This window comes from Prosopis cineraria, unplaced genomic scaffold, assembly GCF_029017545.1.
Source record: "Prosopis cineraria cultivar Desert tree isolate PC_DT_omini unplaced genomic scaffold, ASM2901754v1 PC6, whole genome shotgun sequence".
Taxonomy (NCBI): domain Eukaryota; kingdom Viridiplantae; phylum Streptophyta; class Magnoliopsida; order Fabales; family Fabaceae; genus Prosopis; species Prosopis cineraria.
In genome coordinates, this window is record NW_026555337.1 from 28,425,778 (window position 1) to 28,497,866 (window position 72,089).

General features: G+C 32.8%; 2 protein-coding genes and 1 pseudogene across 14 annotated transcripts; 2 read left to right on the forward strand and 1 right to left on the reverse strand.

The window, feature by feature from the left end:
* Nucleotides 1-33,172: 33,172 nt before the first annotated feature.
* Nucleotides 33,173-45,038, forward strand: LOC129313595 (pentatricopeptide repeat-containing protein At1g31430). Of its 13 annotated transcripts, none has more exons than XR_008594007.1 (5): nucleotides 33,173-33,346; nucleotides 34,640-34,714; nucleotides 36,204-38,942; nucleotides 41,283-41,339; nucleotides 44,904-45,038. XR_008594007.1 is itself a non-coding variant. In XM_054956844.1 (5 exons), exons 3-5 carry the CDS (start codon nucleotides 34,674-34,676, stop codon nucleotides 38,415-38,417), a joined length of 2,025 nt encoding a protein of 674 aa, XP_054812819.1. In that variant the 5' UTR covers nucleotides 33,173-33,346; nucleotides 34,001-34,212; nucleotides 34,640-34,673; the 3' UTR covers nucleotides 38,418-39,064. The 13 variants fall into 13 exon arrangements, 9 of the variants coding, with proteins under 9 accessions (XP_054812819.1, XP_054812821.1, XP_054812823.1 ...); XM_054956844.1 differs by lacking the exons at nucleotides 41,283-41,339; nucleotides 44,904-45,038 and adding an exon at nucleotides 34,001-34,212 and having other exon boundaries at nucleotides 36,271-36,345; nucleotides 36,509-39,064; XR_008594009.1 differs by lacking the exons at nucleotides 36,204-38,942; nucleotides 44,904-45,038 and adding an exon at nucleotides 41,739-42,042.
* On the forward strand, nucleotides 43,045-51,267 carry LOC129313596 (cysteine-rich receptor-like protein kinase 10; annotated as a pseudogene).
* A 333-nt stretch (nucleotides 51,268-51,600) lies between these two features.
* On the reverse strand, nucleotides 51,601-59,434 carry LOC129313597 (uncharacterized). Its single transcript, XM_054956851.1, has 3 exons — nucleotides 59,250-59,434; nucleotides 55,153-55,327; nucleotides 51,601-51,676 (listed from the first exon to the last, which is right to left on the reverse strand). The coding sequence occupies exons 2-3, from the start codon at nucleotides 55,321-55,323 to the stop codon at nucleotides 51,605-51,607; spliced, it is 243 nt and encodes an 80-aa protein (XP_054812826.1). The 5' UTR covers nucleotides 55,324-55,327; nucleotides 59,250-59,434; the 3' UTR covers nucleotides 51,601-51,604.
* Nucleotides 59,435-72,089: the final 12,655 nt, after the last annotated feature.

The window sequence follows — 72,089 nt, forward strand, 5'->3', positions numbered from 1 at the left end:
TTTACTATTCCTTGTCAAGTTGGTAACTCTAAGTTTTCTCATGCTTTGATTGATTTGGGTGCTACAATAAATGTCATGCCTCTTTCCATTTAAATGTCTTTAAACATTGATTGCATGAATAAAACTAACATGATTGTGCAACTAGTAGATGGATCTCTTAGGAAACCACATGATATTGTTGAGGATTTATTGGTTGGTGTGAAAGACTTAGTTTTTCCTGTGGATTTTTGTGTCTTATATATGACTAAGGAAGGAAATGATGATGGTCCTTAAGAATAGCCAAGACCATCATGAATAAGGAAGAAGGTAGTATGGCTTTAAAATGTTAGATATAAAGATAGTTCAAAGCAAATCAAAGAGGTATTTCAAGGGCAAAATGGCATCACTTATGAGGGCTCATGATGGTGCTAACCATGAAATTTAGGTAAATCATTAATTAAGGAAGGTTTAAATCTAAAAACCAAATCATTAGGAATAAAATATAAACCATATGGGTTATCATTCTAATTAGGATATGTCAATTGCTTTATATTTCTCTCTTCATTTAGATTATGGAAACTAAGATGCTCTTGATTGACATGCCCATTATCATGCAAGTGATCATTATTACCATTTCTATTTTCGTTATGAACCCTTGACCAACCCTAGCTTCCATTGTAGAATTTACCACCAAATGAGAATCAACTTGTGGTTAGTGTAATGTTCGCCTTAACATTACCAAGACACAGTACACGAGACACAACACTGTTATGATAACCAGGATTAATTAAATTTCTTATATAAGGTTTACCATAATATAAGAGTTTAAAATAGTTTAAAAGATTGGAATCCCAAGAATTACCCTTTTTAAAATGATGTTTGAATTTAAACAATAGTTTAAAACATGTAAAATGAAGTAACAGAAGCATTGAGACATATACAAATACATGTATTGAATAAAAGATGACAATTTGGACACTTTCCAAATTGTTCAATCCACCACAGAGCATGTATCATCTGCCATAGTAGATGGCACATAGGGATAGATTCCCCCACTATGGTGCACATGCCCTGTGCCGTGACACACCTCTGTTGTCAAGACAACACTTCGGGATCAACTTCAGGAGTATATCATTTCACCATCCAATGTCCAATTTGAGCTATTCAAGTATCTACACGTAGCTTTTTAAGCTACCTAGCTATTAGCATCAGTTTCACAACCAAACATTTAACCCTTTAAAAGTTGGACACTTGGATACAAAATTGTCCTTTTTGAATTCAAAACAACCACCAGGGTGTCCAAACTCACCAACCAAGTGCCGATAGCTTACAATCGCTCGAAGAAACTCAAATGAACCATAAACAACCTGATTAAACAATCATATTACAACAATTGCATTCCAAATATATTTTGACCATTAAAACCCTAATTTCTCATACATCAAGGGGTGGCCACGTAAGGCATCCAACAATATTGTATTCACCCATAATCATACAAACAACTACATTGTCACTTATACTAGTATTTTGACACCTAATAAAAAATTTCATTTCTAATGCATCATCCCTGGCTAAGATACCTATAATTACACAATCTCATGCAAGTGAACTCAAAAATTAATATATGATCCTAAGTTGGCATAAATTTATATATCATTCATTACAAAATACCAAAGACGAGGAAGAGCTATACAAACTTAAGCTCTTTAATTCTCAGTAGCCTATTCCTTTCCTTTGCCCCTATTGGAGCCTTCACCTGTAAAATATAACTATGGGGGGTGAGTCAAAGACTCAGTAACTAAGTAATCTAATCTAACTGCTCATATAGAAGAATAGTATATGGGTATGTGAAGTGGCAAGTAAAACATGTGATTCAGTTATCATCCATACATATATACATGGTTATACAATCATAACAAATACATGATCCATACATCACATTATATCCTCCTTATTTCCTCCGACTGAATCTATGGGCTAATAAATCAATAGAGCTAAGTCCATATGATTAGACCGACTCAAGCTCACTAATTATGGAGGAAGCCCTAATGAAAGATGCCTTCAACCATTATGGACCACAGATTCCCCCTTTTCTCAAATACCTGAGGTGTCATATGCCTAAGTTATCTCAAATAGTACTAGGATTTCCAAACAAAATTAGGATTGTACACTAGGGCCTTCATGGTGCTAGTATACTATACGGATTTCAAGCAATATCCCCTGACAACTCTAGGGTGAACTTCCATCCTCTCATAATGATTTCCATACATAGCCACACACACTATTCCCAGATAATCACCACCATAACAAATGATTCAATTTCACAAGAACATACACACACACATACACACATGTCTAGGATTTAACATAATTTCTTTCCAAAATACCGTTTATACAAACAAAATGTATTCCACTTCACATAAGTTTTTCAAAATTCCAATCATTTTAATTTACATACTAATAATATACTAGTTGAAAACAATAATAGAGTAGATTTCATAATTCCACACAACTACCCAAATACACAAATAGGAAGTTTAAATAATCAGTTACCTTAACCTTTTTGTCACAAAAAGAGTTATCATGGCAATTAACCCACTCCTCAATAGTCCACTTGCATAACAATACCCAATTAATATTTAATTTATAAGATTTACACTAATCATCAATTCTAACTTTAATTAAACCCCTTTTTCACCTAATTATGTGTAACTACTATACCCAAACTCCTATTTCAACATTATTAACATTTCCAATACATCTATTAATTTCATTTAGCACCCAAACACTTAGATGAGCACAAATTTCTACCCATACATTGCTTCTAAATTTCACTTAGGGTTCGTTTAAACCCTAACCAAAAATCTCAAATCACTAAAAAAACCCTCAAACCTAAGTTTAGAAGCTTGATTTAACTCCCTAAGACTTTAACTAAACTAATGGGTTTGGTTAATATCTAAGAGAGAAAGAAAATTAACACCAATACTATCCGAAAATTCACATAGAGATGGAGGAGAGTGGATAGGAAGCTTACCAAAGTATGTGGCTATCCCAAATTGTTTCCAAATTACTAGTAAAATGAAGCCTTAACAAACTTCCACTCTTGCTTTGTTGCCCCTTCACATTTCCTCTTCTTTTCCTTCTGTTTTCTATCTATGCACATATCTGAGATATGCAGATTTTGGCACATCCACTTGAAATGATTTTTAGGCCTCACTTGATACTCAGCCCACACAAACTTTAATCTAGTTGGTGGTGAACCCATTAAAGAAGGTTCCCATGAACCCACAATTAATCCGAATATATGCACCCCAATAATGCTAAACAAAAGTCTAAAGATCCACTTGAACCCTTAAGCACTATCAAACAAGGACCCAAAGTGCAGGAAGATGCCATAAGATTGATCAAGCCTTGATAAGTCTATTAGTTCTAAGAAGAACCCTAGAGAGAACCTTTCTCAACTCTAAAAAACCCAAAACAATGAAAACTCATCAATATTTAATTTCTCAAAATCTAATTGCAACATGAGTGGGTTCAAAGTATTTTAGGTTATACAATTCAAATTTAACTTAATTATCTAGGAATTAGAAATATGGAAAATTGAAAATACTTAATTCTAGCCTAGAAAATTACAAAGACATAATTTCAATGAACTTAAGAAACTCAAAAGTCAATTCTACCAATTTCAATCTAATTTTACACAATTAAAAATGACTAAATATAATTAGCACTTTAAGCCCAAATCAACATCATTAAAGCCCAAAATGAGTCTTTCCATGTATGCTACTTAGTCCAAGCCTTTTACTTGGAAGTCAATAAGTCAAAAATATGCATAGCGGCTCTATCTTTAGCCAAAATCACATAGTGATGATTCCAACATTTTTATTTAGGCTTGATGGTCTAATTGTCACTTGCTTTTGTTAAAGTGTCTTGAACAAATCCATATAAAGTTTCTTTAAATCTTCTAGATCTTGCTCTTGTTATTAGACCACTTGGAATACAAAGAGGGTCTCTTGAGGCGTCAAAAACAACTAGCTCTTTGAAATGTTGGAAATATTGTGCTATTTGACTTCATTTCTAAAAACAGCTTGCTAGATCACATCATTAGCCCTCTTACAAGGTTTCCTAATTATCCAAATATCCTCATTAGTCAATCAAAAACATTATTAATTAAATTAATCATTAAATTTACCAATTTACCCCTTTTTACTTAAAATTTAAATTTTAATTTCAATGATGTTATAGTTGGTCTCTCTAGAGTTTCCAAAATATTTTCTCTATTTTAGGGTCAAATTCCACAAAAGAAGTTAGATTGCCTTGGGTTATACACCAAACAAAGAAAAACAAGAAGCAACAACAAGATATTAAAAACTAAAATTCACAAAAACAATGAAAAATCACACAAAAATGATGAAAAATGCAGAAAATTATAGAAAAAATAAAATGCAACAAAAATTAAATTAGATACCTAAAACAACCACAAAAACAACTATGGCCTAACTATCCAACAATAACGCCAATTTTTGACAAGGCAAGTCACTTACCTTGCAAAATCAATACTAAAAATGAACTCTAATGTAGATAAAGTGTAACATAAGTCATTTTCCTAAGAGCTTGACCGAGTATTTAGTGAGGTTATTTAGGTGCTTACAAGTTACTAAATGTGATGAGAGATTTGTTTATCTAAACTATCAAAACTACAAGGAAAATTAAAGCTATAAAAGTGGTTGTGTTTCCCGTATGAATGAAGACGGAACCCTAGAGTTTAGATTGGTAGAAGAATCCTCATCCTATATTGACTATGGCATTTCTTATGTGTTTCTCCCTCTTAGCCAAATAGATCTATCTATGACAACTATCCTAGATTGGTTTTAAAATTGACCAAGTGATTAGTTACTCTTCCTCAGGTGAGCTATGGCTATATTGAGTTAGATTAATTCACAAGACTATAAAAGACCTTCTCTATTTAAGTTTAAGGTTAACCCACAAGACTATGAAAGAAAATCAAGATAATATCAATTATCAAAATACAAGACTTTGCATTCACAACATTGATATGAAAGCATATATTATAATTTCCACCTTGACATTATTAAAACAACACTCTAACATGCTGTTGTAATAATCATGATTAATTAAAATCTCAAATAAAAGGCATCACAACCTAAAGGTTTAAAAATAAATAGTTGAAATATAGGGATCCCAAGAAAACCTTTTTCCATAAGCATTTGATCTCAAACCATAATTTAAAGCAAAGTAACAAAAGCATGGAAACACCAATTAGTACTTAAAAGCATAATAGGAGCAATCTGGAAAATTCTAGAAATTTGCCCATTTGCCACAGTGCAGGCCTTCTCTCACCATGGCAGATGGCACAGAGAGAGCCATGTTCTTATTAGACAAATGCACTATGATGAGACTGCCATGTGCCGCGGTGAGCACCTGCTATCATGATAGTAAATTGCTATCATGACAGCACCCCAAACCAACTTCTAGAGTGTGCTTTGTTTTGTCATCCAATGTCTAATTCGAGATGTTCAAGTGTTCACATGAGGCTCTTTAAGCCTTCTAGCTATTGGCACTGATCTCACACCAAAATTCTCAGCCATTAAAAAGTTAGACACCCAAATCTAAAATGATCCATTTTTACCTCAAAATATACTTAAGGGTGTCCAAATCATACAACCTTATGCCAATAGCCTGGAATTACTTGAACTAACTCAAATGAATCATAGATAACATAATAAGCCATTTATAACACAACAATAACCATCTATATACAAAATGACCACTAAACCCTCAATTCACAACAATTATAAGGGGTGGATAAAATTCAACATAAAAGTCCCTTTAACCATTCCATCACATAAATAACACAATTAGTATATCACTTCTACTATTATATTGGACATTCACAATCATTTAACCACAATCACTACAATTTAGGCTGAGATACACATCCATTTCACATACTTTCATACAAGTGATAGCAAAACAATAAAATGCTCTTAAGTTAGCATAATATCATGACATATTCATTACAAAATCAAAATATAAAGGGGAAGAGCTATATAAATGAAGCTCTTCACTCTTCGATCGTCCCTTCCTTTCCCTTGCCCCTAACGGAGCCCTTACATGTAAAACATAACCATAAGGTGAGATAGACATCTCAATAACAAAATAATTCACTACTATCAATTAATATGCACAACTATAATGGAGTAAAGCTAATATCACAAAAACATGAATTTAGCATAATCCATAAAATCTTTTCAATCATCATGATTCATTTCACTATAGTATGATCATTTTACTATCCGAGCCTTCATATCACCTTGATTGAAACTATAGGCTCTTGAACCAATTGTACATTCATATCATCCAATTTAGGCGATTCAAGTGTCTACACGAAACTTTTTGAGCCCTTTAGCTAATGGCATTAGTTTCTCACTCAAACAATCATCCATTGAAAAGATGGACACCTGAACCCAAAATGATTCGTTTTCACAACAAAACACACACAAGGTGTCCAACTCACAATACCAAATGCCATTAGCCTTACAGACACTTTAACCACCTCAAATGGACCACAGACAACACAACAATTCATTCACATCATACAAATAAGCAGTCATGGTCAAAATGACCACCCAACCTCCATTTGACAATAACACAAAGGGGTGGATTATATTTAGCGCACACATATCTTGGTCATATAATTCACTTTGAATTTATCACTTATAGTTGTAACTTAGCCCAACACACACACATAATCCATACATTATCCTTGGACCAAGATATGCATACTTATAACAAAAACCCATACAAGTGATATCTAAAATAATGTCATGTACCTAAGTTAGCATTATATATTGATAATATTCAATACATTACCTAAGATGAGAAAAGAGAAGAGCTATACAATTATGCTCTTTAGTCTTCAAACACTTCTTCTTTCCCCTTACCCCTACCGAAGCCCTCACTTGTAAGATATAACCACAGGGTGAGATAAACATCTCAGTAATCAATATAGCTCATCAAATGCTTATTACCACAAATAACCATGATAAAGTATCAAAACTATAGTAATGTCAAGTATACTATATTTATGAGACAAGTGCATCTTTTCACAATAATTTCACACTAGCATGATCATCTAACCACTAAACCTCCAATGCTCCCTGATATGAAACTATAGGCTCTCCTAGATCAACCACTTGTTGACTCGAGTACACTTTTAGTAGTAGAAATACCAACCAAGGGTAATCTAACTCACCTATGGACTATGATTTTTTCCTCTTCACACACTTGTGATAAAGGCGTCATTGACTCTTAACCGAACCCTAATGGGTACTAGGGAGTTTCTAGACTGCCTAGGTGTCCCATGGTAATAGTCTCATATAATGCTGCACTGGATGTCCTATGGGGCCAGCCCAACCATATGAATTTTTCAATCACATATCTCCACACACGCGTATCCCCACATATATCGAGTAAACTCCCAACCCCTATGATCATGCTCTTTCACAATTTTCACTACTTTTCATCATATTTCCACATCAAAAACTTATATATATAATATATACATATCAATTAAAATCAATAACCTTTTACAAATTAATTTTCATGCTAAAATCATTTACAATATCAAATTATGCACAAGACTCTTCAAAACCATAACTTTAGCACTTGTATTTACTTTTACATAGTTATAATAGTTAATAAACACAATAAACTATATGGTTACCTCAACCCTTTATCTCATAAAAGGGTTACCGTGACTTAACGTTAGCTCCACATGTTCTATACGCATGATAAAGCTCGAGTAATGTTCAATCTACACAATCAAGTAACAATCATCAATTATCACTCTAGTTAATCCTGAATTTACTTGGTTCTAGTGCCTATACTTATTTTCCTTTTCTCACAATATCAACCATTCTCAAACACTTTAACCATCCTATTAAACATCCTAACATACTAAATTCGTTAACCAATGTCTTACATTGTCTTAAAATTCTCAAATTATACTTAAGATTTGTCCAAACCTTTACCAAAAATTTTTAATCATCATAAAACTCATAAACTTAAGGTTAGAGGCTTGATTTAACTCCCCAAGACCTATAATAAACTAATGGATTCAATCTAAACATAAGGGAACCAAAATCAAAGCCCCCATTGCCCCAAATGTCTAGATTTTTTGCTTAATGAGGGAGAAGAGAAAATGTGCAACTTACCTAATGATGATTCAAGGTCCAAATGCCTCCAAAGTAGCTTAGGAATTGTGCCATAGCGAACATAAGCTCTTCTCCATCACTCTCTTATTATCCATCTTTCTTTCTTCTATTTCCTATCTATTATTTGCATATGATAAGTGCAGATTTTGCACGTGCGCCGGGGTGCATTGACATGCCCACCGCGGCGCATGGCACAAAAAATTCAATAAAATTTTAAACTCCCTTTCGTGCTATGGCCTGCTTGAACATCAACCTAGACCTCTTCTAAGGCTGTCCAAGAATTCAAAAACTATATTAGTCTCCTATAAACCTTGCTAAATTAACAATTTATCTAAATTAACCAAATTACCCCTTTGAAAACACTGATAATTACTAATGGGGAAACTTAGGATGTTACAATATGCCCTTAATAATAGTTTGCAATGTCACAACTCCCTAATATCCTCCTTATGCCTCCGACATGAAAGCATGGGCAAATACATAATGGGCTTGTCCATGTGATGAGACTACCCTAGCCATTTACAGATAAGAAGCTACCTAGTGAAGGTTACTTAACTAACTTATGGGTCAAGTTTTCCCTCAAATCTCACACTATGGGGTGTCATTCTCCCTAAACTAGCTTTCTTGTCGAACAAGTGAAAAACTAAGTTAGGTTCAAGTCCCTTAATATACATTGGGACAATCTCTCGTCAAACAAATGGGATAATAATTATAAATATGTTCAAGTAAAACCATCGAGCTCCAAATGGTGGCCATACCATATGGATTTTAACTTATTACTTCTATTCCTAGGTGAACTCCCACTTCACATGATCATGCAATACACAAGTACAAACAATTTATAGCATGTATGTTACTCAACATAATTACATGCCAAATAAAATCATTATACTCCACACAAAATCACTTCACAATATTTCATAACTCCATAACCCAACTTATTATGGAACTCCAGTTCACATCATATCATTAGACTCCATATATTCATATATTACCATATCGTCATAGAAATTCTTAATTTAACATTTTTCATATTATCACAACATGTACATAAACATAATATTCCACAATTCCAATATCATATATACTATGATTAGTTATTTTTTTACAAGCCACACTTATATTATAAATAATTCCACAAATTTCAATTATAATGTATAAATCAAGTAACTAATTAATATGCAAAAGTATGAGAGAGATTTCCCCTAGTTATCTCAAATGTTTGAGGTATAAATGTTTAACTAATACATATTTTTAAAGCTATTCTAATCTTAAATGGTGCCAAATTATGATTAATCTATATTTAATCACATCAACAATCATCAATATCCTCATTGGGATAATTTTCAATATCTAACTCAACACTTTAACACTCTTAAAATTATAATCTCTTTACTTTTAACCATACTCATTAGGTTTAGTAACTCTTATTAACTCACATTTACTTCATTGAACTCTCAAACAACCATTAATCATATTTTGAACTCCCATCCATCTCATTTATGATGGATTTTTGGACATTAATGGTTTCCAACCAACAAAATTGCATTTATGGCTCTTCTTAGGGTTTAAATAATATAAACAACTCCTGTTAACTCTGTTTAAGTCAATGAGTTTAGATTCATAGCCTTATAAGTCTGAAATCAACTTTTCTAGCAAACTAACTTTCAAACTCAAGAAAAATGAAAGAGAAAGGAAGAAGGAAGCTTAAGAGACTTACCCTTAGTGTTCTCAAGCTTCAAAATGCTTCCAGTCCTTTACAATGGCAAAACCTAGTAGAGCTCTTCATGTTCCCCTTCATTCATTCCTTGTTTTTCTTCTATTTTTCACGTCTAATGCTGCTCTTATTATTACAGAATCATAACCATAAGCCACAACGCACACCACATATGTTGTGGCATATGATACAGAGAAGCCTTCTTCATGTTTTTGTGACCTATGCAAAATGATGGTTTTCCTAGGCGCATGAACTCCTCTCTTATCCTTTCTCTATCTAATTAATTTTCTCTTAACCCTAATTGGTTTTAAAGTCACATTGATAACTACTGGGAATTTAACACTCTTAGGTTCTTTAGATTAATTAGGACCCTAAATTAACCTTTAGAATTGATTATTCTTAAAAATAACCAATTGATTATGAAGTTAATTACCAATTCCAGCCCTTTCCTTAACCAAATGAGACCTCAAATTGATTAAGAAAATGATTAGCTAACCCCAAGTGTGCTAATGCACAATTATGACTCACAATCTCACAAAAAGTAATTAGAAATTAAATGCAATAAGGGATTGAATAAATTTAAATTTGGATAGCATCAAAATCACTATTATAGCACGTTGATTGGCAAATAAATAACACAATAACCTCTTATAATACTTAACCAAGTATCACAAAGTTTAATTCCAACAACCATTGTCACTACAATGTCATAAGCATCAAAATTCAAGGAATTAAACAAGAAGTGAGAGAGAAGAGAAACTCTCAAAATCTAAGAGCTCAAAGAGAGTTCATCTATGCATCCTAGAATGAAAAGGAAAGCCTAGCAAATCATCATTGGCATCCCCATGGATTCTCCTTGTTGACCAACTCTAGAAAATACCATAGATGAAGACTTTAAGATTTAGCCAAGATGAAAATGGAGTAGGTGATGGATTTTTTTAGTAGGTTATGGTGTGGACTGTTAGAGAAGTATTTTGGTGTATTTGGATGGTCAAATGGAGGGGTCTAAGATGGAAAAGTGGTGGAATGAAGGCTAGGGTTCATAGGTATTCTTAAGATAAAAGACGAAGATGAGTAGAAGTGGAAGATGAGTGAAAAATGTGAATAAAGGGGCTGTTAATGTGGAGCATAAAATTCTAATTATTTTGGGGTGTTTGATACTCATTTTGATCAATATAATGGCTATGAATCATGCCCACCAAGTTCCCTAAAGTGAAGTGAGCCTTGTGTGCATCTAAAGGTCTTTTTATATGGTGTTTTATGTATGACTATGAATTTTAGGAATGAAGTATATAAATGATAGTAAATGAAAATGAAAGGCATCTAATAATATAAAAATGAAAGGAGAATTTTGACAATAAAATGATGGGGATGATGGAAAAATGCATATAAAAATTAAAAAAATAGGGGGAATTGAAATTGGAAGATAGAATTGTCATGATTATCCTTCTACTTTCTTGAGATTTCATCAACTGTGACCTTTTGATCATTAGAATAGCTCATCTAAGTGCTCCAATTTCGTGCAAGGGCTACAATCATCATCCGAGAGCTTCCCATAGCCTAAAAACACACAATGCACTCTTTAAATAGCAAGTTATACACAAATAATTTTATGTGTCCTATGAATTTATGCAATTTAGTTGAAAACTATAAAAATGTGGTAAAATAAATTAAAGTAATTAAATAGAATATTAGGAGATGAATTTAGTTATGAGAATTTTTCTAGGAGTTTCTGATTATAAAAACTAAACCTATTATACTTCTAAAGTTTATAGAAAGTACAATTAAAGTATAAAAAGTGCATACTTTAAATGATGTTTTAGTGGCTAACTTACCATCTAAGTTAAATTAACTAAAATTAAACTCATGAAATTAATGAAAAACTAAAAATTAGAAAATGATTTTTTTTTCAAAAATTATTTTCAAAAATTACCATTTTGCCCTTAAACTTTTAGAAATTTTCACTTTTACTCCAAAAGTTTTAGAAATTACAAAATTGACCTAGATGATTTAAAATGCTTCTAATATTCACAAAATGCCTCAAAAAGTGTCAATATCAAATAATATGAAAATGATGTAGGCAAATAATAGTAATTACTTGTACAGTGTGGCATCTCATATATGCACTACAACATGTGATATAAAGCTACTTCTCTTTATTTTTCTCCTATTTTGAGGTCTGAGTGTCTCAAATCAGCTTTGAACTTACTCGTAGGGCTAAAACTAAAACCTAGAACATTCATTAGCTCTATGTAACCACACACTACACTAATTTACTTAATTAACACATTTAGTTTAACTAATTCAAGGGTTACTTTTCCAGGATTTTACAATATGCATATATGAGAGAGAGATTGTGTGTGAAAATATATATATATGTATACATAGGTGAGATAGAGAGAGAGAGAGAGAGAGAGAGAGAGAGTGTGTGTGTGTGTGTGTGTGTTAAGTATTACAATTCTATCTAGACCATTATGTTACGTCGAATGCATGTGGATGCATTTGTGCCATGAGAAAATGTCTAATGATTGAGAACAATTATTGGCCAATTTTATTTATTATTGAAAGTTATGCATGTAAAAGATCCCAGGAGAGGGTGAATTAGGCTAATTAAAATATATAGTAAATTTGCCAAAAAAAAGAGAGAAATTTAGGAATGATATCACTAAACACAAGAGATGGAAGAGAAGAGCTTTACACAGACGATTTATCCCAGCTTGAATCATACCACTTGAGTCTACATCCAGTCTTCAAGAACTTCTTGAGATTTTTAACTATATTACCAAGATTAAACTAGCTTTTGATTGACTCAATACATAAGCAGACTTTTTCATAAGTCTAAATCTCTCCCCTTTACAAAGTTAATGCCAAAATCACTTAAGCTCCTTGAGCTTAAGTTCCTATGTTTTGATGAAGTAAAATGAGGATAAATAGAGCATATTCAAGAATGAATTACTACTATTTTAAACTCTCTTTAAGAGTGGATATATAATCAATGAAGCTCATAGATAATAAATATCACTTAGAAGGTTGGTAAAAAATGAATACACAATAATGACAGTGTTTCGTTCTAGTTGTCTCTTTTTTTTCATAAATGAGTCTATTTATAGTTGAGGATCATAAAGAATCTGTTAGACTCATTAATCTTCCTATTAAATGTCAATTACTCTCCTCTTCTTCTTTTATCTAAGCTTTTATAGATATTTGAGAGTTTCTGAGTTTTCTCTTATAGTTGAAGCAATGTAACAGTACTTTACAGTAGAGGTTTCTCTTTATACAACGTAATAGCTCTAAAAATTAAATGCTCTGACAGAAGTAGGTGAATGTTTATATCAATATTGCAATTTAGCATAGTTGTTATGAATCAAGAAAGAGTCACAAAAAAGTTTGATCCAAGCAATGATTGTTTTTAGATAGATTTTAGGAAGGTTATAAAGTGAACACAATGGATTTCATATGAAAAGAATAGCTAAGAAATGAGTTTTGAAGAGTTTAAAATTGGGATCATAAAACAAAGCATGAAGAAGCAATACAGTACCAGTGCTACGAAGGTTAGTACCAATGCTGTTGAAAAGGAAAAAGTTAGCACAAAGGAAATAGCACAGGTGTTGCTCTGGTAGTACTAAAATTAAGCTTCTTCATAAATGACAAAGATTTTTATCATTTTTTAAGAAATAACATAATTTTCTCAAGAAGTAAGATAGCACAGGTGTTAAAAGAAATAACACATGTATTAAAATAAATAACACAAAGTCCCTAAGAGTCAAGTTAAAAGAAGTACCTGCACTATGGCAGTAGCATGGGTGTTAATAGAGAACCTCAGAGGATAGCGCGGTGCTATCAAGTTAGCACAAGTGTTAACTTAACTCAGAATACTTCTGACAAAGGAAACTATTACCCTTCTAAGTAATAGTATTAGTATTATCAAAAGAGTATAGGTGCTAAACAGAAAATGAAAGAACGAGATAAAGTATTTAAAAAAAGAACATTATGGAGAACATGAGTAGCACAGGTGCTGAGTGCATAGTACTAGTGCTAAAGGCACAAAATTTAAATCTTAAAAAAGGTGACATGAAGGAAAAGATCAATAGCACCAATGCTACAAGCACAGTATTGGTGCTAAAGGCACATAGGCAAAGGGAAGTTCTAGAAAGTGATTTTTGATATTAGGTTCAGCTGGAAAACTTACACAAGGATACTTAAATATTCAAGAGGCCTATAGTTAATTCAAATACTTAAACCAAGCCAAGATTTCTTTAAAAAAATGATGAAGTATTGAAAAAGATTTTTGGCCACACAATAGAGAATTGAAACTACTCCTCAAGTCAGTTTTAATTCAAGGTTTAGCCAATTACCTTAGTTATGATTAAATAATTTATGAAACACAAACTTCTCTTTATTTTGTAATAATCAAAATCGAGGTTCAATAGTACATATGTGTTGTGTTCATTCATGATGGCTATTTGAGACTTATTTAACTAATGGAATGGTGTACATATGAGTATGACGAATGTCGCACAAGAACTTAATGAATTAATTGTATTTGATTTTTATTAAAAATGATTGCTGTAAAATGTCACATGTTGGCTTTGATACATTTAGAATAGCATTATTGTTGGTTACATATATGTGTACTTTGATATTCATCAAAATTACTTATGAACTGAAAAGGTGAATTTTATGTTAGAAAATATTGATGATTTGATAGTAAAATGATGTAGTTATATTGTGGATGGGTGTTGATGATGGAGTTGATGATGGTTAATGGTGATGGAAGTCAATATGATGAGACAATATTGACCATATAGTCTGTCACCACTAAGCGCCCAGTGGATGGCTGTACTTTCTTAAGGCCCTTAGTACTTCTCCTTCCTTCAACTGGGATTGGGGTTAGCCCTTAAGATATATAACAATTGTATGGAGTTGTAAAAAGAAGGAACCTATGGAGTAGTGTTAGGCTCTGCACATTTGGCTAAGTCGCATCCTCTTATTGGTGAGCTTGGTAAGGTCCAGTCATATAGACAAATCTAGCTTGTTACTATTTGATAGCCCATAGGCTCATCAAAGGTATAAGGAGGTGTTTAATTTATACCTTAAATGATGATGAAATATGATGATTTAAGAATGTGTTCTCTCAAATTGTTCCATATGTAAATACATCCTTTCAATTGCCTATTGTCAAATATAGAAATGTGTGAGTAGGTGTTATTGTACCTTAGATTGTATGAATATATTTATAATAATTTTTAATTATCAACTTGTTTGATTCTAGCAATTTAATTCCCGCTTAACTATCCCTAAATATTCTTATATGTATGTTAATTCATTATGTGGCAACAAGGACCCTTCAGTCTCATTATTGTGTGGTTGAATGAATTACGAGTAAATGTTCAAGTGTAGACTTGAGGCCACCATTGTAAGCATCAAGTTAATTCTATTTAATTTAAATTATTGTGTACAATGGCCAATATAGGACCTCTTCTGTATTACATGTATAATTTGACGTTTATGATATATATATATATATATATTGTTCCTAATTTGTATGCTAGTAGATAGGCCTAAGGCCTTAGATTAATGCATGTTGTTGAATTAAATGGTAACGTGTATGTTTGTAAAATTTCATACAATTGAACAAGTTTTATTAAGTTTAAAACTATTATATCATTGTATATGTTTTATTCTTATTAAAATTTAATTACTATGAAAATTGCTGTAGATAAGTGGTTTAACTTTTGAGTAGTTATATGTTTAAAATTAAGGTGTTACAAGGGGGCATACATGGGCCATTATACCCAACTCTAATTCATTCTTTGTAAATATAAAAATTTTTATGTTAAAAATGTTGAAATCAATTCAATTTTAGCCCCTTCTTTTAGATAAATTTTCAATTTTAGCCTCCCATGTACATGATGACTTTTAGATTCACTCCAAATTGTGTTGTGAGGGGACTTCAATATAATTCTCTCAAAATGTTAATAAGAATGAATCTATATCCAAAATGTTTTGTGTTCATAATTAATATTAATTATGTATATTAGTATTTAAATATTTTAAAGAAAATCATCATTTTGGCATGTATAGTTAGGAATGGAGACAAATCAAGTTGCGGCCAAATAGGCTTGAGTTTGTAAAAAGAACCTAAAGCTTAAGCCTGTATGGAAGAGTTTTTTTTAAGGTTCAAGCCTATAACCTCTCCCTATACTAGACTATGATCCCGCCACAAATTGAATATAAGAAGGGGTTAACTTAATCACCACTATTAACTATCAAACTGTACTTAATAAAAATTTACTTGAAAGTGCTTGGGACCCAATACTTCTTTCATAAAATCATTTGAAATTAATTTCATATTTCATATTACACAGCAGAAGATAATTATCAACCTTCATCACGCCAAACCCATGCTTAAACACTAAAGCAATAAGATTAGAAAGTAGACAACGCGATGTGGCGTGCAACACATGCGCCACGGTATATGGCAAAGTCATGAGCTCCTACTCTATACCATGTATTGCGGCATGTCATACCATGCACTGTGGTGCACATGACAAAATTTTATTGTCATATAATAGTTTGCAAAGGTGAACTTTTGACATACATCATTCTCATATGCGATGTTTGATCTAAATGATTCAAGTGCCCACATGAAGCTTATTTCACAAGCTAGCTGATGAGATAAGTTTAAACATGATCTAATGATCCAATTAAAATTTAAACATTTTGGTATAAAAGTCACTTTTCTCAAAAATTATGTGCACCAAAGTATTCAAATCACATACTTTATCTTATTAGGTCGTTTTGGGCTTAGAATCAAGTCCAAAAGGACCATTCATACATGATTAACCTTAATTTACATCATATATGCACATAAATCAAGATTTGGCTATTAAATCGCCCATTCACATAAATAAGGACTAATTGCTAAACTTCTAAAAAAACATATATTTGGCCAATCTTTACTTATTTACTACAAAATCATCGCTACATATATGCATACCATAAATACTACTTATGCACATTGTAATCATAGCCCTACATCGCTTAGTACCATAATTGGGCTAAAATCTACTATTCTATAATATGCATATACATTCACCACAAATTCTTAGCTTGATATTGCATTTTTTCATCACAATCAAAGCACATTCACAATTACATAGCTAAGAATCACATGATCACCACATTTTACATCTATTAACATGCACATGAGTCCTATGGAAACTTTCCTTTACAATATTCATAATAAACTAAGTTTATTACACAAACTCTAAGATCTCATGGTGATAGCTCTACTATGCCAGTCCTGAGTGTTTCCCTTTGCCTGACTCACTATTATGACCTATAAAAATATAACTATGGGGTGAGATAATAATCTCAGTAATAGAATAACTCGCTACTACTAACTATCACAAGTAACTATAAGCAAGTACTGCATAGATATATAGTCAAACATAGCATAAAACAAAAGTTCCATTTCATAACATCATTTTCATCATAAATCACCACTATTAGCATGATCACTACCATCCAAACCTTTAAATCATCCTGACTGAAACCATAGGCTCTTATTAAGTCAATGCATACTTATTAACCTGAGTGCACCCTCAATGATAGAATCACTTAGCTAAAGGTATTTTGTCCTACTTTCAGACTATAGTTTCCCCCTATCACACTGATCAGGGAATTATTACTCCAGCATTACATCACATAGATGCTAAGGAGCTTAAATATCCAACACCGCACCCCATATGGGCACTAAGGAGACAATCTCCAACACCACACCTTAATAAGCACTAAGGAGATAAAATTCTCCAGCAACACACTTTATCAGGAACTAAGGAGAATAATGCCATATAAACTTTTTACTACTTCTCCTTACAAGTGAACTCCTACCCTTTTATGATCATGCTCTCATACAAATAATTGGTTTATAACCATCATCCATATAAATATAGTTATATAACCATACATTTCCACAAATTTGTCTAATTAAAATCCTTCTCATACAATAATCATGTATTTTCTCCAAAACATGCACAATTTAAAACAATGACATGTAATAGCTGTAATACTCTTAAATAGTTACATTAGACAATTGAATAAAATAAGCTATTCAATTACCTTAATGATAGGTTATATTTGTTACACACTTTTCTTAGACATTTATGACCACATTTCATGGTAAGAAATTCTAGAATGTGCATATTTAGTGTTAAATTAGGTTTTGGATCCTAGTGAGAAAGTGTACATGTTAAGGGTATTTTTGGTCATTTTGTACTTTATTGAGAATTTAAGGAAAAATTTGAAATTTGATGTGAGAATTGATATTAGGTCCATTTGGGTTGAAATAATTGGTCTTAGAAGTCATATTAGGACCTAGAGTTAAAAAGTCAACATTTTAGGTTGACTTGTCAATTTGGCAAATTTGACCTAATTTGCATGCATGCATGGCCAACTTATATTTCTTATGTATGTTTGTGAAGTTTTGAATAGATTTTAAAAATACATGCAAACAAATATTAGGGTTTGAATATTTTCATATTTAGCACATGTGCAACATAACTTAGTTAAATTTTTTGTTGTTGTCTTAGGTGACATTTTGCATGGAAGAGGCTTTAGTTCAAGTTTTGGCTTAGTACATAGAGAGACATTTTGACACATGATTCAGACCTGGAATAGATCACATGAGGTTTGATTTTCATGGTCTTAAGAGGGGCACATGAATTCTCCATGTACTTGCACACAAGGGATCAAGTTGACTTGTCAAAGTTCAAGATAATTGCAATATGTTTAAGAAGCTTGGAAGACAATTTCAGAACTGATTCCAAGGCATGTTGGGCGTGATTTTCAAGGTGTTTAAGGGGAACATAAGTGCTTAAGATATCCATGCACATATGGGATTAGAAGAGCAACATTGAAATTGTCACCTAAGTTGACTTGTAACATAAACTACCCTTAATCTCACTTAACCTAATAACTTGTAATGCATGTTGTGGCAACTTGTTTAGGAGGTAAACCATGCCATTTTGGTCAATATAGGTATTAGCTAGCTTAGGATCAGTTTTTTCAGATTATTCACACATAATTTCAAACTTCATCTTTAAGTTCTCTTAATTTTCTCTCTACACTTCCACTCTCTCTCCTCTATATCTCTCAACCTAACCATCCAAATTTTAAAAAATTCATCTCTTTCTCTTCCTCTCTTCTTCCTCTACAAAACCTAATAAATTTCTTAAGGATTAAACCTTGCTTAGCTTGGGCGATATCCATGGAAGAATTTGCCAAGATCATGGAGCTTCACATTAGTGTCAACTTGAAGATGCAAGGGTAGATTCTTGAAGGAGCTACTATAAGGAGAAGTAAACCTTGAGTTTGTTTTATTTTCTAGCTATTTTTTGAATTTCTCTCTCTAGAATTACAAATTTGTATGACTCTTTAAACTTGTAATATTAAGTGATCATTCGTATGATTGAGAGAAGCTCATTGCAACTTGAGTTTTATTACTTTGAGTGCATGAATTCAGCCTCTTCATAGCTAGTTCATAATCTTGGCTTACTTGATAAGATTAACATTTCTTCTTGCTTGTTATAATCGAGCCAACTAAAATGCATGTGAATATTTTCATGAATCATAATCTTAAGCATGTTGATTCCTTCATATGTGCTTGACCTAATTAACTCAAGTTTGTAACACTTTAGTTGGGCTTAATGCTAGCTAGGTTTTAGCACACTCTAAGACCATAATTATGGATTAAGGTTGGTCAAGAGATTAGCTACGTTAGTAAATTTAACTAAGTATCTTAAACTAAAGAGAAGAAAGAGAAGCCACACTAGCTAGGTCATAATCAAATAAGGATAAGTAACCAAATCCATGTAGGAGTTCTTACTTCGAATAGGTTTACACACACCCACTTCATTCACCTTAGAATAAGGTTAATTAGGTTAATTAGTTTTGAGTTTAAATATGTCCCACACACCTCTTAACTTGTAGCATACCTCAAACCTAAATTTTCCAACTAAGCCTCATCATAGAAGAATGACCTAAGTTCACACTATCACTACACTAGTGTAATTTAGTACTATTTTGCTAAGGTGGCGACAACCTTATTTCAAAATTTAGTACCGTTGCCAGGGAGGCAAGGCTAATACTTGTTTAAGGTTGATTTGTGTTTAATTTTTAAATTTTTGTATTTTTTATGAATTTTCGTGATTTTTGTGTGATTTTGTGAAGTATGGTTTACTAAGAGTGCAACTCTATGAAAACTGTTTTCCTAACTTTCCTAGGCAAATTTTGAAAATTCACTTGAAACTACTTTGTTAATGAAAAATTCTAAACATTTATACACAAAAATATTTATATCTTAGATTTTGAACAAATTTGGTTTGGTATTGTCTGGATTTGTATATTGCTCTAAGTAAATTTTTAAAACACATAAGGTCAAATACATTTTTCTAGAGAAATCCAAGACTCTGTATCAAATTTGTGTACCTATAACTTTTGCTATATGTATTCAAAATTTTCCATCCAAAGCTTAGATTGCTCTTCAATATCTTAGCTTCATTTTTGGTGTTTTTATTTTTTTATGATTCAGTCACTAACTTACTTGAAACAAGTGACAAATCTCACAGGGTCAATTTGAAAGAAATTCTATTTCCATATTGCTATAGCCTAACTTACAAGAAAAACTAAGAAGTATTTATCATTTGAAAAAAATTGAAATTTTTACATAGTTTTTTTCAGTATCTTCCCTAATTACAATGAAATTTTCAAGTCATTTGGACATAGGAATTGATCTGTAGAAATTTCACAAGTGGACTAGGTAGAAAGAAAAGTTCCAGAATGTCTAGTTCTAGAAGAAGACAATTCTTGAGCAATTCCAAACTCTTCCCTTGCTTTTTTTTGTGCTAAATTCAGTTTGTTATTTTAGTTAATTTTGTGTTTAAGTTATCTTTGAGTTTTTCTTTAATTTTAGAAAGTAAAATATTACTTTTCTATTTTGCTTTGCTTGTGAGTCTTTTGCCTGCTTGCATTACAAGTTTTTGTGTGTTTTTTCATCCTTTGAGTCTTTAATTTTTAGAACCAACTTTAGGTGTCTTTGTTTTTGAATTTAATGTGTTTTCTTGTTAATTTTGGTTCTTGTTTTTCATTTTCTTTGTATAACATTGCATGACCTGTAAGAGACATAGTAAGCAATTACTAATTGACCAAGAGATTTAGAGAACCTTAAGGAGGATAAGAAGAGAAAGCAATCCTATTAATAATCACCTTATTTTAGAATCCACCATGGCTGCTCTTAATCACAACATTGATCTAGCTCATCTAAGGATGCCTAGGGACTTCACCAATGACCCTAACCCTAACCTTAATGTCAATCTTATGGTCCAAAATGTTCTAAACCAAAATTTTGGGCTTGTCAACCAAGGGAATGGGGTAAATCTTGACAGTTTAGCATCAATTCCACCTTTAAACAATGCTCAAATCCATCCACCAGACCTAGAAAATAATGGGAACTTCATGCATAATCCTAATTAGCAACTACTTTTAGGATTAGGATATCATGATGTCATAAAGCCTAACTATGCAATTGGTCTATCCTAAGGAATTAGGTTCTAAGGCCTATACATGTAGGGTTTTAAATAAGTCTTACATGTTTGCTAAATCTAATATAAACTTGATTTAGTTTAATAAGTCCAAAAAAACCTATTTTAAAATTAAGACAACAATTTACAGTACAATACATGGTATGACATAACAAGAAGAATTAAGTACCAACATGCCCTCAATGTTTTTAGCTAGGTGCACCCTATATCCTAAACTATTTTTTAGCACAATTTTACCCTAAATGTTTTCTATTTAGGACAATGTCACCTTGCTATTCCTTTGTTGGTTTGATTGTTACCTTTGAAATTTTTGACTATTTTTCTGACATCCTAAACTGCCACCTCATGTTTGACATATTTGTGTTACAAAAGGAAAGCTCTGCATAGAAATCACTTTCTCTCCCTTCATCGTTCCTGTTCTTTGCTTTCTCCTTCCTTTACCTTTTTTAATCCATTACTTTGAGCCTTTCCCCCTTCCCAATCTTCCCATCTTTGTGGTGCAAAGCTATGAAATAAATAAGAGCATAAGAGTACATTCCTCCTCCTTCTTCAGTGCCAACGATGAGAATGAGGTCAAGGTTGAGGTGAGCTTTACCAACAACAAATCTGAGGTCAATTTTAAAGCTTCGCCTCCTCCCTTTTTCCCTTCCTCTTCTTGGAATCACGATGGTGATGATGGGCTCTTTGCAGCTTCTCAAGGACATAGCTCTTCTAACAGCAATGGCAGGTCTTTTAAAGCTGGAAAAGAGGGTCAAAGGCTTCTTGGCCGACACTAATGGCTGGGCTATCTTAATTCTCTTGGATAAAAGATGAGTTGGGTTCTTTAATTCGATCTTGCTCACTCAATCTTGAATGATAGCAAAGCCAATATCAATAAAAAGAGAATTTAGGATTTGCAACCTTGAAACTTAAACTTGCTCTTGTAGTTGCCAAGGTCTTGGTGTTGGGTTCTAAAATTTTCTGGCTTAATTTTGATTCCAATATTTGAGATATGTTTTATTGGTTTTTTAAATTTGACCTTCAATGATTTCTAGGTTCGATTTAGCCTAATGATTGTTGTTTGATTGTTCTTTCTTTGTGTTGTTTGATTGTTCTAAATTGTTCTTGGTTCTTTGTTAATGACGCTAATTTCTAAGTTCATTAATCAAGTTTGTTTTTTGGGTTCAAAACTTTGTTTTGGCTGGATTGTTCTTACTATTCTTATGTTTTTAGGTTTGATTTTGTTCTAGTTTGATTGTTCTTATCCATTCTGAATGAGGAAGGAAGTAAGATGAAATGGGGGGAGGAGGAAGATGTATGGGATATGGCTTATGCTTTTCCATCTAATTAGGATTTCACTTTAGAAGAAAAAAATCATGTGGATGCCATTGGTATGCTAATCAACATAAACTATCAATTAACAATCAATGGTCAAACCATCAAGTCAAGGTGACACTATACCAAATTTAAAAACATTGGGGTGAAATTATACTAAAAAATACTTAAAGATATGGGGTGAGCCTAGCTAGAAACATTGAATGCAGATTTATACCTTAACCCTAATAAGAATAACATAAATATGAGAAGAACGTCAAATAGAAATTCAAAACTAAAATATAACAAATTAATAGTAGTCAATAATTGACAAACAAATTCAATATAATCTCTAGAATAGCATGAAAATTGAATGGTGCAATCTCATAATAGCATGCTAACATCAAAAAATGGTAATACCAATTAAAGCTTTAATATTATCTACTTACATGACAAATATTCATAAATTCACTAAGCAATATTGTGGTTTTTAAATCATCAACAAAGGTTAACAAATCATCCTTAAAAAACTCATCAATAAGGCTTAACAAAGAAGAATATTCATCAAATCAATAGGTATAGAAGATTCATATAGAATCATTGAGCAAAAATTATTTAGATTATTTTGTAAAATAAAAAAAATAACAAAAGGTGACAAACTTAGAGCAAGAAGGTAGAAGTTTAAAGACTCAACAAGAAGTTTGGAGAGGAGGCGTTCATGATGGATTGCGAGAAGCACACGAATAAGAGTGAGAAGCTTGAGTGCAATAGAAGGCAAGAAGCATATGAAGGAAAGGTGATGTTTAAGGAGAAATAAGAAGCTTCAGTAAGTACCAGAGATTGCGAACTGCAAGTACTAGAGAGAATACGAACAATGAGAGTGTAAGAATTCAAACAATAATAAGAGCAAGGTTAGGAAGTGAGAGCAGTGACAAGGTGAGTATGAGTTGTATATCTTAAGTTTCAATCTCAAAAACTAGTTGCTAATTAGAGGTAAATTAGTAATTAGTAGGTTGATTGTGGTTTCAGTGTTGATTTGATGTTTTGTATTGTTTAGATATTTTGTTAAAGAATTGAAGGGTAGAATGACAATCTGAGGCATAACGCGCTAGCACAAGTGAGATTGGACTCATCATACCATGCACTACGGTGGAAGCTGCATGTGTCATAGTGCATTGTGCAGGAATTGCTTAAAACTAACGTGATTGGTTCATGAAATCAGAAGAGGAAGTGCTAGGAAATGTAAGTAGAGAGGAGAAGAGGTTCCTATCTATTAGGGTAAGCCATATCTAGAGGTTTAGAGTTTTCTTTAATTAGTAACTTGCTAGGTAAGTATCACGCAATCCTACGCTTCAATTCTATCCTATTTTCATTGAATTTCATCAATTAAGAAATCAAATCACAAAGTTAAGGTTTTATATTATGAAAGAAGTGTCAAAAATAGGCTATCGAATATAAAATTAAGGTTTTGTGACTAGTGTAGAGTTGAATGGTTAAGCTTTGAGGATTTAGGCTCAAAATAGCTAAAAAGTTAGGTTCAATAGCAAAATTATGGTTGAATAATGTGTTAGGAGATTATTGTCATTGTTTGAGAAGCTTATAAGGCTAATGACTATAAATAATGAATAAATAGATTCAAATAGGCTCTAATGGATAAATAATATGTGTTGAGAGATTTAGTTTAGCCAAATCCATACCTGTGCTAAGTGTTGAGAATTGACTAAGGGGCATTGTGTTATGTAGATTAAGTACCTGTGGCATTGCTTGTGAGAATCTACACCCCTAGGAGCTTAGTGTAATTGGTAACCATTAGTGACAAAGGTTAAAGATAACTCAAGTAACCCTTTTACTTGTTTGTTTATGAAATTGTTTATAAGTTCTTTTATATAACTACATGCATTGTGTTGTGAACTAATAGAGTAGCAACATTGTGAAAGAATATGCATGTAAGTGTGTGTGAGTATTGATTGAAATGAATTTAAAGTAGCATGTGCATTGCCATGCATCGCATCCTCAAAATATACCCTAGATTATGGTGGGGGATGCAGCCTTACCATGAGAAGGTCCAGAAAGTCTTAATGATCTAGAACATAAAGCTTGGCTTCGCCAAAATAGACTTAGGAGAAGAATCCTAATGATCCAAGCATAAAGCTTGACTCTGTCATGACGAACCTAGGATATGGAATGATCTACAAGGTTATCCTAAACTAGGGTAAGGGGTCATGGTCCTACCTCATATAAGGCTAAGAAGTCCTGATGACTTAGAGCGTAGGGTTTAACTCTACCATGTTAGAACTAGGAGACCACCCATATGCGATTACTTGGTCTGAGCAATGATATGGTGGGCCTTATTTCATGTGACTAAAAGTCCTAGTCTAAGTGTAGAGATTACTCTGCTAGGTAGAACCAAAAATGCATTGCATGAGTATGATGAGATTGATGAGAATGAATTCCTATATATACATATGATATTTCTTTATTTGAAACACATGCTACTTTATCTCTTATTTATGATTTTGCTTACTAACCGGTAATTGGGGTTACCTCTAAGTTACTGGAATGTATATCTCACTTCGTTACTTTTAAACACAGGTGAAGAGAGCACAAGAAGGATGAGAAAGAAAGCGAGGAAATAGTAGCTTCATTTGGTAGTAGTATGACTACTATATGTATAAATGAATGTATAAAATTGTATATAGTGTTTGAGTTGCCAACTAGGATGCATGAGTAAGTATGTATATGAATTGTATTGTGAAACCTTGCTTGTATATGTATATGATGTTGCATCTCACCGAGGGTGCCCCAGTGGAGGGTACGTGGGTAGGTCTAGATGGTATTCAAGCAAGTGTATGTTATATGTAACTTGTTCACTTATTTATATGTGAATTGATGTGATGATTCTGTGATGAATGTGAATTGTGTATTTATGTGAAAACTTAACACAAATGGTGAGGCGGAGCCCCATTTTAAAGAGTCGAGTATATTGTGATTCTCAACCATATGGTGAGATGGAACTCGATATGTGAGAGTTAAAGGGTTATAAGTGGAACAAATCTAGTTGTGTATATGTGTTTATGTGTTGTGCCTCATATAAGTCCACAAGTGTGTAATGTGGCATTCAAAAGTCAATTTGAGTAAATGACATGATATATGTAATTAGTAGTGTCAATCAGGTGCATGTGGTCTTTTTGGACTTAGTTCAAGGACCAAAGTAGTCTAATAGGACAAGAAATGAGAATTAAGCACTTAGAGTGTAAGTTTTCAAAGAAAAAGTGACTTTTTGCGCATGGGTGTTCATAGAAAACATTTGTTACCCATTTTTATTTGTCAATTAAGATACTTTTATTAATTTTTTATCTCTTTAAAGTACACTCATTGTATTATATTTGAAAAATTACCTAAGTTTCTAGGTTCAGTGCACTAGGGGTATTTTGGTCCAAAAAATAAAATTTTGAAAAATGTACAAGAAAAATTAAAAAAGTACATTTTATGTCCAGTTGATGAGTGGTGAAATTATATTTTTTAAATTCATTCTAGTTTAGGAGTAATTAAATAAAAATTCAACACCTTCTAAAATGTCTTAGTTTGACCTAGTTTTCGACTTGCTTTTATGTAAAAATTCTTATATAATTTTATGCAACCTAAAACTTGATTAATTTAATAAATTCTACCTTCTAATTATGAATTTAATTCTGAACATTAATTAGATTTTATTATATCATATGCTATTTAATTGAATTATGTGATTTAGTAACATAGGTGGCATGTGACTTGTGCATCAATTAGGCAATTGAGGTCAACACTCCTTGAGATTAATGGCTGAGCATTTGCATGTGAATTATGATTATTTTGAAGGATTAAATCAGCTTGAATGATTTGAATGAAACATAGGAAATTAAACACACATTGGAATCATCTACCAACCAATAGGAGAGTGCCACCTTGCAAGTGTAACAAGGCTCATATTTCTATTTTAATTTCTTTTCTTATTTTTTAATTAAGCTTCAAATGATGCCAAAATATAATTGAGCATGCCATTTACCCTTAAAAATCAGATCAATCATCATCTCATTCATCTTCATTTTCTCTCTCTTGTTCTTTGTGTTCTTCATTTTCTCTTCCTTTTCTCTATACTCCAGCACGTCCAGCCCCTATTCCTCCACCATTTCTTCATCAAATCCACTCAAATCTTTCACTATTCTCTTCCCCTATCATGGCCAAACTCACCCTAAGCATTTAGAGGAAGAATTGAAGCTCAATTCATCAAGACTATGGAGCATACCTCTCAGCCCCATGGAGTTCATAGAGGAAGCAAGATTTTCTTAATGTTTTCTAACTAGTTCTTCATGGAATCCTAGGGGAGATTTGATGGAAGAGGAGTCTTGAAGTCTTCACTTGGATAAGCTTAACTATTTCTTCATCTTGTTTCAATTTCATTAGAATACTATAACTATTGTTGATTGTGGTTTAATTTAACTTTAGTTTCATGGTTGTTTGTAACTTTTAATATTGAAACAAGATTGTTTAGTTGAATTTAAAGTTCTCAATACTGCTAGAATTTCGGCCTCTTAGTGTTTTTATATGGTAATATGTGACTTCACTTGGAGAATGCCTTTTACTAGCCTAACATGTAATTGTGTGGTGAATACTTGATGAGTTACTTGAGTTTTCACAGTTTTGAGCTTAGGTACAGCTTTGGAAAGTGGCATTTAGGAATGAATTTTAACTAAACACTTGTTTAGTTTTAGAGTTAAGCTAGTAAGGTTACCTAGGGGTCTTGTAACAGCACTTAGGGAATTGAATTAGTGAAGTTAGGATACTTGAGATAGTTGTCTTAAGTAAATGCATTTTTCAACTAAGGAAGGAGAGTTAAGTAAGCTACCATAATTAATTAAAGGGCTAGGAATCTTCCATTAGCAACACCCTTAGGTTCCTACTTAAATAGAGAAGCCACTTCATTCACAATTAGGATTAGTTTTCTAGTTTAATTCACTAGATAATTAGGTTAGTAATTAGTTAATCAACTTTAAGCTTTAGGTGATTTATTTCACCAGATAACTTTAAATTAGGCTTAAAATCATTTCTTGAGAGATGACCTAGGATTGGCCCTATATTTCGTTAGGTTAGCTTTAATTTAATTTTGAAGGCAAGCGATAAATCCCTATCAAGTGTTTAATTTTAGATTAGACTATCAGATTGAGTCCAAACTTATTCCATTAGCTAATATATTTTATAAGCTTGGGCGCTTGAATCACTCTAATCAGAAGTCAGATGTGAAAATGACATATGGTGAAAGTTCATCTTCCGAGTTATCATATGACAGTAGAAATTACTGTCATATGCATCATAACACATGATGTGCCCATCGCGATGCATGGCATAGATAGAACCAGAGTATGTTGTACTATATCACATGTTGTAGCACATGTGGTACAAGCCGCGGCACATGGCCCTTTTTTAGGGTTAAGATGTTGTATCTTGTTGAGTCTTATAAATGTGTTTGCACTTCCGCTAGCCCTCTTATTTGAATATATGTTTAAAGAAGTCGAGATCTCACAAGTTGAAAACAAATAAAGGACTATTACTTTGATATTGGTTTATGATTGTATTATGATTGTGTGGTTAGAAATGGTAAAGTCTGGATTGAGTTGGGACTTTACACTAGCAATGGTGATGAAGTGTGAGTAACAATGAGATTGGGTTTCAACATTTGAGCAAATGTTCATAGTCTCTTTAGCTTTAAGATTTGAAGAAACAAAGGTCAAAGGACACAAGGAGTAAGGGGCCAATCTCTATTCAACTTAGGGTAAAAAAATAGAAATAATCTAGGATGGACTGTATGATAAATACCTATGAAGCATCAATGCTTCAAATTGCCTCATGTGTTTGCATTGGTAGCATACTCGCTGATGATTCTTTGATATGTACTCTTAAATTATCATAATATTATTTTTTTAATTAAAAAATTAATTTTTAATATATATGTATATATGATACTTTTAGATTGTGAGTTGATACTAATTTGTGACTCTTGGCTAGGAAAAGTGAAGAATACAAACAAAGCAAGTCTAAAATGTGGGACATTAGTGGAGATGAATGGGATGAACTTGATGGTGCTAGAATTTTGAGTGACAAACTTATGTCTAGATAAACCAGATATAGAAGCTATCCTCTTTTCAGATGATAGTTGAGGAAGAGAAGATGTTGATATTATACAAATTAACAAGAGCGATAGGAAATAGGTATAGATATAATAAAAATAAAATTAATGATTATGTTTTCCTTGGTATTACTATAAAGGATATATATATATATATATATATGCTAGTTTGGATAGTTTTTGAATTGAAATTATGGAATTATTTGAAATTGTTTTTATTTTATTGTTCTAAGAACTAGTATTTTGTAAAACATGTTCTGAGAAAAAAACAATAAAAATAAGTGTTTTACTCATTCTCCCTTGTTCTCTAAAACAATAATCCCAGAATACTTGAAAGTTGTTTCTATTTTTTTTGTTCTCCAGAATAATATTTTATTTTCTAAAACACTTTTTGAAAATATGTTACCAAACCGAACTGTTCCCAGAACATGTTGTCAAATAGGCCCTATATTTTTAATATTTTTTTGATTGTATATATATACATGTATCAAAAACATATCAAATATTATATTTAAAAAAATAAAATTATCAATATTACAAGTATCAATGTTTGTGCATAGCCAGGAATAAGAGCTGGGCCTGGAGGGCCGGGCTTGGAGGCCTTGTTTAAATAAGGGTTCGGGCTTTGAAAATAATTTTTTTTAAAATGATCGGGCTTGAGGGCTTGGCCCTGATGAGCCTTGTAAAAAAGAGCTCGGGCTTGGACGACCTTTCAAGTCCTGTTATATTATTATTATTATTATTTTCTTTGGTGGAACACGTGTTTGAAGGCAATGACCTACTCACTTGATCCTAAAAGCATTATATTATCATTTATTTTAAAATTAATTTAATATAATTTAATAAATATCAGTATATAGTATAAAATTCCTAATATTTTTTTATTTTTCTATAATTATTATGTTTGTGTATTTATAAAAAATTAACTGTCTTTTAACCAAGATTTAAATTTTATTACTAGACTTTTAAATGTGTGTTGTTTAATTTCTAAAAAATTATAAGGATTTTAATTTTTTTAATTTTAAAATATTTTAATTAATTTATAATGTTTAATTTTATTTTAAATTTTTTATTTTTTTGAAAAAGGGCTTGTAGGCCCGACTCTGAACTTTTCACATAAGAGCTAGGTTTAAGAAATGAGACTCAAAATGAGAAACCAAGCTTTAGGATTCAGGCCCTTAAGAGCCAAGCCTATAAGAGTCAAGCCTGCCTATATTCTTAGCTCTTACCTTGGTCAAGCCTTGCATAAATAGCCCTTACGTTCGTTTGTTTATTAAATAGGGCAAAGCCCAACTAGACAAGATTGTAGGCCATTTAATTAGAGTCTGGCCTATTTCAACCCATAGGGTGTTAGGGTATTTTAAAGAAAACTATTATTTTAAATTTATAATTAATTTTGACATGTAGTAGAAATGTTTTGATATATTTTCATAAAATTACGATTTTAGTTTTTAGAATTGATTTATGCTGTTGTGTTGTTATTCTTGGATGTTAGAACCTTATAACTTGAGCTTCTCTCCATTTCTTTCCTCTCCATTTCCTCTTCACTTCTTTTCTCAACCATTGGATCGAATTTTGAGTGGTTAGGATTTAATATTTTATAAAATTAATATTAAAATGTGAAATTATGAAAAATAAAAAAATAAATTTAAAATATACTAAAATATAATAAATTTGATCTAAACTACAATTCAAGATTTAGAATTGTAATAAAAAATAAAAATTTATTTTTATAAAATGTAAAATTGTAACCATTCAAAATTTTGACCCAATCATTGAAATGGAAAGCGGAGAGGGATTCCCATTATCAATTGATTCAAGCTGTCATCACCATTCCTAATTCCAGAAGCTGAGGAGTTAAAAGTTGACATGCTCATCACTAATAGTGGTTAGTATTTATCTCTTATTAAGGAATTTTTATTTGACGAGGTAATTCAAGCCATCCATAGCATTCCTCTTTCAAGACGACCTCTCAACGATAGAGGATTCTAGTGAAAAGTATAAATGGTGCATTCACTGTGGAGACTCTTCAATCATGCTGCACCTTCTAATGAGAATTTATCGAAGCAAAACTATAGATCAAACCCTCTTTGTTGTTGCTGTTGCAATAATCTTCTTAAAACTTGCGAGCACCTGCTATTACTCTATAACTAGTCCTAAAAGTTATGGTTCACGAGCTCTCTTGGCCTTCACTCTGATAATTTTTAATGTCTCTCATTTTGACAAATGGTTTCTAGACTTTTCTCTTTTTGGATGCACTAATGAATGGCATTTGGCTCTTGTGGTTATGACATGCTAGCATATTTGGAAAAATCGATGTGCCTAGTGCTTTGACAAAGACCTCTTCGTCCTTGGGATATTGCAACACATGCTGAGGACTCCCTTTTTGAATTATAGAGAGTTAATGGTTTGACTGGAGACAATTTGAAAGACTTTAACGATACCACTGATGCTAGGAGAAAAGAGAATTGGCACCCTCCTAAAGCTTAATTCAACAAAATGTAATGTTGACGCTAATTTTTGTCTTATCTAACTCAATTGGCATTGGTATTCCTTTCAGAAACCACTTTGGGAAGCCTATCCTCATCTCAGGAGATAAGATCATAGCCACTTCGACATTTTCGAGCAAACCTTTTGCCTTTTACAAAGCTCTTCAGCTTGCTTTGGCCCAGGATCTAAATCTTATTGCTTTTGAATCTGATTGTCAATTACTTGTGGATGCTACTTTGTCTAACTCTAACTATACTAATTGAAATTGTGCCACGCTTTTGTCTGATATTTGTGGCTTCTTTTTGGATAATTCCGGATGGTCCTTGTCTTGGATATTTAGAAATGCTAATTTAGCTAGTGATTGGTTAGCTGAAGAATGTCATAAAAGGGTGTGCCCTTTTGGATAGGATTTGCCTACCCCTCCCCCTTTCTACGTTTACTGTCAAATGATTTCCCTAATGAATCAGCTTTGAATGATTAATGAATTATCCTTCTTCAACCAAAAAAAAAGGGAGAGTAGAGAGAAAAAAAAATGAAGAGAAGCCAAATCCAACTTGACATTCATCATGATCTCTAAGTTCATGTTCCTTCTTGCTAGCTTTCCTTCTGTATGATGTGTTTGGTTTGAGGGTTTTGGAAGGGAGGGAAGGGAAAGACTCCCTCAATTGGTTGAGAAATTTGGAAAAATTTTTCCTCTTCCCTCATTTTAGTCCCCACAAATTGGGCTTTTTTAAGAGAAATTAAATTTGTTGAATAATCTGCCCTCACAAGTTTTGCTATATTCCACAACTGACTATAGTTGGAAAAAATAACAAAAGAATGCTATCGATTCAAAATCGAATCCTTCCAATGTTGACATCCCTCAGCATCTCTCAATGTCCATATCTTGTTCGTTCAGATGATCAAAATACCCACAATACACAATCACATGGCTTTTAAAAATTCAAATAAATATTGTGTTTTTAAATAGTAAAAAGCGTATTTTAAAAAAAGATCATGTTAGGATAGAAATAGGTCAGACTAAGCTAACTTTTTACTAAACAAACATAGCTTATTTATATAAATAAATTTAATTGTAAGTTTAAATTATTAGTCAGGCCATGCCAAATTTTGACAAATACATGCCTATACTATTTATATAAATAGAGCTAATTATAAGCTTAAGGTAGGCTATTTGCCCACAAAAAAACAGAAAAGATAGATTAGGCCAAAATTTTGATAGGTCATTCAATCAAATCTGTTTAAGTAAATAAGTCAAATCTATTTATTTTAAAACTTGACTTATAGGTCTATTTGTTTATATTTGTATATTATATTTATATAAGTAAATATTATTTTTTCCTTATATAAATATATATATATATAATATTATAATTAAATTAAAATAAATTTTATTACAATATTAAAATAATTAAATAGGTTTATAAAGACTTATAAGATGACCAGTTTAAATTTTGACCTGACTTGTTTAACAAAAAGGTTTAGTTTAAGCTTATAGTTGAGTCTATTTATTTAAATAAGCTAAACTTATTTAATTAAAATTTAGCCTAATATTCAGGCCAAAAAAAGAAAATTAGCCTAATCTTGCCTATTTTTATCCTTATATAATCTTTTAAAATGCATTTTTTTACTATTTAAAAACAAACAATATCTACATTTTTAAAAGTCATGATTGTGCAATGGGAGTATTTTGATGAACGCACAGCAGATGGACGCTGAGAGACACCGAGGGAGGCGGAGGCTCAGAGGATCCGGTTCCTATAGATTCACTCTGCATCCACCTCTCGCTCCCGCCTGCGCCTTCGCCTTCGCCTTCGCCGTGCGCTGTACGAGCCTCCTCATGTTGTCGTTGTGTCTCTGTTTTCCGGTGAGTTTCCCTCTGCTCCTCTTGCTATGGTCATTCTCATGTTTTCCGTCATCTTGAAATGGATGTGAATGGTGTTTATGGATCTGATTTCTCTCATGAATATGATTTCGCAGACCCATTTCTGTTTTTTATGTTGAGCTTTCTGTCATTTCCCTCTGCTCCTCTCACTATCATGATTTCTCTTCTTCTTTTTCTCCCCCTTTTGCTCCGAAGCCCTCTTCACTGAACATTAATTCACCATAGAACAATATATGGGTCTTTTCAGGTTTATGACTTAACAAGTAAGTGGGTCTTCTCAGATTTCGCATCCAATTCAGTTCTGTAATCATCATATAGCTTTTAACTTGGGTTATAATTCCTATTTGATTAAGTGGCTATTCTTTCTTCCACTGAGTGTATTGAAACCCAATTAACCTGTGCGAACTTAGCCGCAAGATTACCTTTTATCTTATAATAGTGTGGATTTATTTTAAATTGTTTTAAAAAAAATTTTACATCTATATATTTCAGTGGGTGAAAATCTTATAATGTAATTGTGAAAGATGATCATGTGACTGCAGGAACCATGATCAATATTAATGGGTCGGGTTCTTGATAATGCTATTTTGTGTGACACTGATTGGCAAGGAAATTCGTAACAACTGATGTTGACAGGGAGCTAATTGCCTGTATAAAGGGAGCCAATTACCTAAGGTTCAATCATGTAAACTTTGATGGCTATTTGGCTGGTGCTATTAGCTGCGCTTCATGCATGGATGAAATTTATAAACGAATGTGTGGAGCAGACAGAGCTAGTGAAGATGAATAAGAGCTTGCAGCAAGGGGACAAAGAGGGTGGCTAAAGAGCAGGATAATAATATTAAGAAGCAAGTGATAATGAGAATGTTCTTTGGTTTTAATTAGATGGTCTTTTAGCAATTTATACTGACTTCTGTTATTTGCTCAAAACAAAATCTTTCATGTAAGGGTATAATAGTAAATTACTTCTTACCTCCCCTCCACTCCCCTCCCCTCCTAAACCAAACAAAAGATCATTAAAAAACTCTCATCCCCTCCCCTCCAACAAAATCAAAGAAGGTAACATAAAAATCCTCCCCTCCCCTCCATGCCCTCCCTTTCTGTCATGATCTTGAGTCATCTTTTGATTCATGGCACCATCAGTATTATTCTTTTCACAATCTCACTTATTTTCCCCCCTACTTTTTACTCTCTGTGTTTCATTCATTCCTTAGCCCTTGTTTTTCATACAAAATGTGTCTTTTGCTGCTGATCCTTCCTCTTGTTCTTTTTCAGGTACTCCTCTTGTTTTCATCTGAAATGAACCTTCATGATTATGGACCTGCTTATTGATTCTGATTCCTGCAAGAGGTCATCATTCTCAAGTCCTATGATGCATGAGTGCCTGTTAATGTTTTTCTAGCTGGAATATTTCTTGTGAATGACTATGAATTTTGTGAATATTAGGTTCTGCTAACGGTAATAACTCAGCCTTTCTGATTATAAATATGAGTATCAATTTCTGGTTCTAGTTTATGCTGCTCCATTCTGTTCTATGTATAGTGTGCCTCCTTCTGATACTTGGAAACTCATTGAATGATTTGCTTGCCTACTTGGTGCTGCTGACGCTAATCTAAAGAATAAACTGAGTCTTTGTTGTTTGACTATATATGTTTTGATACTTTCTGGCCCTCACTGTCCTTCTCACCTCCATATAGAGGTAGTAATAATGTGCAATTGGGCCTTGTTAGTTGTAACTTCTAGAGTATATATACTGTATTAATTTCAATAATAGTGTGATTTTATGTAATAATGCTGTATTTGTATGTGTACTGTATATGTCTTAATCTTTTGATGCTTTTTGGACCAAGGGAAAAGAAAAAGATTAGTTTTATATCTGATATAGAAGATATTGAATCAGTATGTGAAGAACAAACTATCAGAAATGTGATAAATAGGATCAATTTTATATTTTGGTTCAGTGATAGACTTATAGTTACGTTGATATAGAAATATAAAAATTCATAATTTTAGGCAAGTTCTCCTTGGAGAAAAAACATAAGGATATTTTTGAACCTTTTGGAGAACCCTTTGTGCAGCTAGATTTTTAACATCAAGTATTGTTACTTGTCAGTTGCCAAGGCGGCTGAGGTTAGTCTTTCATTTTTGATCTCTCTTCAAACTTTCGGTTCTTCACGTTCAATGGCCAGTGACAACAGTGTCATTGTCATCCAGTGGCCTCACGTTTCTTTGGTCTACTTCAGCCTCGCATGATCTCTGCTCTGCTCTTCTATATATTTCGGCGCCAATCTCATATATTTCTTCTCACTCGACACTTGTCTTCATTCAACTTTGGCCCCTCTCTTCTCCTCATAATTGACTCCACTACATTCAGATTCCAAACATTTCTTGCCTAAAAAAAAAAGTTCTTTATTATTGTTGAGAATTAAGAAAATAGTTCCATCCTTTGTAACTTCTACTCAACTCAATATATTACAAGTTTATTAATGTAGATTATTGTTCTAGTTTATTTTAGAGTTCTTTTGGTGGCTGTTTTATAAAGGGAGACATGAATTGATGATGTAACAGTTTATTTTATTGTGTCTTCACTCTCTCCCTTTCCCACTCTGCCTCCCTCCTCTCTTCCTCTGTAAGCCCATAAACTGACAAAAAAACTTGATGGTATGCTCCTGAGTTGAGATAGTACAGTTGAAGATTTTTCAATCTTGCAAATTTGAAACATGCTCTGATTTCATATCTCTGCTTAGTTCAAGTAGTATCTTCTTTGTTGGTGCTCACCTTAAATGCTACTAAAATTTCAGCTGAAAAATTTGTTTCCCTGTTGTGCATGATTTTTCAGTGGATTTTCCTTAGGGGTTTTCTTCTATTTCTTGATCATTATGACATCTGGAAATTTGGTCAGCCAGAGTTGGCCTGAGAAGGAAATCAATGATGCTTCAAGGATGCCATGTGAGGAAAACAATAAAAAAACAAAAGGAAGGGTATGAGCGTTTGAACTGTGATCTGAAATGAAGGGATGAGGTCAAAATTTTGTCATTCACAAATTTATTTGCATTGTTCAACTTTACCTCGCATAATGCCTATATATAGCAATAATTTTCTTTTGCTTATTAAGTCACACAAGTTCTCTACCTCAACACACAGAAGAAAACTGGGCAAGAGAGCATGCATTGGCCTTCTCAAAAACTGCAAATCAATGTTTCAGCTCAAGCAAATTCAGACTCAGATGTTTTTTGTGGGTCTACATGAAGACATGGACACCCTCGGCAAGCTTATGGTCATCTGTGCTGACTCATCTGTTGGAGACTTACACTATGCATGCAGAACCTTCAACTACATTCACAAGCCATCATTGTTTATATACAATCTTATGATCAAAGCCTTTGTGGAAAAGAGCACTTTCAGAGAAGCTATTTCCCTATTTAGTCAACTGAGGAAAGATGGTTTATGGCCAGATAATTATACATATCCATTTGTTCTCAAGGCTCTTGGTTGTATTGGAGAGTTTAATGAAGCTGTGAAGGTTCATGGCTTCATAGTGAAGACTGGGCTTGAGTTTGATACTTATGTTTGTAACTCACTGATGAGAATGTATGCTGAATTGGGTAAAGTAGATAGTTTCAAAAAGTTATTTGAAAATATGCCTTTGAGAGATAAGGTTTCTTGGAATATCATGATTACAAGTTATGTAAAGTGTAGGAGATTCAAAGAAGCCATTAATATTTTTCGGAGGATGCTAGACGAAAGCAATGAGAAGCCTGATGAAGCTACGGTAGTAAGTACTCTATCAGCTTGTACAGCGTTGAGAGATTTGGACCTTGGTAAGGAAATTCACAGTTATGTCTTAAATGAATTCCTTTTAACAACTATAGTGGGCAATGCATTGGTGGACATGTACTGCAAGGGTGGCTGTGTAAGTATGGCCCGGGAAATTTTTGATAAGATGCCTGTGAAAAATGTGGTTTGTTGGACAAGTATGATAAATGGGTATGTAAATTGTGGTCAACTGGATGAAGCTCAACATTTGTTTGAGAAAAGTCCAACAAGGGATATTGTTCTTTGGACAGCTATGATTAATGGTTATGTGCAATTCAATTGCTTTGATGAGGCAGTTGCATTATTTCAAGAGATGCAAATGAGAAAAATCAAACCAGATAAATTTATTGTTGTTACTCTCCTTACAGGTTGTGCTCAGTTGGGAGCTCTAGAGCAAGGCAAATGGATTCATGGTTACATAGATGGAAGCAAAATGACAGTGGATGTTGTGGTCGGTACTGCACTTATTGAAATGTATGCAAAATGCGGTTGCGTAGAGAAATCTTTGGAGATTTTCTTTAGGTTAAGGGAAAGGGATACAGCCACATGGACTTCTATTATTTGTGGTCTTGCAATCAATGGCAAGACAAGCAAAGCACTTGAGCTCTTTCAAGAAATGAAAAAATTTGGGGCTAGACCTGATGACATCACCTTTATTGGTGTTCTTAGTGCTTGCAGTCATGGTGGATTGGTAGAAGAAGGGCGAAAGATCTTTTATTCCATGAAAAGAACATATCAAATTGAGCCCAAGGTGCAACACTATGGGTGTTTCATTGATCTTCTTGGTCGAGCTGGACTGTTACATGAAGCAGAGGAGTTAATTAAGAAGCTACCAGATCAAAACAATGAGACGATAATTCCACTTTATGGAGCTTTGCTGAGTGCCTGCAGATTTTATGGCAATATTGAAATGGGTGAAAGGATTGCTCAGCAACTAGCAAATATTGAATATGTTGATTCCAGTCTGCATGCACTCCTGGCTAACATTTATGCTTCAGCTGACAGATGGGAAGACGCGAGTAAGGTGAGAAGCAAGATGAAAGATATGGGAATCAAAAAATTTCCTGGATGTAGTGCCATCGAGGTGAATGGTATTCTCCATGAGTTTCTTGTTGGTGATCCATCTCACCCAGAAATAAGAGACATATATTCCATGCTGGATTCAATAACTAAGCCCATGTCTGGTTCAGATGAAAATGAGATGAAAACAGAAATTCTGTGTCTAATGAATTCTTAAACTGTGAAATCGTGGTTGGGGACTATCAATTTCCTGTCAAACTTCAGATTGGAGCAACGGATTTAAAAGGTTTCTTACCGTTTTTTGCTGCGCAGCCAACCTGCCACGGAAGCAAATATGGAACCCAATTTTAAAATCCTCTCCAGGAAGACGCGCAGAGTGTTGAAGAATGAAATTTTGGGTAAACAAGGCAAATGCTGTTTGTGGATGAGTTTTTGACTTAAATTAATCTTCAAACCTGCATGAAACGGCTTGGCAATGTGAACCCAGGGCGTTTTGACTTAAATTGATAAGCATTTCTCAATCTAGCAATGCGTGCTAGTCATGATGAAGGACGTGAGACCAAATATAAACTTCATCTCAAACGTTTTCCTTGGAAGATCTTTCAGGCTCAACCATAGCAAGATAATTCTATTGTCTTAAGAGGCATGATGAGGATCCTAGGAGCTTTGATTTGACCCTTTTAACTAGATGCTTTAGATTCCTCACTCTTACCTAAGGGCACTCGATATTCTCGAAAGCATGGTGAGTCTTCTGCCTCTTACTCAATTGACTCAGACACGAGCTTGTACTTTTACTTAGGTAATGTGTGGATTGATAGATTTGAATTAGAATTTTAGATTTAAATCTTAAATTTAAAATTCATATATTTAAAATCTTTTGTTTTGTAAAAAATTTTGATGGTAGAAAAGAAATGAGATGATATTTGAAGCAGAAATAGAAGATTGAAATTGATGAACTTACCTCCATTTTTTCAATCGATGAAAGACAAGTACGAGAGATAAGAGGAGAAGTGAGTAAAAGTCACCAATAGTGAAAACATAAAGAAAACAACAAAGTTGAAGTAGTTGAAATTTCAAATAATTAGGGTTTAAAAGAAATTTGAAATTATAAAGAAGCGGTAATAAAATATGGGTTTATATTTGGATAATAGACTTCCATGTATCCAAAGGAATTATTTGATTCAAATTCAATTCTTCATGCATCCAAACATACCCTTACTTAAATTTATTTGGTTGCTTCAAAGGTAAGTAACAACAAATAGATCTTTACCTATATGTTGTTTCAATTTTTGTAATTTCTTTGAAACTATATTAGCCAGTTTCGTGTTCATTCCCAATTGTTTGTATTGCTTGTTGATCTTTCTATTTATTCCCTCCTTATCTTTTTGCACACAATAATATTCAATTCTAACCATTTTGACTGTGATATTATATATTTCGTTATCTGATATTTCAATTAGTTTTTTAATTCTTCGAAGCCACATTTGCCAACTTAGTCTTAAGGTCTAACTATTTTTTGTTTTTTTTTTGTTTTGGTTTTTGTTTGTTTTTTTTAAGAACTTGATCACTTGTATGAATTGCGCGTTTTCTTTTGCCCAACATATTTTTCGATGCTTTTTGTTTAATGACTCTGATATTATATTGTTCACTATCTGATCTGATGTTTCGATCTGCTTCAAGCCAAATTCAAACCACATTTAGGATGTGTGTTTGCCAAATCCAACAAATAGACTTTTGTTAGATATAAACTGAAAACTAAACTAGATTGGACCAATTGATGTAATCAAAGACCCAGTGAATCAAATGACAATGGGACAGCTCTTAATTATGATGGGGTTGACCACAGTTCGATTTTAATCGGATGAATAAACTTCGAATCATTATCTCTATGAATTTAATGGTAAGTGATATAAAAATTTATTAACTGATCTATATAGATCAAGAAAACAAGTTAAAATTGGCTTTAAAATGTATTTTGGGAAAATATGTTTGCATATTTTTATAATTTTCTTTAATTTTGAATTCTACTCCTGCACTTTATTTTGTTTTAATTGAAGTTTTATAGTTTGATCTATTAGATTTTTTAATCCTTGAAGGATAAAATCCTTAAAAAAAATTTCTTTGGAAAAAAATATATTAACTTTTACATTTTTACTAAAAGATTATATAAGTTTAGAATTAATTACACATTTTTTTATACTTTGTCCAAAAAAAAGATTACACAATTTTTATAACTCCAAATTTAAATAGTTAGGTTGTCTTCTAAATAATTTTTAAACATATACTCCCTTCGTTTAACAATATAAAGCATTTTTTGAGAAGTTAAATGTTATAAAATATTAGAGATTTTTAGTTTTTTGAATTGTAATTATCGTCTTTTTTTTTTAAATATTTCTATTGATAATGACTTTATAGTTATTATAAGGTGTTTAATATAGATAAATATGAAAAGATAGGGTTAGTTGGAAAGTAAATAACTACTTTATTAAGAGTGAGATTCAGTTAAAAATACCTTATATTTTTAAATGAAGGGAGTAAAATTTTTATGAATAGTTAATAAAAATGTAAAAAGTGTATCAAATCAAATTGTAATTGTTTGATTTTGGCTAAGAATATTAAATCAAATTTTCTGTAAACTTCAAAAGTATTTTTGTTTTCAAAAAGTTAATAATTCATTATTAATTTTAATATTTAGGTATTAACGTATATAATAATTCAAATTATAAAGGCTTGATTAAAAAAATTTTTGCAGGGATCCAATTCAAGTTTAAAGAACACTATAAAGGATTGCATATTAATTTTTTCTACAATTTCTTAGAGTTACTCATGTGTGAATGTAAAAAAAAAAAATGAAAATTCTTTTCCAATTATGAGAAGCATGGTTAGAATTGTTTTTTCATAAATGTTTTTAATAATTTTTTAAAAATGGTCATGTATTAAAGATCATAAGAAATAGTCTTATAAATAGGATTGGACTCAATGATCTAGACGGAATGTTGTGAATGTAATATCTGTATATTATCTCATTGCCTTTTGTCCAACATTATATTCAACTAATTCTAGGACGACATAATATTTCAAGGTATGTGGCGGACAACAATATAATGCAAAGGGAGGCCTGTCGTTGCTTCTGTTTCTGGTATTTGACTCTCCTTTTATATCTTGGAAGTAGTTGATTTGTTACGCTACTATGTTTTTAATTTTAAATTGCTTTAAATTATGTCTAATATCAGAACGAAAAAAATATTTAAAAATATGCAATTTATAGTTTATACAAATTGACGAAAATTAATCATTTAAGAATGAGATTCCTATGTTCCTATGTTTCAAGTAGGACAAAAATTGAAAAAGAAATGCCTTTCTTGAATTTCTATGTACCAGTCAAGTGTATTGTGTGTGTGTGTGTGTGTTGTTCAATCAATGCTGAGAGTATGATAAATACATTTTATCGTTTAAATTAACAATTCTTTTATTTTTGCCCATTAACTGTTCGTTTACAAATATCCAGTATACTAGACTTTCTTTCACTTTCATACAGGGGCAGAACCAGCTTTAAAAATCAGGGGGGCCAATTTTTTTAACAAATAAATGTATATTTAATTTTTAAAATTAATTTTGTTAATTAAAATATATTATTATATTGATTATTAGAAGTATAATTACATAAGTATTTCAAGAAAATTGAAAAAAAAACACAAGATACCATATATTTAAATAACTAAATATAATATATATTTTTTTATTAAAATATATTCCCTTCAGTCCTATTTATAAATTACACCTAATATTTTCACAGAAATTAAAAAAAATTTTAAACTTCATGAACTTTATCTAAAAATTAAATAGGCTTTTAACTTTATCTTTATTAAATATATATATTTTAAAAATAAAATATTCTAGTATTTAATATCATTTTCAACATTTAATATGAGCAAAATGATAAAAATAAACACAATATTTATTAAGGTATTTATAAATAAGATTAGAATAAGTATTCTCTTTTTGCATTATAGATAGGACCAAAAAAGTACAAATAAAAAAAATGTATGCATATTGTATTGTATGCATGTAATACCTGTAAGGATAATGCAGTGTGGCTTTGTTTTAATTGGAAAAAAAAAAAAAGAATATATGATGATTTTTCTTTTGGAGGGGGGGGGTGCATCAGACATAGCGCCCCCCTTATAAGGGCGTGTAGGTTCGTCCTTGATTTCATATAATGCAATTTCTCTTTTTAATATTTAAAAATAATGTATTGAATATCTGACAATTAAAAATGTCAATTTTAATCATTCGTTGATTTAAAAATTATAAAAAAAAGATTTCAAAAATTGCAGATAATAATCTATAAAATTATACAATATAAGTACTTTATGAGAATTGAGAAAGTTATATCAATTAAGTCCTCTAACATATAAATATAGAATAAAAATGTTATTTCTTACCAATATAGAATGTCAAAATATGATTTTTCACTTACCATAATTTTAAGAACTTAATCGATATTAATTTTTGCATAGGTTACTTGTTTACAATTTTATGGATCTTTTTGTATAATTTCTTAGGTCATATTTTGTAATTTTTTCAGTTAATTAATAATTAAAGTTAATTTTTTTAATAATTGTATACCTAATGCACCATTTTTAAATATTGAAAAAAAAATTATATTACATGTAAGTTTAAAATATTAGACATTTTTAAATGAATTATAAAGGGGCAACTTTTTTTAAAAGTTGATTTAATTGCATGACCATCTCCTTTAATTTTCCATGAAAAATTATACACCTTTCTAAAACAAAAAGTTGCTTTGTAAATAAACATAGTTTTATCCAAATAACATTACAAATAACTCTTATAAAAGGTACAGCTTATTAAACATTTATATTCTGAAGTTTTTAACACTTTACAACTAATTAACAATGCTTATGTAGTTTGTTTTTTCTTTGATCAAAATGCAAGTTGCATGGTTTATAAATTATAAATTGAACGATTTATCTTAAATTCTATGCAAAGCATAGGTTTATACTTTAATTTATTTGAAAATTGCATAATAAAAATGACATAATATAAAAAGTAAAAGGCAAAACTGAAGTCAATGAGACAAGATAACATGATTTGTCCTTTAAGAACGCGCATGTATTTTAAGCCAGGCTTGTTGACGTTCAAACGCAGTTTAATGTTCAACCACATTCTAAATTATTTTGATTTTTTTTTTGGAAAACAGTTTACCTTCCACATTATGTTTTAATCCTTGAATTTTTAATTTTTGGATAATAATGTTTTAATTTTTAATTGTTAACCATCTTTATAATTTGAATCTTTAGCTTCGTGTACTTTTCACCGTTGTCTCCCAATTGAACTACGCACACGTGGCCGTTTTTGACTTTTCAATGAATTAAATTTCTCATATTGTGGCCCAGTACAACTTTTTTGTTTTTTTTGTTTTTTGACAACCTGGCATGCATGTTTGAGGAGAAATTATTTTAAAAATCATCTGATTATTAATTAGTATTAGTAATTAGTAATGATACTAAGGGGCGTTGCGTTGAATTAGTTCGAGGGGGTCGAATTATCTTATTTTGAGGTATCGGATTTGAATCCTGAAATATCTAGTCATGCTAAATAAAAATATAAAAAAATATTAGTAATAACGGTAACACATGGTGAGGATCCTGATTAATGTGGGTGGCTGGTATAATACTTTTAGATTTTTCAGGATCTTGGACGATAAAATAAAAAATAACTAATCAGCCAAGATTCACCATGTACTAATTAAATATCATCATTAATCATTTTTCTTTTCTTTAAATTTCCTTTTATAATAATTCATATTCTATAAAGTTTTATAATTTGAATCTCAGACTATTGTAATTGTAATATTTCTTAAAATTTATTCTATGAATTACTCAAAAAATTTTTATGACCTAAATCCAAGGAAAAAGAAGTTTAACTTCGGCTGATTGACTCTCAACAGTAGAGTAATCAAAATAATAATTATATTTAAGAATAAAAATTCTGAAAGTGAGCTTAACGAGGAAATTTTTTTTTTTCTAATGCTATTCCTTTGGCCAAAAAAACAAGGAAAATTTAGAAATAAAATATAAATTACCTGCGTTGAGTTGAATACATAGGATTTTAAACAAGGCCTAAAGTTTCTTATATGTAAAGGGGAAAAAATAGTTGGGAGAGCTTCTCTCTCATTTGAAGTTCTATGCAACTCAAATTTAAATTAATTAGTGATGATCAATTACTGAATTCTTTTTTATGTCTGTATATATATCAAGTGAATACACAATCATTATTTTCATGATTATTAATCTTCGAATTTTTTGTCCCCGTTTCTACCAACAACAATTTAAAAAAAAAAAAATCTATTCTCAGCATGATTAGAATAATCAACCCATCACCTACATCTGAACATCAAAATTTACTTTCCTTGACGGCTCACCAATTTCAAACCTTTGACAATTCTATGATCTTTTATAATAAAACTTAATAAATCCCTCCTCAAAACTTCCACAAAATTAAATCTCACAAACTATCATGACAATAACAATCATGAAACACAAACCCTCCTTTCATCTCTCATTCTTCTTTCACTTTCTCTCCTTATTCATTGCGGCCTATGCAACAAGCTTTAGCTCAACAATACTAAAGTCATCTCCAAGACCAAGACTACAAGAAAACAGTAATTTTCTTGCAGAACAAAACACAGAGCCTCTCGATTACCGGTATGCATGTTTGGATCAAAGTGGATTAACCCCATCAAGCAAATACCAAAGCAACTTCAAGAGTCTCATATCTTCACTTTCTTCTGATGCTTCAACCAGCAATGGGTTTGGTAACAAAACGGCAGGCAGCGATGAAGAAGATATGGTGTATGGGCTTTATCTTTGTAGAGGGGATGTGAATACAAGTCTGTGTCAATCTTGTGTGCAAGATTCTAGCAGATTGATCCAACAACACTGTCCCAACAATGCTACTGCAGCTTTATGGTACCCATTTTGCCTTCTCAGGTATATCCCATTAGATTTACAATATTGTAAGTACTTTTATATGTATGTATATATATAGGTCTATAATTATTCAACTCTAGTAAGAAAGTTATCAAACTTCATACTCTGAATATATGGAATGAAAATTTTAGGGAAAGCACAACTATTGGTCCCCAATAGTTTTATTATGTTTTGTTATTAGTCCTGTACTTCATTTTAATTGCTCCTAGTTCCTATAGTTTTTATCATCTACAATATTAGTCCCTCTATTTCTAAATATGCTCAGAGAGATGATAATATAGTGTTAACAGTGTTCAATTATCTGTTGTTTCTCTGTGTGTCATATGGAGGCTAGGTTTTATTTAATTTGTTTTTGAAGACTTCTTACTCGTCTCTTCACCCCTGCTTTGGTTTCATTCACCAGGCCAAGATACTCTTTTTAATTTTTTTCTGAATTGGAAGCCATTGATTACTATGTTTTGTTAATGTTGATGTTGGAGTTTATTTTGTCTTAATGTAGTTGGGAACAGTCTTCAGTGATCTTTTTTCCAATGTATTTTGTGGTTGTTCTTTCTCTTTCTTTCTTATTTCAACATTAAACACAAGATTTAACATTTTTTGTCCAAAAAAAAACACAAGATTTAACATTTTTAGTTACCTATCAAATGATTTAACATTGTTAATGCGACATCATTGTCCATTCGGACATATAAAAATAGAGACACTAACGTTGCAGACTAAAAAAACTATAAGGACCTAGAGCAGCAAAAAGTACAGGGACAAATAGTTGTGTTTTCCCAAAATTTTATCATCTCTATCAGACTATTAGTGCACTATTTTGATTGATTACATGTATTTAGATTATTGAGTTGTGTCATGAAAGATTTTCTCTGCTGGTACTAATCCAGGTACTCAAACCAGGATTTCTTCGGCAATCTAACACTAAGGCCCCGGATTCCCATGTTTGATGCATCACAAAACTTGACAAGTGCAGGAGAGTTTGACAGTGATGCTAGGATTCTGATGAATGGTTTGATACAGACAGGTTCAGAGACAAACCTAATGTTTGGCACACATGTGTTCAACATAAATGGCACCCAGAAAAGGTATGGTTGGGTTCAGTGCAGCAGAGACATAACTACTGAAGAGTGCAGAACATGTCTGAGCAATATGCTTGAAGATGTTGAGAATTGCTGTGACGGCAAGAGGGTCTGGAGAATCTTTTCTCCTAGTTGTATTGTCATGTATGAGACTCAGCCTTTCTTGACAAATGACACTGGCTTGATTGCTCCTTCAACACAGCCAGGTATGATTTGGTTTGTTCGTGTATACTCCCTCCCTCCAAATCACAATATAAGTCATTACTAAGTAATTTATGTTTCTCTAAAAAAAATGGTTTAAATCTTGATTTTCTAAAAATTTTGACATCTTTCCAATCATACATTTGAAATGGAATAGATATAACATTTGACTTATTGAAAACACACTCATTAATTACTTGAGTGGAGTATGATAAAGTAAGGATATAATTGAAAAAAATATATATAAAATCTACTCAATGTCTTATATTTTGGACAAAGAGGCTTGTGGTCTGAGATCTGAAAGGAGTAGTAGTATTAGAGTTTAGTATCTCAATTTTCCTTTTGTCTTGGCTCTTGGAAATCATATTGGAGTTTAGCATTAATTACACCTAAGGTTTATCAGTTTCACCAAAATAACTTAAGCTACTTTAGATGAACTTACCACAAGCTTACATAATTTTGATTAATCCCCTGATTGCTCAATGTGGAACTTCATCATACATATCTAGTAGGTCGGGTCTGCTTACTACACAGATTTCAAAGAGCAAATTATACTATTTGCAACTTGTAGCCAATATGATTTTTAAATATTAATTTTATATATTATTTTTAACATGATCTTCCTGGAATGGCTGTACCATCTAATCAAGAGAAGACAAATAGAGTAGTTGGACCTACCTGATGTTCTTGTCACATTTCTACTTTCTCTGGAAGACTGTACAGCCGCTGGATGATTTAACCAAACCCGGAGGAAATAAACCTATGCATTCTATTTTAGGAATCTTGAGGGAGGAGAGAATTCTAAAATTTAAAGAAACTAACGAGGAAAATGAAGTTTGAGGAATCATAGTTGCCTATCTATTGGAAATTAACATCTTTTCCTGAAGATTCTCCTGAAGACATTTTCCATAGCCATGTTTGATTGTATATAAAGATTTGTTTGCATCTTGCATTGTCAGTAAACATTTTAAAACTAAAAATATAAACCTCTTGAAAATTACTTTCAAAGTCACAAAACCAGAAAAGAAAAAGGCTTTAGTTTTACTTATTTATTTTGCAATTTTGCAGACAAAGAAAGCAGTAACAGAAGGTCATTGCTTATTGCTATCGGTGTTGTAAGTGGAGTGGTAGCACTAGCTCTACTGGTTTTCTTCATAGTTTACTTCAGGTACTTGAGAAAGGAAAAAGGTAAGCTCTTAATGAGAAATCTTGAAGAAATTTCTTTTAGGATATTGAAATGATATATAAATTTTTTTATTTAATAATGTTTGGTAACTTCATTAATGCAGACAAACAAGCCATGCAGGAACATGGATTAAATCCAGAATTTTTTCAGGATCAAACTGACAGAGAGGATGCTATGAGTTCTGACCTTCCTATGATGTCCCTGAAAACTATTCTTCAAGCTACTTGTAACTTTTCTGATGAATATAAATTGGGACAAGGTGGATTTGGTTCTGTTTACAAGGTAGGGAATTTGCATACCTCATATAGCTTTTTATTTATATTAGAACTTTCTCTAGCTTAATCTTGTACTTCAAATTTTGAAAATCAATGAAGATCAATTATGGGAATAATATCAGGATATTTAAGCAAGCCAGTTCTCTCTTCTCAATAGCTAGCTTTTGGATGAGGGTTTTCAACTCTACTTAGGTGCCCATCAATTGATATTGAGTTTGTGAGTCGGCCACATGACAAAAAAGGCTACGATTGGAGGGTTTTAATCAACAAAGAAGTTAAATGAAGTGTCACAATATGTGCCTTCCAAGACGTCAGCACTCCATAGATGGAAATTGATGGTGATAGTATATGAGTTACTTATTCCCACATAGAAATTGTATGAAATGCTTTATATGATCTGACAAATTTAGTGGAAAAAATATTTTGATATTGATTCCAGTATTTGCAAGGGTTTTACAGTGGTACAACAAATAACAACAACAACAACAACAAGCCTTTATCCCACTAGGTGGGGTCGGCTACATGGATTGCAAGACGCCATTGTGCTCTATCATTTATCAAGCTTTTAGGAATATTATTAATTAACAGATCGCGTTCAATAACTTTCAAAAGTGTTCTCTTAGGCCTTCCTCTACCTCTCTTAATCGGACTCAAAATTATATATTCCACTCTTCTCACCGGTGCCTCCCTTGGTCTTCTTTGTAAAGGGTTTTACAGTGGTATATATATGAAAACCACTACAGAGCCATAGATACTAGTATAAGTTCTAACTATCAACTAATACCCACAAGAAGAATAAATAAAATATTTCAACATGATCGTCCTTAACTTTAAGTGAGTTTAGTTCTTTCAACTCAAAAGTTAGCTTTTAGGAGAAGGCTTTTCACCCTACTTGAATGCCCATAAAAATAATTGCACTAACCTCATATTTTAAGCTTTCATTAGTTATTGATCTTTAGATAATTTTGCATTATTGAATGAGGATACCATATGCTTCTAAGGTGAAAAGCTGCATAAGGTAATATATCCTTTTGAAAGACATTCTGTGCAAAATTGAAAGTAAAGCGGGTGTGCTGTAAATTTGAAAAATTTTCACCCTTTGTTTAGAGTTGGAAGAAAGTAAGCAGCAAGAAAACTAGGGGATAAAGTATAAGAAAAACACATTCTCATTGACTCTCTCTAACATAAGGTTTTCCATTTAATTTTCCTCCCCTTTGATGGGAAAAAGGGATGAAAAATGTATATTCCCTCTAGTTTTCTCCCATAGTTTAGAACTCCTCTCTATTATCTTTTCATTCCAAATAAAGCCTTAAGATATGATGCGATGTACTCTAGCTTAACTGTTTGCCTCTAACTTTCATATGTTTGCGGGGAAACGGATGAAGGGAATTTTTCCTGATGGGAAGGAAATTGCAGTAAAAAGGCTGTCAAAAACTTCAGGACAAGGATTAACAGAGTTTAAGAATGAAGTGATATTGATTGCCAAATTGCAGCATCGGAACCTTGTGAGATTGTTAGCTTGCTGCATTGAACAAAATGAAAAGCTTCTTGTTTATGAGTACATGCCCAATTCTAGCCTTGATTTTCACCTCTTCAGTATGTCTCTTATATACTCAACTTTTTTATCTTGCATGTATAGATTTTTCACAAATCTTGCTTGTGAAAATTATTTAATAAAAAAAAAATCATTGATTTCTTTTGAAGCTTATTAAATTATACGTGTTTCCTTTGTTATTTTCAAAACTTACAAGAGTTTCTAATAAAGCAAAGAGTTAAAGTACACATACCTCTTGAGTTTTATTGAATTATACAAACATCTATATTTTTAGGATATATATGTGCTTATCTATTTTGAGTTATATTTTTAACTTAGGGGTATGGGTGTCATTTTATATTTACAGAAATAATTTTCATCAATTTTCTCATTAATCCATTTCATTTGAGTATCAACAAAGTTTCTTATTCTTAAAATTGTGTTGCTTTGTGTATTGCTAGAGAAGCCGTCTAACTTGGAATGGAAACTACGAATGAGTATCATTAATGGAATTGCAAAAGGGCTTTTATATCTCCATGAAGACTCTAGACTAAGGGTTATTCATAGGGATCTAAAAGCTAGTAATATCTTACTAGATGAAGAAAAGAATCAAAAATTTCAGATTTTGGATTGGCAAGAGCTTTTGGAGGCAACCAAAGGCAAGCAAACACAATTAGAGTTGTGGGTACCTAGTAAGTCCAATTTATTGTGCTTTCTCTTACCATTATAATACCATTTTGATTTTTGAAGCCAATATCTTCTTATGAGTACATAATGTGAAATTGATTAACTCGATTTTCATTTTTTCTTTTTTTAAAAAGTGGTTACATGGCTCCAGAATATGTTATGGAAGGCTTGTTTTCTGTGAAATCCGACATTTTTAGCTTTGGTGTTCTTTTGCTAGAGATCATTAGTGGGCAAAAGAATAGTGGATTCTATCTTTCAGAACATGGTCAAAGCCTTCTCATATATGTAAGCTTTCTTAGCACCATTTCTCTTAACAAGTCCAACGATTTTTTCAAGCCAGAAAAGTACAAATACAATTTATCTTTTTAGACTAAAACCTAATTCCAACTTTTGACTATGGAAAAGTAAAAAGTGTCTCCCCTTTTAGGAAATTAATAAATTATTAATAATTTTTTTCTTAAAACTGCTCCACGTGCTGTAACTTTAATTGAAAAATCTCAAAAACCAAACGCTTAAAAGTAACTAACTAAACACAATATCTTCATGGGGAAATCACTATAAAGTCCCTAATTTTCTTTTCATTTAAGCTTAAAAGCATTTACCATATAATCATATATAGGCATGGAGGCTCTGGAGTACAGGGAAGGGCTTGGACCTGATGGATCCAGTACTAGAAAGGTCATTTGAACCTTCTGAAGTTCTTAAGTGTATCCACATTGGCCTCTTGTGTGTGCAAGAGGATGGAGCAGATAGACCAACAATGCCAAGTGTTGTTCTTATGCTTGCAAGTGACTCAGTGAACCTTCCAAAGCCAACACAACCTGCATTTTCTGTTGGAAGAGTTTTCATGCAGAAAGAGCCTTCATCAAACAATTCAACACATGATTCCATCAATGGAATAACTATGTCTGAAGTTGGACCTAGATGATGATTACAAGAAATTGATCAAGACTATTTTGCTAAAATTATAATGGGATGGATGAAACTTGTATATAAGAGTGGCGTTGAAAGAAATTTTATTATTCTTTCTGGTGTATAAAAGAATTATGCATAAGAAAACATTATCTTTATTCTTTAATCATTTCTTATCAGGTAAATTATACAAATCTTCCTTGAATGTAGTTCAAATTATAAAAAACGCTCTTTTATTGTTGGAAATTAGATAGACATCCTAAAACAATAAATTATACAAATTTAATCTGAATTTGCATAAAAAAAAAATTCTGAGACACAGTATAAGTTGCCCTAACATCATGGCACTGAAACTAGCATCAAGGCAATTTCCGAACTTGAATCATACAAATGCTTCAAACTAGAATATATCAGATTACTTCCTTCCCCTATTAAGCATCTGCAGTTGATAATTGACACTTCAGCAATGCAATCGCGAGTTCCAAACGGCAACACAGAACCAGAACATACCAGATTACTTCCTTCCCCTGTTAAGCCTCTGCAGTTGATAATTGACACTTCCCCAAGCGTTTCTGTTCTTTTTGCTCTGAAACAAAGGGTAAACAAATTTTCACGCCCTTTAGTTCTCCTGTAATGGACAATAAACGTTATAATGTTAATGCTAGGTCGTTGCCCGTAAGTAACGCGCTGCATGGCTCGAGTACAGTGATAAGTGAGTTAGAGCCGCTGCATCGGCACCCAGATGTAGTGTTAAATGAGCAAGGGCTACCGCGTCATTCTGGACGCACGCGGCTAAAGAAGTTAGTCCATAAGAGCAAAATTAAATTTGGTACTTGGAATGTTGGGACATTAAATTGTAAATCTGTAGAGGTTGTAGGGGTTATGATTCAAAAGAAAATCAATATCCTTTGCCTGCAAGAAACAAAATGGCGTGGAGAAGAAGCTAAGGATATTCAAGGTTTCAAACTTTGGTATACAGGAAAAGTAAGTGCACGCAATGGAGTAGGCATCATTATAAATAAGGAGTGGAAGAAGAACGTTGTAGAAGTTAGCAGAATTGGAGACAGAATTATTTCCTTAAAAATGATAATTGGACGTGAGACTATTAATATTGTTAGCGCTTATGCGCCGCGAGTCGGGACAGAAGCCAGTCTTAAGGAATTATTTTGGGAGGATTTGGAGGGGTTAATTTGACACATACCACAGAGTGAAAAGATTTTTATTGGAGGAGACTTTAATGGGCATGTCGGGAGGGAAGCTGGTCAGTATGCAAGGGTGCATGGTGGTTTTGGTTTTGGAGAGCTAAACAATGAAGGACAAACTCTTCTTGATTTCTCATTGGCGTATGATTTTAAGATTGCCAACACTTGTTTCAAGAAGAGAGATGAACATCTCATCACTTACAAAAGTGGAGCCTCAAGGTCACAGATTGATTTTCTTTTGGTTAGGAACACAGATAGAAGACTTTGTAAAAATTATAAGGTGATCCCCGGAGATGCTGTAACGACACAACATAGGGTCCTAGTCCTTGATGTGTGTATTATGAGTAAAATCCAAAAACGTCGACAAGTAGTAACACCAAGGATTAGGTGGTGGCAATTAAAAGGTGAGAAGCAAGATATTTTCAAGCGAAATCTTTTGGATAAAGGAATTTGGGAATCTCAGGGAAGTGCTAATATCATATGGGAGGATATGGCTAAAAAAATACGGGAGGTTGCAAAAGTAGTTTTGGGAGAATCGAAAGGTTCTAGTCCAAGAGATAAGGAGTCTTGGTGGTGGAATAATAGTGTACAAGACAAAATCAAGTATAAGAAGAACTGTTTTAAAGCCATACATTTGTGTAACAATGAGGAAAATTGGGAGAGGTACCGTATGGCTAAGAAGGAAACTAAGAGAGCTGTGGGTGAAGCTCGTTCTAAATCTTTTGAAGAATTTTATAAGAACCTTGAGACGAAGGAAGGAGAGCAAAATATTTATAAAATTGCCAAGAGTAGGGAAAGAAAATCAAGAGATCTAGAACAGGTAAAGTGTATTAAGGATGAAGAGAGAAGAATTTTAGTTACAGATGATGAAATTAAAAATAAATAGGAGACTTACTTTTCTAAACTTTTCAATGATGGAAAGGATTCATCTAGTAACTTGGAGGATTTAGTAACTGGTGAAGGAGAACAAAATTTGTCATTCTATCGAATAATACGTGATAAGGAGGTAAAGGAAGCTCTTAAGAAAATGGCAAATGGTAGAGCCAACGGACCTGATTGTATATCTATTGAAGCGTGGAAATGTTTAAGTGAAGAAGGGGTGAGATAGTTAACTAAGTTATTTAATGTGATTTTACGGTCCAAGAAAATGCCTGATGAGTGGAGAAGTACATTAATTCCTATTTATAAAAATAAAGGAGATATTCAGAATTGTACTAACTATAGAGGGATTAAACTCATGAGCCACACAATGAAATTGTGGGAAAAAGTAATTGAGCACAGTTTGAGATTGGAGACAAGTATTTCTGAGAATCAATTTGGTTTTATGCCAGGTAGATCAACTACAGAGGCGATTTATCTATTAAGGGGATTAATGGAAAAGTATCGTTGTAAAGATAAAGATCTACACATGGTTTTTATTGATTTGGAAAAAACTTATGACCGCATACCAAGAGAAGTGCTTTGGAAAGCGTTGGAAAAAAAGGGAGTACGGATTGCTTATATTAAAGCCATTCAAGATATGTATGAGGGGGTAAAAACTAGTATAAGAACTCCTAGTGGTCAAACAAAGGATTTTCCTATAAAAATTGGACTACATCAGGGATCATCTCTGAGTCCTTATTTGTTCAACTTGATTTTAAATGTTTTGACAGAACATATTCAAGAGGAAATCCCGAAATGTATGCTCTTCGCGGATGATATAGTTCTAATAGCAGAGATAAGAGAAGAGGTTAATTGCAAACTTGAGTTATGGAGGAGGACATTGGAGTCGAAAGGTTTTCGTCAGAGTAGGAGTAAGACAGAATATTTATATTGTAAATTTAGTAAAGGACTATTCGACAATAATTTGGAAGTGAAATTGGGGGATCAAATTATACCTCAAGTGGAAAAGTTTAGATATTTGGGAGCCATTATTCAAAATGATGACGAAATCAGTGGAGATATTTCACATAGAATTCAAGCTGGGTGGTTTAATTGGAGAAAAGCTAAAAGAGTTATTTGTGATCGTAAGGTGCCTAATAAACTTAAAGGAAAGTTTTATCGCACTGCTATCAGACCGGTAATGTTATATAGTAGTGAATGCTGGGCTCTAACGGGACAGCAAGAGCATAAAGTTGGAGTAGCAGAGATGAGAATGTTACAATGGATGTGCGAACATACACGTAAAGATAAAATTCGAAATGAGCACATACGCGAAAAAGTTAGGGTGGCACCTATTGAGGAAAAAATGGTAGAAAATCGGTTGAGATGGTTTGGGCATATCCAAAGAAGACCAAGGGAGGCACCAGTGAGAAGAGTGGAACATATAACTTTGAGTCTGATTAAGAGAGGTAGAGGAAGGCCTAAGAGAACACTCTTAGAAGTTGTTGAACGCAATCTCTTAATTAATAATATTCCTAAAAGCTTGATAAATGATAGAGCACAATGGCGTCTTGCAATCTATATAGCCGACCCCACCTAATGGGATAAAGACTTGTTGTTGTTATTGTTGTTTAGTTCTCCTATAACATGATATATATACTACTCTAATCCTATTATAGGGCACCTTCAAGAAAGAATTTTTTGTCCTTAATATAAGCACTTAATGGGATAGTAATTATACCTTTTAAATATTATTTTTATTTAAATTCATTAATTATGAACGAGAATGTAATGCAAATTTGAAAATGCAAATAAAATTGGAAGTTCATTCAAAGTTAATGATATAACTACTTTTTTTTAGTTTCAATAAAAATACTTAAAGGCAAGCTTGTAAAAGGGACTGGAGGATGTACATATATAAGCATGCGCAGGCATGGCTAAGGATAGGAGAGCAAGGGATAAGAAAAATGAACAGGCGTGCTTCAAAAATCTACATTACCTGTGAATCCAAACAGGTTTTTAATAACTCTTTCTGCCGAGTGCACACATCACTGTTGCCATGGCTAGCAGCCAAACAGCTGAGAAAAGTCATCATTTCCTTCATGCAAGGTTTGTGAAGTGAACCATATCTCTTAGGATTAATATAAAGTCCACCAGCTTTCCGCCCCATTATTCTACAATTCAAACATAGCAATCCACCGAGAAAATGTTAATAACATAAAGATTTAGGACACAAGAAATATTCAAGCATGAAATTTTTAAGGAAAAAAACAAATATTCAAATGTCAACAACATCGACTCATTAGTATTGGATCACTAAGAAATACTAATTCCACGTGAGGACACAATGCAGATGCAATTTTATTCTATCCATGACTGCCTTTCTTTCTTTTCCCTTCTATGTTTAGAGTCCATGTCACGAAATTGAAATATAGCATCAATGAGCAAAATTTTAAAACATCTTATGAACGCACGAATTTTCTGTAATGGAATAAATGCTAGAACAAATGGGAGTAACAGATATCCTTCTAAAGCAAAAAAGGAAGAACAAAAGAAAAGAAGGAGAAAAAGATTACTGAAGTAGCTTAGGTGAAAATGAAAGCTGATCAAACTCTGCACGCATCAGAGAGATCCCTCTAAAACACCAAAATGCGTGGCAGCAAAGTAAAGCCATGAAAACCACCCATCCCATCAACACTAGAACACCAAAGGATTGAAACTATTGAACAAAAAGCTAAAATAAACATTGTTGAAGTTTGAATGCTTGATATACGGCCCCTCAAAGCCTCTAGGAATACTAGTGTCCATGAATTTAACAGATCCAGAAGTGCTGCTCTCCCTATCTCTCATCTCATGGGTACTAATGCCAAGAAGAGAAAGTGACATGAACAAATAGAGCCAGGATGTTGTCTTTGCCAATTAAGCCGATCACAAGATCCAAATCCAAGTTACTAATAGAGGCACTATATGTTGGATCAAGAGCTAAAGAGATCTCCATGGAATATGGGAGGCAAATCGAATAAAGGCCTCAAACTGGTCCACATACAGATGGCAAGTGAAGACAAGTCTTATGGGTAAATATAGTAGTTGTTTCTAGTCTTATTTGAGTTCTTATTTATTTGATATAGTCTTAGATGTTTTAACTAAGCCTATTTGAGAGGAAATTTCAAAATGCATATTTTTTGCGGATGATATAGTTCTTATTGTAGAGATAAGAGAAGAAATTAATTGTAAACTTGAATTATGGAAGAAGACATTGGAGTCAAAAGATTTCTGCCTGAGTAGGAATAAAACAAAATATTTACATTATAATTTTGATAAGGGATCAGTGAGTAGTGACTTGGAAGTAAAATTGGGTGATCAGACCATACCTCAAGTGGAAAAGTTTAGATATTTGGGAGCAATTATTCAACAAAATGAAAAAAATTAATGGAAATATTGCACATAAGATACAAGTGAGATGGTTTAATTGGAAAAAGACTAAAAGAGTTATCTGCAATTGTAAGATACTTGATAAGCTTAAAGGAAAATTTTATTGAAAAGCTATAATAAGACCAGCAATTTTATATGGTAGTGAATGTTGGGCTTTGAAAGCACAATAAGAGTATAAAATTGGAGCAATAGAGATGAGAATGTCGAGATAGATGTGTGGATATACACGTAAAGACAAAATTCAAAATGAGCAAATACAAGAAAAAGTGGACGTGGCACCTATTGAAGGAAAAATGGTAAAAAAATCGTTTGAGGTGGTTCGGACATGTACAAAGAAGACCACAAGAGGCACCTGTGAGAAAGGTGGAACAAATGACTTTGAGCCTTGCCAACAAGGGTAGAGGAAGACCGAAGAGAACACTTTGGAGATTGTTAAATGAGACCTTTTAACTAATACTATTTCTAAATACTTAATAAATGAAAAAGCACAATAGCGTCATATAATACATGTAGCTGACTCCACTTAGTGGGACAAGACTTGTTGTTGTTGTTGTTGTACTGTAGTTGTTTCTAGCCCATATTTAGCTCGTTTAAATGGCAAAACCTCATCACATGAGGCAAAAATCTAAAGGGAAAAGCAAGGGCTTGATGGTTGGCAATTGTTACATCCCTACTTCTAACACATTCATTATGCAGTCGGAAGCCATATGGTTTGGGCCAAACTGAAATTAAAGCCTAGAAATTAAAATTTGAAAATTAATTATCAAGTTATTGCTCATTTCTAACTCTAGGTAATTTTTCATAACCTCATTATATTTAATTACACATAATTACCCTTCAATATTAATAATTACCATTGGGTCCCAAATAGACTACTACTTTTACTCAATTTTCTTCTCTTTCTTTTCTTAGCCTAATTAGCAGCTAAGCTATCTAAAAAAGTCAACGATACTCTCCTTGTAATAGTTAGCCAAACTTGAGAGGTTTTTGTATTCTAAACTCATCACATGCCATCATCTTCTTAGAGAACTATTGCATAATCTGTGGCTCAGTAATTTTCTATCAAGTCTATGATCATAAGATGATAAGCCCTTCTTGAATCTACTACAATCCATAGGATCTAACAACAATCCTTCTCTAGGAGACTTAGGATGTAAAAATAAATTTTGTCAAATAATTTTACCTCCATTTAATTTGATAACTGTACTAATTACTCTCCAAGACTGATCTTAAATGTCTTTGTTATCCTCTTAAGCCTTACTTATTCATTTTAGCCTATCCTAGACTCTTTTGGACCTTAATTTGCTCATTCCTCAATTTAGGACACTTCCTTGAAGTCCCTAAAAATATCACGCTTTTGCCCTAGAAAAACTTTTAAATTACGATGTGGTCCCTAAGAACCATTTTACTATTTCAGGACACCTTTGAGACTCCTAACTAACTGAGCTTAGTAGCTCACTAAATTTAGGCATATTCTTGTCTTCAGCTTCTAAGTCCAAAATTAGGGATGTTAGAACAATTCTGATGGCAAAAGCAACATCGTAAGTAGCGAGGAGTTATCCATGCTGTCGTGAATCCTAGATAAGTATTTTCATGAAAAGCCACATGAGAGATCTACTCCCTCTGTTACCTTAGCTCAAGCAGGTACTGCTTTTATTACTGCTCTAAGCATGGTTACTTGATCAAAAAACATTTGGGTGGTCAATCCTGGAGTTACACATCACATTAATGGTTTTAGAGAACTGTTTTCTAAACTTAGCCCTTTTCCAGAGCATACTCGTTTTCAAGTTGCTAATAATACCTACACCAAAGTTATAGGAAAAAACACAGTTATTGCCTAACATACAATGCAACGTGTTGTCTCTAAAGTCTGTCGCCTATCAGCTATATTGCCTTGTTATTTTTGACAGATTTAGCTGTAATTTTCAGGACATGGCTATGGGGAAAATAATTGGGCAATGCTAAGAATGTAACGGCTATATTGGTGGTTTCAACTTCAATTTACCAAGGGTTTCTACGTCAAAATGGCTCTTGCTGACCCAATATGTTACTTGCTCCAAATTACGTTTCTTCCACATAATTGTAATCAAAAGCTTCAGGAAAAAAATTAAAATAACAAACAAATATCAAAGAAGTGAAACAGAAGAAAAATTCCTCCAATTATACGCTACATATTGAACAAACATATCCCTCAAATCACATCTTTGTCTTCTTAAACTTCTTAAAATCAAGAGTTTAAAGGTTTGAAATTGGCTTGCCTTGCCAGATGCATGTTGTAAATTGGGTCCCAAATCGGTTTCATGGATTCTTGGTTTGGCATAAAAAACAAAGCAATAGCGATCTTAGATTATCTCAAAAACAAATGCCAACTCAAATAAACAAAACAACCAGCTAACTACGGAATGACGAGCAAATACCAAAGAGTTGTCCAAAATACAGCAACTTCACGCACGAACTGACAACTTCTAGGAGAATCAAACAAATCATCAAACTTTTTTCTTGCAAATTACAATCATTCATCAGAAAACTCTGGCGAAGAAAACCATAAAATCAAAAGGAATACATTCATGCTGGAAGAAGGGGGCAAAGAAGCTCATATGAATGGCAAGCAACACAACAACACCCATTCAGAAGCAAAAACTGGAGGCAAAACGATGTGATTACCTGCGAAGAATGAAGGGAGGATGCCAAAGATTGAAGACGACGAGCGAGGGACGGCGTCGATAGTATCTCACTGCGTCGACGAAGAGAAGCGGCTGTGATTGTGATCAAGCGGCAGGAAGAAAAAGCGGGGAAGCCGTGGAGGGCCGAGGAGCGTGGAGCTGGGGCTGCCGGAAACGAGCAGACACCTAACAGCATTATTTATAGAAATTCGATGGTTAATTTTCGTCATCCAATTCTTTTAATTTTAACGTATTATTATTTTCTTATCTCTTTTGTAAATTAATGAATACTCATCAACTATTATTGGTTTAAAGATATTATAAATTTTTAGAGATTTTTTTTTTAATATTTTTACATCTTAGTTCTTTTTTTTTCAACAAATGATAATGTTTAGGATATGTAAAATAGAATTGTCTAAGTAACTAGAAATGAATAATCATAATAACAAATGTATGCATGACTATATTTTTATTCCCCCAACATGAACAACTCTGATAATCAAAATATAAATCACCATATTCTTATTCCCTACACATATCTTTAGTGTTTAGAAAATTAAAAAAAAAACAACTTGCTTGATTTTAGAATTTGTTAAAAAAATTATTTATTTTTCTTTAACTTTAAAATAAATTTATTTTATTCCATGCAAATTATTTTAAGACAATAGACTAACTTTTATTGTTAATATAATTGAGCAGAGGGTGTTGCTAGCTACGGTGCTGCGTGTGGATACTACCAAGCAAGGGTGAGAAAGTGCCACATCTGTTGATGAGTCGCATCTAAGCTAGGATGCTTTTAAGGGTAGATTTTTCAATTATTACTCCCCAATGACATTTATGGCTAAGAAGGAGACTAGATTTCATGAGTTGAAACAGTGCAATATGGACAAGGAGGGGTTTATAGCCAACTTTATAGTCCACCTATATGAATAAAACTAATGACAACCAATGAAAAGCTACGAGAATATTGGAAAAGGCTAGAATGAAATAGAGGCAGCAGTTGTAATGTATCCTAATGCTACCAGGATACTTTATCGCATAATCACTTTGTAATATTACTTACTTATGCCATATAACCCTAATCACTATAACCTATCATGGTAATTAAAAAAAAAAAAACTAATCTCCCATTACCTTATCATGGTAGTAAGAACTCAAATGTAGTTAAAAATAGCCAACCATATATTATAATAGGAAAAAACTCACCATAGCACAAAAAATAACAAAAAGAAGTCTATTGATTCACTCTACATCCACCTCTTGCTTCTTGCCTGTGCTCTTACAGTGTGTTGTCCGAGCCTCCTTATTTTGCCATTGTGTCTCTATTTTCCAAACTTTTTAATGATGGAGAGAGTTCATCTAGTAATTTGGAGGATTTAATAACTGGTGAAGGAGAACAAAATTTGTCATTGTATCGAATAATACGTGATAAGGAGGTAAAGGAAGCTCTTAAGAAAATGGCAAATGGTAGAGTCAACGGACCTGATTGTATATCTATCGAAGCGTGGAAATGTTTAGGTGAAGAAGGGGTGAGATGGTTAACTAAGTTATTTAATGTGATCTTACGGTCCAAGAAAATGCCTCATGAATGGAGGAGAAGTACATTAATTCCTATTTATAAAAATAAAGAAGATATTCAGAATTGTACTAACTATAAAGGGATTAAACTCATGAGTCATACAATGAAATTGTGGAAGAAAGTAATTGAGCACAGGTTGAGATTGGAGACAAGTATTTCTGAGAATCAATTTGGTTTTATGCCAGGTAGATCAACTACAGAGGCGATTTATCTACTAAGGAGATTAATGAAAAAGTATCGTTGTAAAGATAAAGATTTACACATGGTTTTTATTGATTTGGAAAAAACTTATAATCGTATACCAAGAGAAGTGCTTTGGAAAGCGTTGGAAAAAAAGGGATTACGGATTGCTTATATTAAAGCCATATAAGATATGTATGAGAGGATAAAAACTAGTATAAGAACACCTAGTGGTCAAACAAAGGATTTTCCTATAAAGATTGGACTACATTAGGGATTATCTCTGAGTCCTTATCTATTCAACTTGATCCTAAATGTTTTGACAAAACATATCCAAGGGGAAATTCTTAAATGTATGCTCTTCGCGGATGATATAGTTTTTATAGCAAAGACAAGAGAAGAGGTCAATTGCAAACTTGAGTTATGGAGGAGGGCATTGGAGTCGAAAGGTTTCCGTCTGAGTAAGAGTAAGACGGAATATTTATATTGTAAATTTGGTAAGAGACTATTCGACAATAATTTGGAAGTGAAATTGGGAGATCAAATTATACCTCAAGTAGAAAAGTTTAGATATTTGGGAGCCATTATTCAAAATGATGGCGAAATCAGTGGAGATATTTCACATAGGATTCAAGTTGGGTGGTTTAATTGGAAAAAAGCTAAAGGAGTTATTTGCAACCGTAAGGTGCCTAATAAACTTAAAGGAAAATTTTATCGCACTGCTATCAGACCGGCAATGTTATATAGTAGTAAATGCTGGGCTCTAACGAGACAGCAAGAGCATAAAGTTGGAGTAGTAGAGATGAGAATGTTACGTTGGATGTGCGGACATACACGTAAAGATAAAATTCGAAATGAGCACGTACGTGAAAAAGTAAGGGTAGCACCTATTGAGGAAAAAATGGTAGAAAATTGGTTGAGATGGTTTGGGCACCACCAGTGAGAAGAGTGGAACATATAACTTTGAGTCCGATTAAGAGGGGTAGAGGAAGGACTAAGAGAACACTCTTGGAAGTTGTTGAACGCGATCTCTTAATTAATAATATTCCTAAAAGCTTGATAAATGATAAAGCACATTAGCATCTTGCAAATTATGTAGCCGACCCCACTTAGTGGGATAAAGGCTTCTTGTTGTTGTTGTTGTTGTTGTCTTTATTTTCCAGTGAGTTTCTCTCTACTCCTTTTGCTATTGTCATTCTCATATGTTTTCCATCATCTGGAAATGGATCTAAATGGTGTTCATGGATCTGATTTCTCTCATGAATATGATTTTGCATATGTAATGCTCAGACAATAAGTTGTAAGGTCACCCTTACTAATCCACATTTATCTTCGAAAATCAAGGTAATTAAGGAAATAATCCAAAAAGGATTACTAAGTTTGTGAAACCACAATAATGGAATCTCAATTTTTCATAATTAAAACATACTTAAAACATGATTTAGTAAACTCAAATCATAATAAAATATCATTACAGAAGCATGGAATACCTTTTTGGTAGTCAAAAGACTCAAATTTAGTTGAAAAACACCAAAGAGTTGAAAAGTAGAGGACACACTACAGCATGTGCACATGTGCCGCAACTTCTATGCGTGCATCATCATCCATGCCACGTGGATTGTCTTATAGCTCAAAGCATTAGCCACAATGTTGGCCTTTTTCGGATTGTATTTTAATTCAAAGTTGTATTCATTTAAGAACTCCATCTACTTTTGCTTTCTCACATTTAACTCCTTCTAGTCAATCAAATATTTGAGGCTCTTATGATTACTAAACACTTTAAAATGTGAACTGTAGAGATAATGCCTCTATATTTTAAAGGAAAATAGTCTAGCAACTCATTCAAGGTCATGAGTCAAGTAATTCTCCTCACGCGGTCTTAGTTGGCTAGATGCATATGCCATGACTCTGTCATCTTGCATCAGTACACATCCCAAAGGAGGAGATAAGATGGTAGTCTTGTATATTTTATTCGGCCACATTTGGAATTGTTTGGAATTTATTCAGATTAAATTTTTTGGAAACTATTTTGCATATCCCATATAGCAATCACATGATTAGTTGCATGACATACATTATGGCATATTAATTTTGGTTACTAGGACCTTTATGTCTTATCCACCATGGTTAATATTTTTACAAGAACGGGTCCAATCGAAAAAGCACCTAAGGCTTAGACTTGGTGTATGAAAACACCTATTTATGTTATTATGCCTTATTTTGTGATATAATGCATATTTGTCAACTTAAGAAAATTTTGAATATAATTGAGCATGTAGACTCTAGTTTTTTTTTATATACTTTGTATACATTGGCCATGAGAAAGACATGAATCAAGCCTTAACCACACCCAAAACTACCAAAATTCACATAGAAGAGACAGGAGAGGAATAAGAAGCTTACCCAATGATGATTCTTACTCAAAATGCTTTGGAAATGCTCCTAAGATGAAGCCCTAGTAGAGCAAAATGCTTCCTCTATCACCCCTCTCATGATTCTTTTGTTTTCTCTTTCTAATGTTTTGTCTGTGCGTGAAATGATATGTGTATATTTTTGCACATCTGCTAGGGCACATGGTGCGTCCGTCTTGACTGATGGCATAGAGAGGCTCGGACACGTTTTGAGCCTCTCTCCATACCACAATCTGCTCAAACTCAGACCTAACCCTCTTCTAAGGCTGTCTAATGATCTAAAAGCTATATTAGTCTTCTAAAAACTTCATTAATTTAAAATTCACTTAAATTTACCAATTTACCTTTCTAAACACTTTAAATTTCAAGGTTTAAAATCTAGAATGTTACACACGAGCCACCAGAACATGAAGTTCACCTCTCTATATGACATGATATGGCGTGTGGTACACATGCCACGATGCACAATCATGAATTTTGCAAAAATAAAGCTTTATTAGATGCCAAAAATAGAAAAGAGATAAAGGGGAATAAAGAGAAATGAGAGAGCTTTGCTAGGATTTGCAAAATTGAGGGGTTAGAAGTAATTCTTTCCCTATCTTACTCTTTCATTTTCTCAATGTTGGAAGTTAAGGTTTATTTGAGAAAGATGATTTTTAATCCATAAAGGCTATATGTGATATGCTCTCCTGTGTCCTCACTAGCGAATAAAAATCTACGCTTTAACTACCAGGACTTCTTAACTTTTCACAGAGTAAGGCCACAACCCCCTACCCTAGTCTAGGGTATACTCATGGATGCATTCCTGAGTCCTCATAACAGATAAAATCAATGTTCCAAATCTCCAGGACTTCTTAACCTTACATAGTAGGTCTGCAACCCTTTATCCTAGTCAAGGGTACACTCGTGGAAGCAAATGTGTAACATTCTAAAAAATTTTATCGTGATTTATTAATGTAATGAAGGATAATTATGTAAATTTATGTATAATTGGGTTTGACGATAGTTAGATATGGTTATTAGGTTTGGCTTTAGCCTTTAGATTGGGTTCTCTTTACATGTTTTGGAAGTAAGATTTAAGGTTAGTAAATGATTATTTTCAAATTTAAGGCTTTAGGTCTGAACTCATTGATCTAAATGGGACTAATGGTAGTTATTTAAGTATTCCACACAGTTTAAAAGTTTTTACAAGGTTGTAAGTTTGGATCATCCATTTTGGATGAACTGTAGATCTCCAAATTATGATTTTGGATTGTTGGGTGTTACATTATTGATTATTTAAGTTCATGGAAGCTAAATGGAGATAATGGGAGTTATTAAACCTAACGGTTATGCTTAAATGCAAGATATTGGAATTTTAGAAAATTAAAGTGTTGATTAATGGAAGTTAGAAGAGTGTTTATGATGATATTAATGATAATTGGTATGACCAATTGTAAATCAATCATCTTATACATCATTCAAACTTTGGTGTAGTTTGTGAAAAACTTTTATTGAGGGGTAAACCTTTAATCTCTTGTGAACACTGCATTTTGTCTGGACATTTTTTTTTAAATTTTATAATAAACGACCATAAAAAAATAATAATAAATATACAAAAATAAATTTTAATCTTTCTTAACATTATATTTTTGAAGTGTAAAATTTTTTTAAAAAATTTAATCTTATAATTAGGATTTTTATTTCTTTTAGTTCACTAAAAGAAATTAATTAAATTAAATATATATATATATATATATATAAAAAAATGAAGAAAGAAGTATTTTTGGGTAAATGGGGAGAGTGAAACACGGCCCATTGCAGCGTTTCACTCCTCCACTTTTAGCATCAGATGAGGCAGCCCAAGGAGCCGTGTTTTTTTTAAATAATATCTATGTTAAGGATGACATGAACCGATGGGTAAAAACTTAACCCATCAGTTCAGTCATCACAGCTAAGGCGGCCGAAAGCAAGGACACACGCAGAGAGAGGGAGACAGAAGAGATAAACAAAAAAAAAGAAGATCAAAGCAGCGGCGGAAATCTAGGCGAAGATGCAGAACAGAGGAAGAAAGAAGGAGAACACACGTGAGGGAGAGGACCCGAGGCGAAGGAAACTAGAGTCGTGAGTAGAAAATGCGGATGAACAATGACAGGGTCCGAAAATAGAGAAATCAGAAGAAAAGAAAGGAGACGGCGATGTGCACACACGGCGACGCAGCGGAAGAAAAGGGAAAAAGGCAAAAGAAGGAGATGCACGCAATCAGGAAGAGCAGAATGGGGATGGCGGTCTGAGATGGAAATGTGTAACGGTAAGTAATCGTTTGCTCTCTATTTAAAGCTTGGAACCCGATGAGAGAAGGGGAGAAAAACCAAAATCAGAGAGTTGATTTCTGGAAAAACAAAGAAAAGAAAGAAACCGAGAGGATGAGGCTAGGAATTGGGTCGAATTTCTAAAAAAAAAAAGAGAAGAGAGTTCGAGAGTCTAAACCAAAAGTGTTGAGAGGAGTTCTGGGAGGAGGAGCTGGCCGAATTTGTTTTGGAGAGGAATCAGGCAAGAAGAGTCCGGAACCTCTGAATATTTTTCTAGGGAAGGAACCAAAAAGAATCGAGGAAATTCGCGATTAATTCTGGAAGCAATTTGAGTCTCTGAAAATGAGAAAGATTTGAAATTCTCAGTTTAGTCTAATAGGTTTGAAATTCATGAACCAAATTACTCTGACTTTGATCGATTAGCTTATGTTACCTGTTTGAATATTTGCCTTTTGTTCTTTCTGATTATGAATCGGTGTTGAGAATCTGAAGTTGAGAATTAGATTGGATTTTTCTGTATGTTTCCTTTTTTCGGTCAGTTTGCAGGAAATCTAGGTTAGCTCAGTATATGTATGTGTTGAATGAATAATCTAGGTTAGCTCAATATACGTATGTGTTGAATGAGTGATCCGGGTTTAGCTCAAATACATGTATGTGTTGAATGAATGATCTTGGCTTGGCTCAATATATGTAGGTGTTGGACGAATGTTTGAAATTATCTCTGCATTTGTATGTAACTACACGAGTATATGAGAGTACGGTTATGGGTTCAAATCATTTTGTTTCTTTTTCATTTTATTTTATTTCATGCCCTCAACGATCAGATCATGCTCACTTATTAGTCATGAGAATTTGTTGATTGGTCATGAAAATTTGGTAATTTCATGGTGATCATTCCGAGTATGGTTGGATTATAATATTAGTCCTATTTTTTTATCCATTTATTGGCCATGTGAGATTATTTTTAAGAAATCTACGTAGGCGTTTAAAATGATCATCCACTGTGAAAATCAATAAGGTTCCGCAGGCGAATAGATCTAACTTATATATATAATGATATGGATTCCAAGGATCCTCCATGATAATTAGTTTTACTAATTTATCATTATTTTTTATTAAATTGATAAAATATCTAAGTTTGTTTTTGTGTGAAAATTCAAGGAATTTTCAAAGAGCTTTAAAATAATTGCATTATCATAATATATTCTCACAGATAATGTGATTATTAATCTATATATAAATTTTTGTAAAATAAAATAAAAATAATAAACGTTTTTTTAAAATAAGATGAATTAAATTAATATATTTACATAACGACCTCAAAATCTTTTGGCCTTATGAGATTTCCTAGTCTCTATAAATTGCTAAGGTAATCTTTTTATCTTGAGCTAATAAGACTTAGTTGTTATGGTGATTATGAGTTTTTATCATACTCTGTGAGTGATAAAAGCTTTTATTGGCATATCATAAATTTTCAATGTATAAAAGAACATATATTAAAATAAAAATGTTTTATAAATAATCTAAGATTTTATATGGTAACACAATACGAAATTTTAAAAGGCATTAAGGTCATTTGAATTATTTAATCATTCACGAGTGACAATAAGTCTCTGTAGACATGTTGAAACTTTTTTTTTTAAAAAATATGACAATAATACTTTTCTATGTTGATAAAGTGAATTTTCAAAATAAAGAAAAGGTATAACAGAAAAAAATAGCTTCAAAAAAAATGTATAATTGGGAAGAAGGAAATTTTCTTTGCACAATAAATCATACCAACTCACAGTTTATAAAAATTGTTTTGTTTGCAATTGATAAGTTATTCCTATTTTCTATGAAAATTCTAAATAAAGAAAATCATTGACAATTTTTTCAGCCCGAATTATGTGGACTTTGATTCCATCATAGGGTACGCAGGCCTCAAAGTCAGATTCTGAGTCAAGTCCTCCCTCGTAAATAAATAAATATTTTCACTTAATTCTTATTATTTTTTTAAACACATGAATATAAAAGGAATAATTAAAATATTTTTAAAACCATATTAATATAGCACAACAAACTTTAAGTAATCGTTTTCACGAACGAGTGTTGTGGGGTGCCTAATACCTTCCCCACACTCAATCGACTCTTGAACATATTTTTTGTTTTCACAGACCACCCTTATTTACCATTAAACAGTTTCTCAAGATTTTTCTCAAAATTTTGGTGGGGACTCCCATTTCTTCGGTCTTTTTCTGAAGGCTGGAACTTTCGCTCTTACGCCGTTTGCATCACATTTTCGGGTGCGATATCTTTCAAATGTTTGAGGTAACTAGAAAGAATTTAGTTTGTGCATTTGTTTGTTAATTAGTTATAGATATTTGTAATTGAATATAATATATGAGTATGCTTTTGAATATATGAAAGAATGCAAATTGTGGCATGTTAATATTTAATGATTTCATTGTGAAAAAGAATTTGATTGTGTGAAATTATTTATTATGCTTTATTTAAGAATGATTTAAAGAAAATATAGATTTGAGAAGTAATGAAATTATGATGGGAGTGTAGAAAAGTATAAGAATAATGAGTATGATATATGTATGCTATGTAGAGAACTTGATAGATAATTGATAGATTATGTATTAGCTATGATTTCATTGCATGATCATATGAGATAGGGGTTTCACCTATAGGGAGAGGAGTAGATATTAGAAATCCATATGGTAAGGCTGCCATTCAAAGCTCAAAGTCTTGCTTCTTTATTTTATTATCTCACTTGTTCTTTGAGGAACTATCCCACTTATTCATCGAGTGAGTGAATACAAAATGTTGGGTAGCTCCTCACAAGTGGAAGGCTTAGGTAGTCCGATGATAAGGATGAATCCTCCTAAATAGCCATCAGTTCATGTTGGAGGTATCAGGAGGGTATAAGGTTGTCATTGATCATGCAAATCATTTTATGGCCACATGGTTGTTATTTTTATGGTCTTGCACATTTCATAAATGTCACATGGTTTTTTGTTTTGTAACTATATGAATTGGGTGGTTTAATATGTGAATATGTTTCATTTAAATATGCCATTTACATCACTATGATCGATTAACATGTGTAAAACCTCTGCTTCTTAAACACATACTTAGCACATACTTAATCTTAAGGTAGAACTACCATGATATTTACAACTTATTTAATGATAAAAGATGTCATGGCATAAAAGGATCAACCTTAACTGTTTGAAAACTAATAAGGTTAAGTAAGAAAACCTTGTATAAATGAAATGCTATAAAACATTTAACCTCAAGACCAAGTTTAGAATGTCATTTAACCATTATAAATCAAAGTAAAAACATATTTGGGAAGCATGGAAAACACTTGAGTTGAAAATAAGTCAAAACAAGGTCAAAAGGGTTATTTTTGCTTAATAGAGGCACTTAGCTGCGGCCAAAGCACATTAAGCCACGGCTGACACTTTTAACATTCAAAAAATTTTAACCCTGATTCATTAACCTAATGAGGGTAATTAGTGAATTAATGAGGTGTATGGCCAAAGAGGCTTACCTTGGTATAATTGTTATGATTTCAGCCCTAAAAGTGGGTTCGGATCAATGGCGGGCCACCTAAATAAGGAAAGATGAAGAAAAAGTAAAGAATTATTTTCTGTGCCATATGCCATGGCATGTGGTTGGTTCTCCACAGCGCACAGAGATAATTTAAACATAATGGGCTCCTTTGTGCCATGCGTCGCAACGGAGGGTAGCGTGTGTCACGACGTACGGTCAAAAATCAGATATATCTGATTTATTTCTGCACAAGAAAGATAGAAAAGGAGAAGAAAAAAAATGAAAAGCTTGATTTAGCTCTACTAAGGCACGGCATTGGGTACTCTTGAGGCTAGATTGAAGCTCTCAAACACCCAAGGTAAGATTATGGTGCCTTCTTCTTCCCTTCTCTCCCTTATTTATGATGATTAGCAGTAGGATTTGAATTGGGAAATGGATTCTCAGTCCATGGGAGTATGATTCTGATTTCATTGGTTAAAATGAGTATAATGAGAGTTGTTTGATGTATCGAAACATCACATTAATGATTTTGGAAATTGTTGGTCCATTAGAGCATTTAAAATCCAAAAATTGATATTTATGAGGTAGTTGGGAGATATTTATGTGCATTAATGATGGTTTGAGGGATTACTAATGATAATGTACATTTATGGAATTTAATGAGCCCATTGGGTATGAATAGGTAATGATTATAAGTTGATAAAAATAGAGTATGTGGAGTTATATGTTGGTAAAGCTTCAAGCATTAGATAATGATGATAACTCTTGTGGTATGAATGTAGTGAGGTTCATTTTGGCACCATTCAAGCTTGTTGAAGCTTTAGAAAGTTGGTATAGTGAGGGGTAAACCTTTGACCTCTCAATGGTTTGAGGTAATTGGGGGAAACTTTACTTTTATGGTTGAATATTAATTGTATTTTGTGAAATATGATGAATGATTTAAATGTGTGATGCATGTTGGCAATGTTTGACTTGTGAAATGATTTCGGGAAAGAAGTGATTATGCCATTTACTTGTGATTTAAAAGTTTATTTCTGGCATGTTGTTACAAAAGTGGAGATTTATGATATATAATATGTTGAATGTGTGGAGTGATTTAAATGAGTATGTGAGGTTGTTGCCATGAATTCATTATTAAAATAATATGTGAGAAAAGTGCATAGCATGATCATTGGTGGGAGTTTGCCTAGGGAGAGGAGTAGATTTGGTTGAAATCCACATGGTATTGGTAGTGACCGTTGAAATCGGAAACTAGCCTTGGCACCGGCTGTTGGAATTGGGAGGTAGCCCTTGTTCCATAGTTGTTTCGAGACTATTCCACTTATTCTATAAGGGACTCAAACCTAACTAGTCTCCATTGATTCATGAGGAGGCTAGATTAGGGGTACGACACCCCATGGTTGTTAGTATTAGGGAAAATCAAACTACATAAGTGAGTGAGTTCATCCTGGCCCGATAGCTCCTCACAAGTGAAAGGCTAGGTTAGTTCGTGAAGGATATAGCCACGTGTTAATCATCGATTTCGTGTCGGAGGTAACAGGAGGATATAAAGTTGGTATATAATCATGTATATAAGTCCAACCGCATGGTTGTTAGTTTTATGGTTTGGCATGTGTTGAGGGTGTATGGTTGTTATTTTTGTGACCCTGTATTATGTTTTTATGAAATAACATGCTATAGTATTTGGTGGCAAGTCCGGTCACATGGTTGTTATTTTTGTGAACCATGGGCTAGTGTTATATGATATATGTGCTTATTTGTCTAATTGTATCTATTTACAATTGATATATAACTATATGGGTCGAGTGAAACTTAGTTACTGAGTAGTTGTACTCACCTCTCAATTCTCAATATTTTCAGGACCTAACTCATCGGATCTAAGTCGGGAAAAACATATAAAGGCTTAAGATTTGTGGAGTAATCCTCTATATGCCTCTCTTTTGTAACTTCCATGTGTATTTGTTAATGTAATTGCCAACTAGGATTAATTGACATGATTTATACACAACTTGCATGATTTTGTGTATGATTGGCATATTTTGTGCCTTGGGTTAGTGAGTTTTGGTGGTGAACCCATGAATTTGGCCAAAATACTTGTGCAATTAGAAACATATGTATTTTGAGAAATTTAGAATGAAATTGTTGATTTTGAGCAACTTTTCCTCCCTCGCTATGTTTGTGAAAATCAGGGTTGAGTGATGATTTTATGAGATGTGCTTTTGATTGTGTGTGGTGTGTTGCACGAGTCCGCAAGAGTCCATTAAGTGTGGTCGGATGATTGGTGTAAGCTATTGGCACATGTGGTTGAGTTGGAACACCCCATTTGTGAGATTTTGTGAAAAAGTGGTCAAAATGGATTTTGGTGTCCAACTTTTTATAGAAAATGAGTTTGAGTGTGAAACTGGTGTCATTAGCTAGAGTTAGGAGAAAGCTCTGTGTAGACACCTAAATCACCTCAATCAAACGTCGGACGGAGATTTGGGACGCGTCGGAAATTTGCTCCTCGTGTTATCAAATGACAGCACTGATCTGTGAAATTTGTGCAATGCGTCACGATGCATGGCACCTCACGCTGTGGTGTGTGGCACAGAGGAGACACGTCATAGCGCACAAGCCGTAAGCCGCGGTGCATATGTCATTTTCTGTACTAAATCTGTTTCTAAGTTTTAAAACTCATTATTTGGGTCTCAATTGAGTCCAAGCTTCCGCTTTGTCTTTAAAACTCTAATTTAGAGTCCTTAAATCATGTTTGAGATTTGAATTGTCAAAAATTGAGATTCTTTTAAAATAATTTTTGGGAAATTCTCTTTTTAAAACCCTATAATTTGGTAATC

What these genes read in the sequence shown, in the direction of transcription:
- LOC129313595 (XM_054956841.1), top strand. Translation starts at nt 36,381, where the DNA reads ATGAGGTCAAAATTTTGTCATTCACAAATTTATTTGCATTGTTCAACT.
- LOC129313597 (XM_054956851.1), bottom strand. Translation starts at nt 55,323, where the DNA reads ATGGGGCGGAAAGCTGGTGGACTTTATATTAATCCTAAGAGATATGGT. An exon ending in AAACCTGTTTGGATTCACAG is followed by an intron (nt 51,677 to 55,152) that starts GTAATGTAGATT and finishes CCTTTGTTTCAG; the next exon opens with AGCAAAAAGAACAGAAACGC.